Genomic DNA, 69,214 nt, shown 5'->3' on the forward strand with positions numbered 1-69,214 from the left:
AGTGAAGATACCTGCAGAGAAAAAGAAACGAGAAGAAGGTGGAGGAGGAGGAGGACATAAAGGAGGAGAGGCAGATTGAATCAGTGCTGGAGGCGTTGATGAGGACGAGTTCCACCCGGGAAACTTCCAGGGCGAGATCTTTTCATCCGCCAAGAAATGATTCTTTTTTTACTTCTTCTTTAACTTCTGAGCTGAAACACAAGAACACCTGGAATCTGTAAGTAAAAAGCCACACGGATTATTTTTTAGTTTTGAGGTACAGACTTCAGTTTTCTACCTCTGAAACACACTTTATCTTCTCAGCTAACACCGTGAGACTGTTACATCTTTGATATTCCTCAACATGAACTAATATAAGTTTTAGGTTATTTATGTTTGTTTGTTTTGTTACAATAGTTTATTTTTAATAGATAGATAGATAGAAAATCAAAGCATTAGAGAAGTGCAGTTCCAATTACTTCCACAAGGAGAAGTATTTTCTTTTTCTCTGTTTCTCTCTCACACACACTAATTGTCAGCGGTTTGTTTTTTTGAAAAAATTGCAAGTTGATCCTAAAGGTAGAGAAATTGTGTTGTCGCAAGGAAATTCTCTCTCTCTCTCTCTCTCTCTCTCTCTCTCTCTCTCTCTCTCTCTCTCTCTCTCTCTCTCTATGTCAGGAAGAGCGTTGATTGGACAGTAGAGATAACATTTCCCAGCATACTTTGCTGCATGTCAATTTTAAGAATAACTCATAGTCGTGATGTTTATATGTTTATGTTTATGTGTGACAACAGACAAGGATGAATTAATTCCACAACAATTAACAGAATGTAAAAACGTCAGTGTGATGAGGAGTGTACACACACACACATATACACACACACACACACACACACACACACTTTGAAAGAACATGCAAACTCCACACACTAAAAGTCAATGGTGTTATCTAATCTTCTCCTTCATGTCACGTGTTTCCTGTTTGTGTCGACAGTAAAATCATCAGCTGAGGGGGCGGAGCCAAAGGAGATGGTGTTTGGTACACGTTGCTGTTGGACGGCGCTCTGCGTCGGAGTCCTCCTGCTGACCGACGTCTCTGCAGACGCGTCTCCACGATATGCCGTCCACCGGACCGTCTCTGCCTTCAGCGAGGCCGGCGGTCGCTGCTCCCCCGGAGGCCTCACCACCCTCACCACCAAACAGGAAGTCTCTGAAGTCCTCGCAGCCATCGCCGCCGCGCCGGTGCCCCCGGGCGAGTTTTTGCTCTGGATCGGGCTGAAGAAGGAGAGGGATGAGTGTGTGGTTCTCTCGCAGCCGCTCCGGGGCTTCCGGTGGGTCCTGGACGGGAGCCAGGAGACACAGGTGAGCCAGTGGGCGGTGGAGCCTCAGCAGACCTGCTCCACGGTCCGCTGTGTGGCGCTGAAGGGGAACTTCAACGGCTCGTCCGTGACCACATGGGGTCTCGTCCCCGTCAGCTGCAGAAACTCCTACCAGTTCGTCTGCAAACTGCAGAATGGAGAGACGGCGGGGCTGCCAGAGAGCCCGGAGAGCCCGGCCACCCCAGAACCAAAACCAGAGACGACAGAACTACAGCTAGCACCTCAGACTCGAGAACCAACCACCAAGGAACCGGAACCAGAGACGCTTCGACCGTCGACACCCGCATCAACCGTGACAGTACCTGCAACTTCTCAGCCTGAACGTCCAGCCCCAGAACCGGAGCAGACCAAAGAGGATCCTGGACCTGAGCCTATCCCTGGTCCCGGTCCCGGTCCCATTCCCAACTCCGGACCAGTGCCAGGTTCCGCCTCTTGTCACAACCCGGTCATCCCCGGCGCCCGCTCCCTCAGCCCGGACCCGGAGGACAGCAGTCAGGTCCGAGTGGAGTGCTGGTCCTCCGTCCAGCTGGACCTGTCCTGCTCGGGTCAGTCGGCCGGGTGGCGCATGCTGGACGGCTCGCCCGCCAACTTCAGCAGCCTCTGCCGACCGTGTGGCGCCGGCTTCCTGAAGAACGCCTCAGGACACTGCGAGGACGTGGACGAGTGCAGTGCCGGGTCGCCCTGCAGACACACCTGCCTGAACACCCCGGGCTCCTTCAGGTGCGTCTGCGCCGACCAGAGTCGCCTTGATGACGGGACGTCCGCCTGCGGGGACGATGACGACGCGGCAGCGGTGGAGAACGGCGACGCGCTGTCCGGCGTCCTGATCCCGGTGCTCATCGCCGTGGCGGCGCTGGTGGTGCTGGTGGCGGTCGTCGCGGTGACGGTGAAGTGCTGCCTGGTGAGGCGGTCAAAGAAACACGCCATCAAGAAGGCGGAGAAGATGGGCGGCCTGGACTCCTTTGACACAGCCAATGAGAAGGCGGCAACATGAGGGAGGAGCTTCGGTTGGCCAGCGACGCCATGTTGTCTATCGGAGGAAATACTTTTATATTCAGAGAAAGTACATTTGCTTTAAATTTCACGTTTCTTTGCCTGATTCGACTTCTACCTGAGCGACCGGAAGGCTGCAGTGTGCCCACATTATTTCTGGCTTTTGAATTAATTTTAACGGTGAAGAAGACGAAGAGAGGAGACGAAGCTCCGCGGCGCCGGGGGACGGTCCGGCCGAGCAGGCCTCACGTCTCCAGAGACTCCAACGTTCAAACGTTCAGTCATTTTACATCAAATCTCACAGCGTGTTTACAGACTCGCTTCCTGCTTCCTGTTCAGGAAACTGACACACACACACACACACACACACACACACACACACACACACACACACACACACACACACACACACACACACACACACACACACACACACACACACACAGACAACCATTACGTAGCCTAAACGTCTTGTAATTACAAGCTGTATTCACTAGTGGGGGATCAAATCTTCTATACATTTTTCAGGTTTTTATTTGTAAAACAAAATTGAAAAAAAAAACACGTATCATTTTCGTTCCACTTCACATTGTGTTCGTCTTTCACATAAAATCCCAATAAAATTGATTTTCATTTGTGGTTGTAATGTGACAAAATGTGAAACAGTTTAAAACTTCCTCTTCCAATCCTCCTCTTCACCTCCTCCTCCTGTTCTCCTCCTCCTCCTCCTCCTCCTCCTGGTCTGGTCGGTCCAGAAACCTTCAGTATTCTAAGTTTCTAGCTCCTCCTTGATTTTCCTCCATTTGAATATTGGATCATAGGAGCTGCATTCAGAATCTGCTGTGTCTGTGTGAGCTGGACTGGCTCCGCGCACACATGCCCTTCTTGGGAAGAGGAGGAAGTACTTCCTCTCGTGGTGCCATGTGCCAGAGCAGAGCTGCCTAATTGTGGGAGGAGTCAAAGGGAGGGCCTACCTTGATTGGGATTGGCTGAACCCCCGATGACACTATATAGGGTTTGATTTCTGATTGGCTGGTTGGAGCAACACACTTTTTAAAACCTGAAACAAGCCAGGGAGAGAGAGGACAGACTGTCTGTTCCAAAGCAGTATATTTAAACACAGTGGGGGTCTATAGCTTCTATTTTACAGAAATCCAAATACAGAAAACTTTCTCCAATTTACAGATTCTTTCATGTAGAAATCTGTGGGGTTGTGTGATTATAACACCTGCTGACACGTGTCATCAGCTTTAAATGGCACATTTTTATCATCCAGAAACATCATTAGATCCTGAGGTTTAATATGAATTATTATAGAATTCGGTCAAGTCAAGTCCTTTATTTGTCACACACAACAATTATACACAGTCTAATGTTGAAGTACATGTTCTGCACTGAAACAACAGTTTTTATAGGGTGGAGTAAAAAACAAAAAAACATTTAGAACACAAATAAAGAAAATAAAACACTATATTACAATATTGATTAAAAAAAAGAAAATGAAGGCACAGAAAAGATAAATAGATATATAAAGTAGACTGGCGTCAATAATGCAAGTACAAAATATATACCAGGCAGATTGTCGGGTCTATTACAATTACACATCAAAAGTTTAAAAATATAATTATTTTATGTAATCCATATCAGTAAAGTATGACCAAATGCTTTTGAATTCAGACGATAGACTAAATGTGATGACTGAACACAGATTACCACGTTGCTCTTTAATGACAGATTTCATTCAGAAGGTAGGAGGCAGGAAATTAAAACCATCTGTAAATGTGCTTTACATATTTCTGATGAACGGTCAAAGATATTTTAGCATCACAACAAAACCACAAACTGGATCTGAACAAATATTCTGGAAAAAAATAAATCAAAGCAGTGAGACAGCAACTTTAAATCCTGGTATTAAAACAAATGAACACAGAACCAGCAAAGATCCTCCCTTTAAATGTGTGTGTGTGTGTGTGTGTGTGTGTGTGTGTGTGTGTGTGTGTGTGTGTGTGTGTGTGTGTGTGTGTGTGTGTGTGTGTGTGTGTGTGTGTGTGTGTCCGTGCGGGCGAGAGAGAGGAGCGAATACCTCCCCTTGTGGAAGTAATTGGAACTGCACTTTGTGTCTGTCTGTCTATCTATCTATCTATCTATCTATCTATCTACCACTAAAAAACTATTGTAACAAAACAAACAAAATATCTGAAAAAATGTTATTAGTTCATTTTGAGGAATATAAAAGATGTAATGATGGAACTCTTTAAACTAAGTTTCATGTCTTCAGATGTGCATTTAAAAAGTGAAATAGCCACTAAAACAACTAACGTATTTAAATTGGCTTTTAAAAAATGACTTCAACCTTTAGGTGAAAAGACAAAACAAGCAAATTGTAAAAGTCAAATACTTTGTGTACGGTTATAAATAACATGAGTTCCATATCAGTTTCCTTTATGAGCTTTAGCTTCAGTTTAAAGGTTAAACATGTTTTGTGACTCCGGATTCATTTTATTCCTTAAAAAAAAGACTGGTAAAACCTGAGACACAGGTAAAAGAGTCAAATCCACCTGTAATACAACTCACCTGCAAAAACTCTTCGCTGCCAAAACCCACCTGTCCAGTGGCGGTGAGGGGGCGTGGCCAGCTGGCAGGTGAGTCTGTAGCCACGGCTCCTAAAGGGACAATTCATGCCTCCGTTACGCACGTGAATCCTACGTTTCTGAATCCAAACGTTGAAGAAACGGGTTTGAAACTGGTAGAATAAGTTTTCAGAGTTAAGAATGTGTTTGAATCCACACTCACCTTCATCGAGTCTTTCGTCACCGACGTTTGGGTTCGTTCTCTTCTTTGTTTCCTTCTCTGGTCACACCTGAGCTCTGCTGCTCAGCACCGCCCCCATCAGGAGGATCAGTGGTGTTGCTCTGGCAGCTCCACATCATGAGCTTCCTGGAAACGAACCGAATTACAAAGTGGAGGAAGAGGAGCAGCAGGAGGTGCAGGAGGAAGGGCAGAGGGTGAAGGAGGAAGAGAAAGAGGAGGAAGAAGTGGATGGAAGTGGATGTGGATGAAGAGGAGGAGGTGGGGGAGGAAGAGCAAGAGGAGGTTGAGGAAGAGGAGCATGAGTAAGAAGAGGAGGTGGGAGGAAGAGCAGAAGCAGGCGGAGGAAGAGGAGGAAGTGGATGTGGAGGAAGAGGAGGAGGTGGGGGAGGAAGAGCAGGAGGAGGTGGAGAAAGAGGAGGTGGGGAGGAAGGGCAGAAGGAGATGGACGAAGAGGAGGAGGTGGGAGGAAGTGCAGAAGCAGGCGGAGGAAGGAAGAGGAAGAAGTGGATGTGGAGGAAGAGGAGGAGGTGGGGGAGGAAGAGGAGGTGGGGAGGAAGAGGAGGAGGTGGGAGGAAGAGCAGAAGCAGGGGGAGGCGGAGGAAGAGGAGGAAGGAAGGAAGTGGAGGAAGAGGAGGAGGTGGGGGAGGAAGAGCAGGAGGAGGTGGAGGAGGTGGACGAAGAGGAGTAGGTGGGGAGGAGGAGCAGGAGATGGAGGAAGAGGTGGGGGAGGACGAGCAGGAGGAGGTGGAGGAAGAGGAGGAGGTGGGGAGGAAGAGCAGAAGGAGGAAGAGGAGGAGGTTGGGGAAGAAGATCAGAAGGAGTTGGAGGTGGAGGAAGAGGAGGAGGTGGGGGAGGAAGAGCAGGAGGAGGTGGAAGTGGAGGAGGAGGAGGTAGGGGAGGAAGAACAGAAGGAGGTGGATGTGGAGGAAGAGGAGGAGGTAGGGGAGGAAGATCAGGAGGTGGGGAGGAAGAACAGAAGGAGGTGGAGGAGGAGGAGGTAGGGGAGGAAGATCAGAAGGAGGTGGAGGTGGAGGAAGATCAGGAGGTGGGGAGGAAGAACAGAAGGAGGTGGAGGAGGAGGAGGAGGAGGAGGTAGGGGAGGAAGATCAGAAGGAGGTGGAGGTGGAGGAAGAGCAGGAGGTGGGGAGGAAGAACAGAAGGAGGTGGAGGAAGAGGAGGAGGTGGGGAGGAAGAACAGAAGGAGGTGGAGGTGTAGGAGGAGGAGGAGGAGGTGGGCAGGAAGAACAGAAGGAGGTGGAGGAAGACGAGGAGGTAGGGGAGGAAGATCAGAAGGAGGTGGAGGTCCAGGCCGGGCAGCTTTGAGTGGAGGAATGATGGAGGAGGGCTGGACCTGCAGCAGGAGGAGGGGGAGGAGGCTCACTTCAGCCCGCAGGTCACCTCCTCCTCCTCCGGCTCCTCTCTGACACTCCGCCGCTCTCCGCTCGGCTCGGCTCGGCTCGGCTCTTCCACCCGGACCAGGAGGTGCACTCACCGGGACCAGCAGGACACCCGGAGACCCGGACACCCGGAGACCCGGAGACCCGGAGCGGGAGCGGCTGCGGGCTCCCGCCATGCTGGGCACGGTGAAGATGGAAGGGCACGAGGCTCCGGACTGGAGCGGATACTACAGCGAGGAGGTCGGTCACCGCGCGCGCACACACACTTGCCTACAGGAGCCGGTCCGGGACCCGCTAACACCCGGTCTGACCCGGTCCGGGACCTGGATCAGACCTGGTCCGGAGTTTCAGATTCGACTGAACTTTGTGGAAAACTGTGCGCAACTTTAAAAATCTGTCCTTTTAAAAAGTGCAAAAGATAATAATAATAATAATAATAATAATAATAATAATAATAATAATAATAATAATAAAAACTATTTTATTTTGGGTAAAATTTAATATTTTATTGAATATGAGCGCGTTGTTTATTTATTTATTTATTTATTTGCTCCCAAACGAAAATATTTCTGTTTTTACACATTTAATTCAAAACAAATCAAAAATAAGAAAACTCGATTCAGATGAGGATTTTTTTTTTGTTTTTGTTTTTTTGTAAATAATTTAACTTCAAATTGTCTTAATTAAATTTAGTATCTTTGCCATTAATATTCGTCAAAATATCTGTGATAATTAATGAGATGAGTTGAAGGTGAAATAGAAACGGACTCATTGGTCTGAAGTGAAAGTTTGTTCAAGTTAAAAATTAATCACTTGCTTGAAGTTTCACTATTTTCTTAAATTTATATTTCCGTTCTGAAAATACAACTTTAATAATGAAAAAATATATTATATTATTAAGATCATCAGAAAAGAAAAGTGAGAAAAACAAAAAGATCGACATGAGCGTGCAGATTGAACTGTTCAGATTATTGTACATTTAAAAAAAAGAAAAAAGAATCATTTATATAAATATACAACAAAAGTATAAAACGGGTGCAGAGAAATTGATTTGAAGGATTTTTTTAATAAAGAGAAACGAAGCCGCTTGTTGAGTTATTTTAATCTGATGGAGATTAAAATCTAACCCGCTTTATTTAGACAACAGCAAACCTCATTTAATTCTTTTATGAAATAGAAATATAAAATGTCTTTTTTACACTTGAACACAACAGAAATAAAAACTCCTTTAAAAATAAATCGATAAGATGACGAGAAAAGTTTAATTCTGCAATCAAACCTTCTAATTATTATTCTTATATAATCTCCATATGACATAATAATAGTAGTGATTTTGACACTAATGATAGTAATACTACTCTCCTGGTAATATTATTATTATTATTAATATTAATAATAATAATAATAATAATAATAATAATAATAATAATAATAATAATAATAATAATGCGTGTGCAGTTGTCTTCATTGAGAAAATAGTTTTTCATCGAGCTGAAAATTGGTGCTAAACTGTATTTTATGTTTTTTTTTACCACAGGCTTTCACTATAATCACCTTTTCACCCTTTTAAATTTAAGTGTAAACATTATTTTGTTGTATCTTTGCTGCAAACTTGCAAAAATAATAATTTATGGCCGCAAACCAATGAATTGTTTATTTTAATTAAAATTATTTTGATGTCTATTTAATGAAAACCATTTCAGAGCGGCTCCCATGGCTGTGATATTGACTCTCGCTCTGTTAGATTGACCGTTTAACTGAATCAGAAAAGCTCTAATTTAGCTGCAATGGATTATTTCTGTGATGCAGTTTGATTTTCAACATGAAGTTTGTTGCATCGAAACGTGAAATTGCAGGAAAATAATTCACTTTAATTCAAGGGGGGGGGGGGGGGGGGGGTTAAATATAGTAAAATAAAAATCGTGTTTTTCAGTCTGACATTACAACAAAAAATAATAATGCACCAAAATCCGTCACTTATCATTCAGGAGGGTCAGCCGGTGGCGCTCATCGTGACCAGAGTCTCATTCTTTATGACAACAGAGAATTAGAGCAAATGTTCACTGGCAGATGAAAGGTTATCTTTGTCTTGCAGATTAATTAAGTTCGGATTTAAAATTAAACAAGAAGCCATTTGTGGGGAAAAAAGAGGGGAAATGAAAATGTTCTATACTTTTATTTTTTTTTATTATTGTGGTTTAAAGATTAAAGGTATTTTAACAGTGCCAATGTAACTTTTTTTTTTTAGCTTTGTATCAAAAATTAAAAACCCAGATGATGATAATGATGATGATGATGAGGATGATGATGATACGGCTTGTAGTGTCTTTATGTATCTGACAGAAACCCTACTAAAATCAAAATATTACCTTATAATAGGACATCTAGTAACCAGAGTTACGTCTTTGCTTAAAGAGCTGGTTTGAGCTGCACTTTCTACTTTCTACTTTCTACTTTCTAGATTGAGGACTCGTCAGACTGGTTCTGATTCTTCTACTCACAGGTTCCATCAGGGTCTTTTTGTTTTGTTTTGTTTTTTAATGCAGTTACATTTATAAAACCTTTCGTCTTGTGATGAGACGCTTTGACGGAGAAAAACAGTCGAACACGAGCAGCAAAAAGAAAGAAAGAGAAGGAGAGAGAGAGAGAGAGAGAGAGAGAGAGAGAGAGAGAGAGAGAGAGAGAGAGAGAGAGAGAGAGAGAGAGAGAGAGAGAGAGAGAGAGAGAGAGAGAGAGAGATGAGAGAGCAACAAACAAGCTGAGGTCAGACTGCTAGTTGATCCACTCACTCCAAACTTGAGAGAGAGAGAGAGAGAGAGAGAGAGAGAGAGAGAGAGAGAGAGAGGGAGAGAGAGAGAGAGAGAGAGAGAGGGAGAGAGAGAGAGATGAGAGAGAGAGAGAGAGAGAGAGAGAGAGAGAGAGAGAGAGAGAGAGAGAGAGAGAGAGAGAGAGAGAGAGGAGAGAGAGAGAGGAGAGAGAGAGAGCGAGAGAGAGAGAGAGAGAGAGAGAGAGAGAGGAGAGAGAGGAGAGAGAGAGATTACACCATAGTAAAACATGTAATTGTGATTTATGGCTCTATGGAGAAGAGAGAAAGAAGCTTTCAACCAGAACGCTTGACCGGCCCTCCGAGTGTCACTGCAACGATCCAGAATCAAATAAAATTTAATTCTTGTTTTTATTCCGTCTAAAATGTTCTCGTTCTTCATTATTACACTATTGGTTGAGTCTCACACACTTTCCCTCACAAAACGAGTCTCACTGTCTGACAGTGGAGAGAGAAGACGATTAATGAAAAATATAATCCTCAGTCACTCATTTACTGAACTTGAAATGTAGAAAAATGTAATCATTGTTTCCCGGACAAAAGCTGGGAAAGAGAAAGCGACACAGAGCAACAGGAGCTCGTAAAAATCATGTAAAAAAACAAACAAACCGCTTTTTATCAAGAGTTTGATTCTTATGAGCAAAACTCAAATCTACTTTGTCAATAATTCGTCATGTGGCCCTTCAGGAAAACGAGTCGCTCGCCTCGGATCTAAACCTGCAGCAGTGAGAAAAGGTTCCAGTTCCGACTGTCATTAAATAGAAAAGTCTCCAGTAATCAGTACTCTGACAATCGAGTGTTCTTCTGTAATCTGGGATTAACAGCTTTTTCCAATATGGTGGAATGTGGTTGTTAAAAGCAGGATTCTAAACGCTGTCCCGCCTCCCTGCAGGTGTACTCTCCGATGGCCAGCGGTGGAATGAGCTCCGGTCTGGGGATGGGCTCCATGTCGGGTTATATGAGCAGCAGCGGCGCCACATCCGGTTCCTTCAACATGTCGTACAGCGGCGCCGGCCTGAGCCCCGCCCCCGTGGGGGGGATGAGCGGCTCCACGCAGGCGGCCATGTCAGGCCTTGGCGGCGGTGTGGCCTCAATGGGCGGGGCCCTGAGCCCGTCCGGCATGAGCTCAGCCCAGCAAGCCTCCATGGGCCTGAACCCGTACGGCGGCATGAGTCCCACCATGAGCCCTGGCATGGCGTACGGCGGCGGTGGCGGCGGCGGCGGCCTGAGCCGGGCACGCGACAACAAGGCGTTCAGACGGAGCTACCCCCACGCCAAGCCCCCCTACTCGTACATCTCGCTCATCACCATGGCGATCCAGCAGGCGCCCAGTAAGATGCTGACGCTGAGCGAGATCTACCAGTGGATCATGGACCTGTTCCCGTACTACCGGCAGAACCAGCAGCGCTGGCAGAACTCCATCCGCCACTCGCTGTCCTTCAACGACTGCTTCGTCAAGGTGTCGCGCTCGCCGGACAAACCGGGGAAGGGCTCGTACTGGACGCTGCACCCGGACTCCGGGAACATGTTCGAGAACGGCTGCTACCTGCGGCGCCAGAAGAGGTTCAAGTGTGACAAGAAGATGTCGGCGAAGCCCGACGGCAGGAAGGAGCCGGGCGGCGCCGGGTCGCCCGCCGCCTCCGACTCCATCAAACCCTCGGGACTCCTGGACGCCTCCCTGCCCTCCTCCAGCCAGGCGGCCTCGCCCCCCGGCCTGGACCTGCGGGGCCCCGGGGACCTGAAGGTCTCGGGGCCCCAGCTCCTGTCGTCCCTGTCGCTGCCCCCCCACGCCATGTCCCACGAGTCCCAGCTGCACCTGAAGGGGGACCCGCACTACTCCTTCAACCACCCGTTCTCCATCAACAACCTGATGTCGTCCTCGGAGCAGCAGCACAAACTGGACCTGAAGGCCTACGAGGCGCTGCAGTACTCCTCCTACGGCACCGGGGGGGCCTCGGGCCTGGGGGGGAGGACCATGGAGCCCCTGGAGGCCTCCTACTACCAGGGGGTCTACCCCAGACCGCTGCTCAACACCTCCTAGTGGCCGCTGTGACTCCTGCAGCCCTCAGACTCTCTGCATGCGGCCGGCCCGGACTTCTGTCGGACTAGAATGGTCTGTTGACTCCCGAAGTCCTGCACTGTGACTGAACCAGGATGCACCCGGACCTCCCGGACCAGGACCTGATCCAGGTCTGATCTGGGTCTGTGCTTTTACACACCGAGTTTTAACGGAGAGCACCAGTGACGTACAAAAAACATCTGAGGGCAGAGGTACAGAATCAGACCATCAAATCAGGATCAAACCAGAATCAAACCAGATTTAAACCAGAAATAAACCAGGATCAAACCAGAATTGAACCAGAATCAAACTAGAATCAAACCAGAAATAAACCAGAATCAAACTAGAATCAAACTAGAATTAAACTAGAATTAAACCAGAATTAAACCAGAATTAAACCAGAATCAAACCAGAATTGAACCAGAATCAAACTAGAATCAAACTAGAATTAAACTAGAATTAAACTAGAATTAAACCAGAATCAAACCAGAAATAAACCAGAATTAAACCAAAAATAAACCAGAATCAAATCAGGATCAAACCAGAATCAAACTAGAATCAAACTGGAATTAAACTAGAATTAAACCAGAAATAAACCAGAAATAAACCAGAATCAAACTAGAATTAAACCAGAATTAAACCAGAATTAAACCAGATATAAACCAGAAATAAACCAGAATCAAACCAGAAATAAACCAGAAATAAACCAGAATCAAACCAGAATCAAACCAGAATCAAACCAGAATTAAACCAGACTCAGACGAGGTCTTGAGGACTCTAATAGTGCAGATCGTGGGTTCTGTCTTGAGTCCAGTCTTCATTGAGTCCCACAAAAAGGTTTTTTATATGAAGAGTTGAGTAGTCCTTCATCTGGACCTGATCTGGTCCGGTCTGGTCTGGTCCAGACTGGTCTGTTCTGATTCAGTCTGGTCTGGTCTGGTTTGGTATGGTCTGGTCTGGTCCGGTCCGGTCCGGTCCGGTCCGGCCTGTAGCTCCAGTGAAAGGCTGCGTTGGTCCAGCTGACGAGATTCAGAGATTTTCTCCTTTAAAAAGTTCAGTCAGAAGAACTTAGTGACATTTAAAGAACAAAGTGATTCTGACAAAAGACTAAAACCAACAAAGTGCCGTCGCTTCACAACGTAGGGAGATTTAACGGATCAGCAGCTCGCAGACCCTAAACCCCCTCAGCCTGAGGGACTCGGTTCTGGTCTTTGTCTCTGAATCGAGGTCCTGGTCTCTGTCCTGGTTCTGAGTTCCAAGGAATCTCAGAATCGTGGATCATGAATGAAGTCATGCCGGGTTCAGATTTAAAGAGGACCAGGTCTGAGGTGGACCAGGTCTGAGACCCCGTGTTAGGTCAAGGGTCTCCTGATGAGACGGAGGTCAAAGGTCAGCTGGTGAAGCGGTCGTCGTGGTGACGCTGCAGATGTTTACAGAGGAGGCGGGGTTTATTTCTCCCACGACCTCATCTGCTGCACTGACCTGAAGGATCACCCCCCACCCCCACCCCCACCCCCACCCCCACCCCCACCTCCCCCAACCACCCACCACTACCACCACCAATACCCCCCCCCCCCCACCCCCACCCCCACCCCCCCAAAAAACAAAAAAAAAAACAGTCTGAAAAACGGGCTTAGGCCAAAGGGCTTAAAGGGTCTCCTCACTACTGCTCACTGCACGTCACCAAACTCATGCAAACTCACCGAAACTCAACTGACACACACACACACACACACACACACACACACACACACACACACACACACACACACACACACACACACACACACACACACACACACACACACACACACCACATCAAAAGGATTCAGACAGAAATAACTAAATTCACATTTTACAGCGAAAAAAGTGAACTGACTTTCTGTGGCGTCACCGTCACGTCTGGCCTCTCAGCCAATCACGTGCTCTGCTGGTTACGTTGGGAGTTCAGTCCGTCATACATGTGCAGCAGCTGGTTAATCGTCTCTTCCGATCGATCGGTTTTCCTGATCGATCGGCGTCTTTGAGGGTGTTTGAGGCTGATCTCTCGCTCTGTGTGTAAAAGCAGAACCGGTCCGTCGGTGCGTCTCTATTTAAACTGTTTATCACCGATTATTAATTATTGATTATCATCATGTGCATGAATGATGTGGGAGGTCTTCCGCCGGAGGAAAGCAGCTGTCTCCTCTTCATCTTCCTCTTCATCATCACTGAAGAGGAAGTTCTCTGTGCCCCCCCCCAACCCCCCCCCCCCCCCCCCCCCGGCTCGTCCTCGTCGTGTTTGTTCTCTGTTGGTTTTTGACTCTGATGCATGTTCTTAACTTATTCTGTCATTTTAAAATAAAACTCAGAAACACCGAAACCTTCCTGATGTCGTGTTTTCAACTGGATGATGAAGATTTTCAGGAGACCTCCTCTTGGCCTCAGTTTTATTTGTTGATAATTCAGTTAAAGAAAATCTAATTCATTTTTATAAAAAAAACAAAGAAAAACATGAAATCCCAAACATTGTCGTGCTTTTTCTGAACAAGAAGAGACTCGCACTTATAACTAGATTCTATACAAAACGTTCTTTAAATTGTTTTTATCCTTTTTATTGGGAAAAACGTACAAGAAAAACGTATTTTATTATCATTATGACAACGAATATAACAATAATAATAATAACAATAATAATAATAATAATGAATTCGATTTTCTATGAGGAGTTACCAAGCACATTAAAGGATAAACCATGAGTTATTAGACTTTCGTTTTTAATTCAAAATTTGTTTTAAATATAACATTTTATGTGTTTGTTTTTTTTGCTTTGATTAGTTTGAACCATTTTATTAATGAATCCTGCTTTTGAATTTTTTGTTTATTCACATGTTTTTTTTTATGGGGTCTCTCTCTCTCTCTCTCTCTCTCTCTCTCTCTCTCTCTCTCTCTCTCTCTCTCTCTCTCTCTCTCTCTCTCTCTTGGTCTGTATAACTTTAGTCCAAATGTATGTTTTGTTCCGTTTCACCCCGGAGCCCCGGAGCCCCGGACGCCGCTACCCGGCCTACCTGCCCTCAGGCTCTTCCGACCCTGGGCTCCGGCAATCCAGGCCACCGGCCCTCCGGCCTTCCGGCCTTCCGGCCCACCGGCCCCCGGTCCCCGGTCCCCCGGCTCCCGGCTCAAGCGGAGCAGCCGCACACGAAGCGCCTCCCGCGGCCTCGGAGCGCGTGAAAAAGCGCCGCCGCTGTGAGCGCGCCCCCGCGCCTCTTTGAGAGCGTGACCTCCGGCGCGGCGCCGTGAACCTGAACACATCCCGACAGATTTCACTTTGATCTCGAGCTTTTTTCCGCGTTTTTGGCCGCAGAGCCGCGAAAAGTCTCCAATGATCCCGTAATTATCCGCTAATTATCCGCAGACATGATCCCCGAGGCGGCGGCGGCCACACACACACACACACACACACACACACACACACACACACACACACACACACACACACACACACACACACACACACACACACACACACACACTGAGGGGCAGAGTCGGCAAATAAATCAAACAAACAAACAAATCAAATAAACACTGAGCAGGAAAAGCAAATAATCTGAGGAAGACAAACGAACACGAGACGATTTTAATACTTGATTTTAATATTCTATATTTATGTGATGTGTGGACGGTGTGTGTTGCGTTCACGGACACGAGAAAGTTGTTAAGAAATACAAGTGTTTGGAGTTTCGTCACCTCGATGTTTGTTGTTTACACACGGGACATGCTGAAGGCCATCATCATCATCATCATCATCATCATCATCATCATCATCATCATCATCATCATCATCATCACACCACCCATGATCCTCACCTCTGACCCCAGCTGAGTGTGTGAAGACAGGTAAGCAGTCCATTACAGGACGGACACACACACACACACACACACACACACACACACACACACACACACAACCATGCAGAAGAATAAACAATGAAAATAATTGTGTTTGTAAAGTGATAATAAACACACACACAGTCAGTTGCGGTCAAAGTAACAGAATTACACATATTTGTGTGTAATTAACATAATTTAGTGTTATAATGTTTATCATGTTTACCTAAAAACTCTATCTTATCATAAACTCTATTTAAGTTAAAGTTCTTTATAAGTACTTATAATAGACTTTAAACTATAATCTACATGGTCATTTTTACGTCAACTCAGTGTAATTGAGTAGAATTTTCTTTAGATGCTTGTACTTATTTTAATTATTTTTTTTCCAAGAGCAATTTACACCCTGTAATCTAGTTTTAACAGAAGCAATAAGTACAAGTACTCACATTTAATTAAGTGTAATCTAGGGCTCCTTGGTTATTCATTTTATTTCAAGTATGTAATTCAGAAATCAGTAAATACTGACAATGTGTGAAACCTTTTGACCTGCTTCATATGTTTGCTGTAGTGTAACTTTTAGTTACTTTTTAATTTGCACACTGTTTAGACAGATTGAGTCCAACGCTTTGAGTTATAAATGGAATTTTTTTTTTAAAGTTGTTTTAAAATATAAAATCCCTGTTGTGCATAATCCAATTACTGCATCGTGTATCAGATGTAGGTTGATGGTAAATCAAGAAAAAGTTGTTTCATTCATGAAAAGTACTTGCAAGGCGGGATGAAATAAACTTCTTCCTACTCGTTTTAATCACGTAAAAACTCTTTCTTTCACGTACCGAAGAGATTCTGAGCTCCCCGTTACATTTCTATTATTCATTTAAAGTTGTTTTTTTTTCTTTTTACACCAAATAAAGATTTTGACCAATTATATTTGAGGATATACATTTTTAAAACACGGAAGTAAATGTAGTCAAACTGAAATTCAAACACACACACACACACACACACACACACACACACACACACACACACACACACACACCAATAATAAAGACGTCAACAAATTAAAGAGTTTCTCCCGTCGCAGTGAGATCAGGTCTTAATCTGACGGGTTCATTTGACCGGTCGGTGAGTCGGTGAGTCAGCGGTTGAAGAGCAGGTAGTCGGCCGGTTAACAGGCTGAGTGATAAACGTGTGGGACCATGAATACTAACCGCCGAGCCGCCACCCACCCTGCGGCCTAATACAGGCCATATGTTCCCGGCAGGGCGGAGCGGCGCCGAGCGGGGCCTTCCATCGGAGCCCCCCCACCCCCCCCACCCCACCCCACCCCCGGGCATCACTGCACTAAAGCCCTCGGCCCCTTCTTCTTTGCGCTCGCGCCTTATGGAGGAAAATGTCGGGCACAATGCGGCGGCCCTCGGCCCCTTTCTTCCCCGGGCCTTTCATTCCCCGGCACAGAAAGGCGGAGCGGGGCCCCGGGGCCACTAAAGCCTTTTGATGGGGATTGGAATTAATTATCTCCAATAACACGATTGTGCTCGGCCGAGGAAAAGAGCAAAGAAATCCCCTCCAACACCAGAGAAGAAGAAAAGAGGAGAGGACGATCAAAGGAAGAAGAGAGAGAGAGGAGGAGGAGGAGGAGGAGGGAGCAGCTGCTTTTCCATTAAAAATTATACGGAGGAAGTTTATTAGAGCTTTGTGAGACGGTGAGATGTTCAGCCGGGAGGTTGGTGGTCCCGTGGTGGTGGGGGGGGGGGGGGTAGGGGTGGGGGGGTAATTGGCAGGTTTCATGGTTGTTGTGGTCACACTGGTTCAGCCGAGTTCACCGAGGAGCAACTCCAACTAAACTCCAACCACCGAGATCAACAGCAGGCCGCCTCCAGAAACTCACGACTCTGAAACAGTGAAGCCGCGAACTAAAACACAAACCTCAGATCAGACGGACGCAACTGAAAACCGTCGGACTGCAGGTGGTAAGTTGGGACGGCGGGGTCAGCGGCAGACAGCAGGTGGAACAACGAGTGAGGTCAGAGGTCGGCGGGTGTAAAAAAAAAAAAAAAAAGTGTCTTTGAAAAGAAGAGAAGTTCATTCCAACTTTCTCAGATTATCAAGAACTCTTGGGGATTTAATCGTCGACAGTAAATAATCTCATCCAGAAATCTGAAAGAAACTGACCAGAGAAACCAGCGCATGGACTCTGGAACACTTCGCCAAACCAGCGCCGCTGCAGAACCACTGCCTGTGTACACAGGTCATCATGACTTCCAGAGTTTTTATCGTAGAAAGTTAAATTGAGTTTGAAGTGCAAACAGCCAATCAGAGAGCAGGATTGCCCTTGTGGAGCGTCTCTCTCACACACACACACACACACACACACACACACACACACACACACACACACACACACACACACACACACACACACACACACACACACACACACACACACACACACACACACACACACACACACGCTCTCTCTGTGTGTGGTGTTGTCAGAAGTTGGAGCTCTAACAAACTGAGTCTTTCTTCAGAACAAGCAGATTATCGGCTGCAGGATTAAACCGGGACACCCAAGTCGACCACGAGTGGTCCACCGTGTTACCATGGCAACGCCCCCCCCCCCCTCCAGCGTGTGTGTGAGACACTGACTTGTTCAGTCTGATATTTCACTGTGTGTGTGTGTGTGTGTGTCTCTTTCACATGAAGTTGGTTTTCGGATGAAAAATAATTTTTTATTGTTCAGTTTGAGTTGAAAACTAGAAGAACGGCAGAGAAGTAAACAACAACAACAACAACAACAACAACATCTAAAATGAAGCGATAAACTTATAGAAACACAAACAAATGAAGAATCCGCCCAATCAGACGACGGCGCGGAGACGTCCACTCCCCACCTTCTTCCTCAACACCTCCACCAGCCGCTCCAACCTGAGGAGGAGACAGAAGGAGGAGACAAGAGGAGGAGACAAGAGGAGACAGGAGGCGACAGGAGGAGGAGACAAGGGAGGAGACAGGAGGAAGAGATAAGAGGAGACAGGAGGAGACAGAAGGAGGAATCAGCAGGAAACAGGAAGAACAGAATTAAGCATTAGCACCATGTTTCCAGCTGCAGAGGTCTGAACCCTCAGTGTGGTCTGACAGGTTCTGTGTGGCGTGGACGGAGGAGGTGGTGCAGTGGGAAGCTGTCCCCATGTGACTTTGGGAGGCTGTGCGAGTCTCATCAAATGAAAGTAATAATCACAGATCAGAGCAAACACCAGCTCTCTCTGCTCTTCAGCGCCGGCCGCCCCCCTGCTGGCGCCGGGTTTGAGCCCGGGAGGACGGCGCGGGACGCAGACGGACGACTTAAGCTGTCTTCATCACGAATCTCATCCCTTCATCTTCAGGCTGATGAGAGGAGCGGCGGCAGCAGCAGAAGTCACGTTATTGAGCGCGGCGCCGTCAGCGCGCTTCAGGCCAAATCTGCAGGATTAATTCTTCCTGATGGAATCGAACCGATGCCCGCTGAATACGAATCATCTCCACCAAAGCTCCTTAGTCCCACGCGCTTAACAGGCCTCTGAACGCCTCCCAGAGAGCGCCGCAACATGTTTCACTCTGACGACTCTGTAAGAGTTTCATGTGAGAGCGTCGGGGCGCTCCACTGTGCCTCAGAGCCGCCGTAAACCCACTGACACACAAACCCCAACTGAGGCCAGAAAACCTGGGACGGCGAGTCCCGGCACTCCGACCCGGAGCCGGGAGAGACAACAGTGACGTCACAGTTCATCACTGAACTGATGAACTAACCAGCAGGTCAGTGAACTAGTGAACAGGTTAACCTGCCTGCGGTTGCCATGGGAACGGGAGGAGAGTAACACGGGAACTCGCACCTGTGGACTTTCTCCACTGCGTCTTGCTCCGCCTCCTGGCAGCGGCGGAGCTCCGCCTCCACGCTCTGCTTCTCCAGTGACAGCTGCCGCAGATCCACCAGCAGGGGGGCTCCCTGAGGGGGCGTGGCCAAAGAGGGCTGAGGGGGCGGAGTCAGATCCTGAAGGCTGACCCAAAAATAAAAACATAAAAACCAGAACTGGGCCCAGAAACAACAGATTATACGACTTGTTAAGGTCCTTCTCCGCTCACCTGCGTCTGGACCGAAGAGCCTGAAGCTCCGCCTCCAGCCGCCGCCGGTCCTCCAGTGCCCGGTCTCTGTCCCTCTGAAGGCTCAACAGCTGCTCCTGATTGGACCAAAGAAGCATAGGATTGAGGCTCAGGAGAGAGCTGATTGGCCGAGAGCGCCGCCGCTCCGTGTTTTAGTGCAGCGACGGCGAGCGCTCTTCACACCGGGGATTAATTAACTAATGGACTCATTAAGAGCTTCGCCCCGCTGCAGCTCCAGGTACCGAGCAGGGATTTCTCTGTTTGTTGATCAGGACGAAGACGAGGAGGAGGAGGATTAGGGAGGCGTCCTCACGTTTCCATAGAGACTGTAAACAATGTGTGTGTTACCTGGCTGCAGAGGCCTTCATCTGCTCTGTCCCTGTGGAGGCAACAGACTGTAAAAGATGGCGGAGGTCTCCGAGTTAAAAGCTAAAATCTGACCCTCACAGACAGTCTCCTCCACCTCCTCTCTCTCTCTCTCTCTCTCGCTCTCTCTCGTAGCTCCTCCGCCTCCTCTCTCGTCCTGCTCCTCCTCATTAAAGCAGGAGGAGAGGGTTTAAAGTGCGACTTCAAACGGAGGTAAATATGTGTCTTCTCCTGCGGGGCCGGAGGAGACGCTTCAAACGAGCCGCTGGTTTATTAATCCACATCTTTCCAAACGCAGCGTCGCCACGGTGACCTTTAACATGACGGGGGAGGGTCAACCGGGGAGGGGGTGGGGGGTGGGGGGTGGGGGGGGGGGGTAACACCTCCCTCAGCACGAGGAGACGGCATAAACCAGAGAGAGGAGGAGGAAGAGGAGGAAGAGGAGGAGGAAGGACGAATCTTTAATTACTGCAGGAGCAGGACAGGAGGTGAGGGAGAGTCGGAGAGGGGGGGTAATGAAAGGAACGTACTTTGAACTTTAACATGAGGAGTGAAGGTCAACAAAAGAGGGGAGCCGGGGGGGGGCGGGGGGGGGACGACTGGAAATGAGGGGAAGCTTTAATTATCACAATGGAGGAGCTTCCTGGTCCACCAGGAGGTCCCGGTCCTCGTTCTGGTTGTGGGAGGACAGTCGGAGCCACCGAAGGTTTTTGCAGTTTGGATGGGCAGAGCTAACACCAGTCCACCAATCAGCTCGTCTAATGCAACGACCTCTGACCTCTGTCACTTCGTCCGACCCTCCTGAGGCCAACTACACACTGAAGAGCTGCTCCCTTCTTCCTGCCTCTCAGGTCCAGGTCCAGGTCCAGGTCCAGGTCCAGGTCCAGGTCTGGCGGTGGATCCTGAGCAGCTGCTGGAGCCTCGGAGTGAAATGAAAAAGCTGCGCAGGCTTTAATCCTTGGGAGGCCCGGCGCTAATTAAAGAGGCTTCAGGAGGAAACGTTAATAACATTTAATTTGTTTCCACAGAAAGACACAGACGCAGCGACACACACACACACACACACACACACACACACACACACACACACACACACACACACACACACACACACACACACACACACACTAACCTGGCTGGGCTGCTGCTCACTGTCCTGCATGAAGTCCTCCAGACGTTTACACTGAGGAGACGACACCAGAAGTTAAATGTTAAAACTAGTTAACAGTCGCCAACCAGCAGGTCGCCACCAGTCATCAGTCAACCACTGGCTGAATAAAAGTTCAACCAGCTGAAATTTAGCTAAAACTTAACCAACCATAGTTAAACAGCAGGTTAAACATCAGTTAACCAGCCGGTTAACTATGAGGGAAGCAGCTTTTTAAATATAAGTTAAACTGCAGTTTAGAAATGAGTTAACCAGCAGTTTTAATGTGATATGAACAGTTTAAACACGAGTTAACCAGTAGGTAACTGCTGTGATGGTTCATCTTCAGTGTTGATGTGAGTGAGTGAGTGAGTGAGTGAGTGAGTGAGTGAGTGAGTGAGTGAGTGAGTGAGTGAGTGAGTGAGATACTCTCCTGTAAATAAACTGTTTACAGTATATTTCGAGCTTCCAGTCTGTAAAGATACAGTGTGTGTGTGTGTGTGTGTGTGTGTGTGTGTGTGTGTGTGTGTGTGTGTGTGTGTGTGTGTGTGTGTGCGTGTGTGTGTGTGTGTGTGTGTGTGTGTCCAGCTTGAACTTTTATTCGTGGATGTCAGAATGAACTGTGCTCGCAGACGGTGGGTAGTGGGAGTGTCCCAGTGTCCGTGCAGTGGTTCTCGGTTCAGTTCTGCAAGGCTTTCAATGACCACGTGAAACACGGAGAGGAGAACGGCGAGTCAGTGAACGCATCACGCCGGGTTCACTCCTCCTCAGACACGAGTCCTCGGTGGAGTGCCCGCCTGCGGGAATCAAACCCACAACCTTCAGGCGAGGGAGCTGCGCGGCTGCAGGTGAGCTCCAATAAGGTGTAATAACCTGTAATTACCTGATATTAGTTCAATAAGAAGCAGCTGCCGGCCGCCGCTCACTGAGCGCGCTCAGAGAACGCACCCCCCCACTTTTCTCATATTTCCCAGAAGCCCCGGCTGCGGGGGGAGATAATCCCTGAGAGATGAGGAGCGTGAGCGCGGGATCGGCGAGCTGCGGGGGGGAGGAGAGGAATCCTCCAGCCTGGAGTGCTCTCTCTCTTCTTCTTCTCCTGCGAGGATTACACCGGCATTTGAAACATATTTCTGTGCGGCGCGGCGGCAGCGCAAGGGTGGGATTAAGGTGTTACCGTGGAGGGGTGGTGTTAACGCGGAGGGGCGGGCTGTTAAAAGATGGCGGCGGGGCGAAAATCGACGCGGTTAGCGGCGGTCGACCCGGGGATGCCGTGGGACGCCGGTGCGACGCCCAGTTTTGCGAAGGTTAATGGAGGTGGGGCGGAGGTTCACTGCACACGCTGTCCCGCCTCAGCAGCCGGCCGGGGGGCGGGGGGTGGGGGATAGGTGGCAGGGGGCTGGGGGTGGGGGGCTGGGGGCGGGGGGCGGCGTGAAGACCAGAGCAGAAACAGACGAGGAAGAGAAGTAAAGTGTAAACAGTCCTGAGAAACTGAGTGGGATTCAGAAACGTTGTGACGGGGGCAACAACAGACTGTAAAAGGTTGCTTCACGTGTAAAATGTGACGACTGAGGTCAAAGGTCAGCACGTCGGAAGTTCAGACTTCAACATTTCAAATTTCTGGGATTATCAAGAGCTTCAGGGATTCCACCGTCTCCAGTGACTAATGTCACTCAAACATTCAGAGAATCAACAGAAATCAGGAAGAAGCAGAAACAACTGAAACACTGAAATCCACCGTCTGTCGACACACGTCACTGGAGTGGCTCCATTTTCAAACGCAAAGTTTCAGGTTCGATCCCCCGCCGGCTCTTCGGCCCCGTTTCCATGACAACGTTGAAAGGTGAAAACGCCTCGTTTTCATTTGAGAAAAGTTTTGCATTTACCCAGCAGCCATTTGAATACGATGTCCCTTTAAACGGCCACTAGTTGGTGCCGTTGTTTGTTTTAGTACTGAAACCACTCGCACACGCAGCAGAGAACAATGAGCTCTGAACATCGACAATGGGAGAACACGGACATTCTAGTGGATTGTTATTATGGTGACTGTCAAAATAAAAGTCCCAGGAGACTACAGACTGGGAGTCATGACACCATGGCGGAAACGCTGTTCTGATTGCAGAAGAACTAGTTACTACAGCCACATTACTCATGCACAATTTCAGAAATGTGCATTTCCTTCAGAGCATTTTTCGAAAAGTTCCACCTCAGGAGCCTTTTTTAAAAAGTTGCATTTCCAGGGGCTCTGAGCGCCGTTGTCGTGTAAACGGGGCTTCAGTGGACAGACTGAGCGACTTGCTGCTACACTGGTGTGTGTGTGTGAGTGAATGTGTTTCACAACGACAAGGAGTCACTTCTAAATCATCTGTGGACTGGAGTATTAGTATTCATGGTATTTGTGTGTAACTGTTTCTATCTTAAATATTTGTATTCAATTTATTTATAATTTGAATGTAAACCTGGACCTGAGCCTGTAAATAAAGTATTTTTATAAGTAGTAGGGTGGTTTTAAAGTATTTGTACATAAAGTAGTTGTATCTAAAATATTTGCAAATAAAGTATCTTAATGCATAGCGTTTATAGTATTTGTGTTTTAAAGTATTTGGAATCTCTTTTGTTTCATTTTTTCGGTGAACCACTTTGTCCTCTTCTGCTCCCCTGACGATGGTTGTCGTGGTAACCCGTGTTTGGCCATGCTGCTGCAGTCCCGTTGCCATGGCAACAGTCAACTGTCAGTCACAAATGAAGGTGTCTGATCTGAGGCGAACATCGGAAAGGGGCGGAGCTTCTGGGCCCCGAGACCACACGGCATGCTGGGAGCTCTCTCTCTCTCTCGCTCTCTCTGTCATCCCTCCATCAGTCAGACTTCTGGTTTTTCATTTCACCCCCATTCCTCCTCCTCCTCCTCCTCCTGATCCTCCCACAGAGAGCGGTATATGAATCAGGGTGAATTGTGGGTAATAAATCCGGCGCTCTGCAGGTTTTGGTAATAAACTCTGTGAACTGAACTCAGATAATAATCATCCTCAGGAGGAGATTTCTTCTTCTTCCAACTTTAAACTTTTTAATCAGTCGCACAATCACCAACTATTTACCCTCATCACCACGGCAACCGGTGTACGCGTACACGCCAACCGCTGCACACAGCTGCCACTGCGCACGGCCACCGCCACAAATGTGCACGTGCAAACGCATGCACAACACCGCCGAGCTTCTCCATTCCCTGCGCCGCCACTGCACGGCCAACACCACTGCACGGCCAACACCACTGCACGGCCAACACCACTGCACGGCCACACCACTGCACGGCCACACCACTGCACGGCCACACCACTGCACGGCCACACCACTGCACTAAGACGAACAGAAGTTTCTGGAACATCCAGCAGGTTCTCAGTGACACAGCGACCACCCGCCCCATAACACCTTCACAGGAGGACGGCTCACCTTGGCCACGCACGCGTCTCTCTCCTCCATCACAGCGTTCATTTCCTGCGCCGTGATGTTATTTCTTCGTTGCCATGCCAACCGCAGCCGCTGAACCAGAGTGGATCCAACGTGGCGAATCTCATGTGCCGAGTCGGCCTCGCAGACGCAGCGGAGGAGCTCGTCCACGTCCTGAGGATTGAAACAGCAGCGGTTATTAACCCGCGTGAAGAGGGGAAACGACCGCCAGGGTTAACTGGTTAACAATACGGTGACTAGTTGTACCTGCTCGCGGTCGTCCTGGTTACTGCTGTCGGTCCTGGAGACAGAAGAACAAACTATCACCGCCAACTAACTACCAAACACTTAACCACTGAGAACATCTGCTGGTTTAGATGATATTTTGAGATAGCTTCACAATAATGGATGGACGGATGGATGAACGGATGGATGGATGGATGGACGGATGGATGGAAGGATGGATGGATGGATGGATGGATGGATGGATGGATGGATGGATGGATGGATGGATGGATGGATGGATGTTGCAGTCATTGTGTTGTGTAGCTCTGAGCTTTGGCCCTGTTGGCGCCACTGTGCTGCCCATATTACAGGTGGACGTGTGGATTAGTGAGGAGTAGGAGGAGGTGGGGTCCTGTAGCGGTGAGGAGCAGGAGGAGGTGGGGCCTTATCGCAGTGAGGAGTAGGAGGAGGAGGGGCCCTGTAGCGGTGAGGAGCAGGAGGAGGAGGAGGAGGAGGAGGAGGGGCCCTCTGGGGCCCCCGAGCTGCACATATTGCGGCGGGCTGTAGATGACCGCGGCGCCGCTGCAGTAATTTCCGGCGGCGCTCCCTGAAGTCGCCGTATTTTTGGATTCGTGGTGAAGCGGCAGGAGCGTGGGCCGAGCGGCCGGCAGCAGGGGAGGAGGAGGAGGAGGAGGGAGGGAGGGGGTCTGTGCAGCTGGTTACTAGCTGATCTCCTCCTCCTCCTATGGGAGGCTCTTTTCATTGAGCCTGATGCTGCTGCTGTAATAAACTGTAATAAGGTGGCCGAGGAGGCTCAGCAGGGAGAGCAGGTAATGAAAGAGAGGACGCTCCAATAATGCTCCTGCTGCACCTCCTCCAACTCCTCATCCAACTCCTCATTTAACTCACCACCGCTCCTCATCTACCTCCTCACTGCTCCTCCTCAATGCTCCTCCAACTCCTCCTTTAACTCCTCACCACTCCTCCAACTCCTCAATGCTCCTCCTCAATACTCCTCCTCCAACTCCTCCTCCAACTCCTCACTGCTCCTTTAACTCCTCATTGCTCCTCCAACTCCTCCTTTAACTCCTCACTGCTCCTCCTCCAACAACTCCTCACCGCTCCTCCAACTCCTCACTGCTCCTACTCAATACTCCTCCTCCAACTCCTCACTGCTCCTTTAACTCCTCACCGCTCCTCCAACTCCTCACTGCTCCTACTCAATGCTCCTTCTGCTCCTCATCTAAAACTTCATCTAACTCATCACTGCTTCTCGTCTACCTCCTCCTTTATCTCCTCACCACTCCTCATCCAACTCCTCTTTTAAAACGTGACCTAACTCGTCCAACTCCTCACTGCTGCTCCTCACCACTCCTCATCTACCACCTCCTCTAACTCCTCACTGCTCCTCCTTTAATTCCAGCTCAACACAGCAAAGAGCAATGAGGTCCAACATGAGGTTCTGGACCCTGCTGAATGCCGGTCAATGTCACACACACACACACACACACACACACACACACACACACACACACACACACACACACACACACACACACACACACACACACACACACACACACACACACACACACACACACACACACACACACACACACACACACACACACACACACACACACACACACACACACAGAGTCCTGACAGATGGAACATGCTCCTCCATATTCTGGCCCTCATAAAAAGGATTGTGGCCTCCAATATCAATTACCTCCTCCTCCTGGGGGTGGGGGGTGGAGGGGTGGGGGGGTTTACCTCTAATTAGATTTTCTGCTCAATTTGGATCTTTCAAGAGGATGAGAGCTCATTTCACAGTTTTTAAACAAGACTGGGGAGGAGGAGGAGGAGGAGGAGGTGGACTCATCAGTAACTCAGAGCAGAGTACAGAGGAGTCAGGAGGAACCAGCACCTCCTGCAGGAGAACTCACTCCGACCCCGTCACAATCCAAACTGAACCTTCTGGTATCAGAAGGTGCAGCTGGTGACACGTCAACCTGACGACTAGTTAACTGGACAACGACTCAGTCAACTAGTCCTGTGGAGTGAAGAAGGTTAGTTACTCGGCCACTTGCTGCAGACGGCGGACGCGGAGCAGAGCTTCATCTCGCTCCTCATTGGCCAGCAGGAGTCGTGACATCAGAGCCTGATCCCTTTCCTTCTGAGCAGCCAGCACCTCCTCCAACACCGCTGAGGAGGAGCGGAGGAGAGGAGGAGAGGAGGAGAGGAGGAGAGGAGGAGAGAGGAGCTGTCAGGTGAAGTAAATCAAGGTGTGTGTGTGTGTGTGGGGGGGGGGGGTCAGATGAAGATGAGGAGGAAGATCTCCCCCTTACCTGTGGGTCTCTCCCAGTGTCGCACCTCCTGCAGCTCCTCCCTCAGCTCCTCCTCCACCTCTCTGCTCCTCAGCTCCTTCTCCTTCATAACGAGCTGCTCCTGCAGCTGCAACACACACAAACACAAGTCACACCCACAACTCTGTGTGTGTGTGTGTGTGTGTGTGTGTGTGTGTGTGTGTGTGTGTGTGTGTGTGCGTGTGTGTGTGTGTTCACCGTGCTGTTGGTCAGTCTCAGGTTGTCGAGTTCTTTCAGGAGCAGCGAGATGTTTTTATCTTCATTAAAATGTCGTGGTGGGTTCAGACTGAGGACAGAAAACAACACTGATCACAACACAAACAATAAAACACAAAAACAACAACAACAAGCAAGACATGAGAAACAACTGGATGTTTCCGGGTATTTCAGTATTTTCCATGGTATTTTACAGTGTGACAGTGGGGTTCTGTGGTGTTTTGTGTATGTCAGGTAGTTGTTTGGGTGTTTTCAGTGAGTTCTGGGCTGCTTAAGTGTGTTTTGGGGTGTTTAGGGGCATTTCAGCAATTTTAGGGTGTTTCAAGGTGTGTCAGAGAAGTTTGGGGTGTTTCACTGAGTTTGGGGGTGGTCCGAGAAGTTTTGGGGTGTTTACATGCGTTTCTGAGAGTTTTGGGGTGTTTTATGTGAGTTTGGGAATTCTTAAGTGTGTTTTGGTGTGTTTAAGAGTCAGAGAGTTTTAAGGTGTTTTGGTGGGTTTTGGGGTGTTTTCAGTGACTATGGGTTATTTAAGTGTGTCTTTGGGCATTTCAGTGTGTTTCAATGAGTGTTCAGGGAGTCTGGGGTTGTTTCTGTGGTGTTTCAGAATCTTCAGTATGTTTTGGGGCGTTTCAGTGTCTTTCAGGGTGTTTTTGGGTGTTTGAGCCCCCTGGTGGAGACAAGTGGATCTGCATCTGTAGTTTAATAATAATTCTCTCATATCACCTTAAAGGTCACGGAGCGAGGGCGTAATAAAGCGGGTAAATAAGACGGAGGTGACAGTGTCGCCTGTAATTGACTGTTTCTGCTTTTATAAGAGCAGCCGTCAGTGATCGTCTATTTCTGTCTGCTCACACGCTAACGCTAATCAAATCTAAATTTAAACGCCCGCTTTCAGACACGGATGCAGCTCAGAGGCAGAAACACAAATTTATCTCAAAAAGCATCAAAAGAAGAAAAAATAAATAAATGGAAGTTTAATGAAAAGCAATAAAAGTTTTTAATAAAAATCCCCCGAGCGAAGAAACTAATCGACCACAGACGGCGAGACACTGAGGGGCTAGCACTGTGCTAATGCTAACGTCCGCCCTCCACACCGTCATTAACGTTCACTCTGTTTCGGAACGCCAATGTTTTACAGTGACGTGATTGGTCGTAGTGGAGACACGCCTCCTCACCTGTCCGCTGCACTCGACAGGTGTCTTCTGGGTGCGGGGCTAGGAGCAGCGCCCTCCTCAGGACTGTCTGCCCGAGGAGACGCGCCTCTGCTGGGGGAGAACCCCGCCTCCATCCCCCCTCCTGCTCCGGCAGCCTGGCCAGACAGCGGAGACACGGACCTCCTGGCGGGGACGGGTGAGAAGGGGTGAGACAGACATCCAGAGCGAGAGGGGGTGACACAAACCGAGTGTGGGAGAAAAATGAGACAGACCTCCTGATTAGGAGGGGTGAGACGGGTGAGGCAGATCGCTTGTATGAGAGGGGTGAGACAGAACCCCGGTTTAGGAGGGGTGAAACCGGTGATATAGACCTCCTCTGGGAGAGGGGTGAGACGGGTGAGGCAGACTTCCTGTGGGAGAGGGGTGAGACGGGTGAGGCAGACTTCCTGTGGGAGAGGGGTGAGACCTCTGTGAGATGCTGATGGGCTGAAAACAGAAAAGACAATGGAGGAAACAAGACATTTACAGTATTTCACTCTGAGGAGTATTTCTCATCAATGATGCAAATTAAAGTGATCAGAAATCAAGTTACCTTGAAAACCACCAACAACCTCCAACCTGAAAGAAGAAGAAACTGTTAGTACACACACACACACACACACACACACACACACACACACACACACACACACACACACACACACACACACACACACACCTCTCACTGCTGTCCAGTTGCAGTGTGGTGTTGCTGAGCTGCTGTCTCGCAGGTGAAGGCAGACGACGTCGCAGTTCCTCGTTAACTCTGGGATTATCTATGGAAGGAAACACACAGCAGCTGAAGTGTGTGTGTGTGTGTGTGTGTGTGTGTGTGTGTGTGTGTGTGTGTGTGTGTGTGTGTGTGTGTGTGTGTGTGTGTGTGTTCATCAGAACAAACATCTTCAAAACCTCGTTAAGGACAATAATGACTGTCCTCAACAAACCCACCAATCAGAGCGCAGCTCCTCAGGTGTAATTAAATTAGTGTCACATCCCTCGTTTAGCACTTATTGTTTCAAGGGTAATTAATCACACACACACACACACACACACACACACACACACACACACACACACACACACACACACACACACACACACACACACACACACAAGCAGCGATTCTTCCTTCAGACCCTCCAGATTAGTCCTGGTTCCGGTCTCAGACCCGATCCTCTCTGGGGTTGTGAAACAGCTGAATTTCACTTGTTGGAGAATAATTTCAATCACTTTCAAACTTTTCCTCATCACCCCCCCCCCCCCCCCCCCCCCTCCCTTCCCCTCCCCCCCCGCCTCTGATCTCCTTGTGGACTCAGGTCTGATTGAGCCGCCGGCTCTCCTTATTATTCATGTACAGTTACAGATGTGCTAATGTGGCTAAATCCTCCTAAATGAGCGTTCATGCCTCGCGCTCGCTTTGAAGTCTCGTCAAAGATGGAAAAATCTGCGGAAAAAAGGGAAGAAACTGAGGCCAATCAGAGGACCAATCTGCATGAGCCAATGAGGAGAGGCGCGCCCCCCCCCTCCTCCCCCCCTCCGCTTCATGTAATATAAACTGAAGTCCATTAATGTTTTAAGCTGTATTTAATACATTTTGTGCAGAAAGTTTGCAGCGCTGAGTGTCGGCTGCTCCAGCTGACTGCATGAATATTAATGACGGTGTTACCATGATTAAAGAGGCTTCAGCTCAAATCCAACACAATCCGCCCGTGATCCGCCCCGCCGACTGCACGCCGCCGCCACGCCGCCGCCACGCCGCACATGAATTTAGATACGGACATTAAGCCGAGCAGAGGCCCGACGTACAGAGGACACGCACGCACACGCACACACACGCACACACACACACACATAAAAACACATAAAAACACAACATACAGAAAACATGCAAACAATTCGGCCCTGACATCACTCGGCTGTCCGTCCAATCAGGAGCCTCCGCCGGTCTCAAACATCCCGACTGACAATCTGCGTTCACACATCCGACATCGGCAGAAAAAAACTTTGTCCAACTTCATTTCATCACAACGTCGTTCGGGTTTTTCTGGGACGGACGTTGCAGGTCAGAGGTCAGCCGACAACAGGCGACACGCAAAACCTTCCCTACAGAGTGTTCAAACAACTCCACCGTAACATGCAAGTAAATTTATTCTCTCATAACCACGGTCTGTGGACAATTCTCAAATCCATCGACAGTGAATACTTTTGGAAACCATTGCCAGAGAACAATTCTGAAATCATTTCCTGTAAAAGGAAAGAAGTTAACACTTCTGGAATCCATTGTCTGTGAACACTCCTGAATTCTGGGGCCTGTAAGCTCTTCCGAACACCATTGTCTGTGAACACTCCTGAATTCTGGGGCCCGTAAGCTCTTCCGAACACCATTGTCTGTGAACACTCCTGAATTCTGGGGCCTGTAAGCTTCTCCGAACACCATTGTCTGTGAACACTCCTGAATTCTGGGGCCCGTAAGCTCTTCCGAACACCATTGTCTGTGAACACTTTTGCCATCAGACTTGAATGTTGAATGAATGTTTTCACCTGTCCAGGTGCAACCTGCCTTTTGTCCAATGAGAGCAGGACGTGACTCCGCCCCCACAAACACCAACACAACAAATGATTCTTCACTGACGTTCCAATAGTTCAACACGTTAGCACTGGTCAGCACTGGTCAGCACTGGTCAGCACTGGTTAGCACTGGTCAGCACTGGTTAGCACTGGTCAGCACTGGTCAGCACTGGTTAGCACTGTTCAGCTCGTAGTCTTCTGTGGCTTCGAGCAAAACACGAAGCTGTGCTAACAATGCTAAAGAGGCTATTTAGCCAGCTAACAGACATGCTAGCTGCTAATCATGGAAATGAATTAATACTCGGGCTAAAGTACTTGATTAAAGTAGAATGACATCACTACTCACATCCTATTGGCTGAGGACAACAGAGACTTCTGATTGGCCACAAAGAATACAGTTTTAAAAAAAAACGTGATATAATAACACACACACACACACACACACACACACACACACACACACACACACACACACACACACACACACACAGTCTGCAGTTGAAATGTAATTTTATATGTAAACATTATAAACATTCACAAATGTTTCGAAAAATTCATTTAGTAATATTAGTGGAAAAGAAAAATATTTGTTTGTTTCCATTTGTGAAGTTTGTTTGTTTGTTTGTTTGTCTATTCTACATGTTTATTTATGATCAGACGTGTTCGTGTGTGTTTGATCCGGCGCCACGGAAATCCATCGTCTGAACAGATTGAAGGAGCTGCTCTGTGTGTGTGTGTGTGTGTGTGTGTGTGTGCGTGCGTGCGTGCGGTGTGTGTGTGTGTGTGTGTGTGTGTGTGTGTGTGTGTGTGTGTGTGTGTGTGTGTGTGTGCGTGCGTGCGTGCGTGCGTGCGTGCGTGCGTGCGTGCGTGCGTGCGTGCGTGCGTGCGTGCGTGCGTGCGTGCGTGCGTGCGTGCGTGCGTGTGTGTGTGTGTGTGTGGACCACCCACACTGCAGGTTTAACACAGTTCACATGACTCTCTCATTCACTCTTTGTCTCACTCGGCTTTTGTCTTCTTCATCTGTGAGTAAATTAAACTACTGACCGCAGTGTGTGTGTGTGTGTGTGTGTGTGTGTGTTTGAAAGCACTCAATCAAAATAAAGTTTTAGAACAAGTTAAAGTTTACCCCCCCCCCCCCCCCACACACACACACACACACTAATGGTATTTGTTCATGAATGCCATATAGTGTGAAAGTTCTACATTTGATTCGTCAGTGTGAACAAACACTTCCTGTCTGAACACGCGATCCACCTGAAAACCTAAAAACCTGATTGATCTGATCCTCCCTGACCCAGTACTTGACCCTGTACCTGACCCAGTACCTGTCCCACTACCTGGCTCTGTACCTGACCCAGTACCTGGCTCTGTACCTGGCTCTGTACCTGATCCAGTACTTGACCCAGTACCTGGCTCTTTACCTGGCTCTGTACCTGGCTCTGTACCTGACCCAGTACCTGACCCAGTACCTGGCCCAGTACCTGACCCTGTACCTGACCAAGTACCTGGCCCAGTACCTGGTTCTGTACCTGGCTCTGTACCTGATCCAGTACCTGGCCCAGTACCTGGCTCTCTACCTGGCCCAGTACCTGGCTCTGTACCTGACCCAGTACCTGACCCTGTACCTGACCCAGTACCTGGCCCAGTACCTGGCTCTCTACCTGGCCCAGTACCTGGCTCTCTACCTGGCCCAGTACCTGGCTCTCTACCTGACTCACCTGAGAGCCAGAACCTCCTGATCAGCCCGAACGCCTCAAAACCTGATCCACCTGAAAAACCCTGAACTTCCTGAACACCTGTTCAGGTGGAGGACAAACCCTCTCTGTCACGTCAGTCCGTGGCATTGTCATGGCAACCGGCTCTCTGTGATCTCCTGCGGGTTTGATCCCCCGGTGTCACGCGGCGCTCTCAGCCGGCAAACATCGGATGTACCGATGTCCTCGACTCAAGATTTACTCTGCAGATTAAAGCCGAGGCCAGAACCAACCGGCACCACCACTCTTTCATCACTCACACGTTCATCAATCCATTCACTTCATGCACATCAGAAAAAATCTTTTAGTAGGAGTAGTACTAGTTAAAGCAGTTCTGGCTGCAGTAGAAACTGTGTGAAGGAGCACGGCTCCCTCTGGTGGACACACTGAGTACTTACAGCTTCGCCGGTTCTCAACAAACTCCTCAGGTTCTAGATCAGACACAGAGCAGCTCCTCTTCATCACCACCTCGACTACACCCGACACTACACGGTAGCAGTAGTTTTAGCTGTCATGGTCGTTTTATTAACTGTGTACTGACCTTTGTACATGTCCACCAGAGAGTCACGGAGCTCCTTACTCGGCGTCCAGGAGGTCAGACCGGTTTCCTCTGGAGGTGTTTCACTGCAAACACAAGAGAAACACACCAGGTTGAGACACGCACACACACACACACACACACACACACACACACACACACACACACACACACACACACACACACACACACACACACACACACACACACACACACACACAAGCAGGTTCAACTGGTTTAACTGATATAAAGTGGCCAAACTAGTTCAAATTTAGCACCAAACCCACTCGAACGGTCACCTGCTGCAGACTATTACCAGTAGAAACAGTAGATTGAAGTAAACCAAGCAGCTCCATGTGACTATAGGACCTCAGGTCACATGATCCTGCCACTGGATAATCTGACACACTTCACCGTGTGAGCCGGCCTTAGGTCAGATCCGTCAACCAACCAACCACACCAATGCTATACAAGTTTAATGTATTATTATCAGTATTATTATCAGTATTATTATCATTAACCAATATGAAAGGAAATAAAAGCATCAGAATCTCTGCGTTCGCTCGAGAGAGAAATAGACAGTTTATATTCTTTAGATGATAAAAGCCTGTTTTTACGGCAATACATGGAATAAAACTGAGCTCAGAGTCAAATGTGACACGCAGATTTCTGACTTGTTCAGATGCATCGATGGACGACGTGAGTACTTGTATAAGACGTTTCTCTCTCTGAGCTTCAGGAACGATGCTTGAATATACAGCAGAGTATCATCTGCATACTGTGACAGTTGCAGCCATGTCTCCTGACGGTTTGCCAACTGGGAGAAGCTATAAACGAAAGAGCAAAGGGGCCCAGGATCGAGCCTTGGGGCACGCCACATTTTATTTCATGGACTCCTGAGGAAGACGAATCCAGAGTTACCATAAGTTTTCTGATCTGATCTACTGTAGTACCAAGGCTGAACTCTTGAGCCTGATATGATTTATGATTTATATTAAGGCGGTTTTTGTACTGATATTTCCTATAACCATGATTCCTCCTTAAAAAGCAATTAAACTGAACAAAAACTAGTTTCAAGGAAATTTAGCCTAAAACTGTCCGATTGGATTCTGTATTTAATAAAACTGTCGGATCTAAATTCTTCTTCAGGTTTCCCAGATGACCTTTTTAAATGTGTGACGGTTCATCAAACGTTATGAAGAAGTGATGTTGGGAGAAAACACCACCAGAATAAAACTGTCCAGAGTTTTTTCAAGTAAACGTCAAATCTTCAAGATTATTTAAAACAGATTTCTGGTTTTTTGATGGAATAAAACTGGTTTTGCTCTAAAAGTCTCTAATAGAGAACGTTGTCATGTTTGGAGGTTCTAGTAGCAAAGTAATTATTCAGTACCTGATTCAGCAGTTTTGTTCTTGAAATATTTGATTAATAATCATTACTCTGTTTTTCCTTCAGTCTCACTTCGGCTATCCGGCATTTTTTTTTTTCAATTTCCATTTGTTCCCATTTCTTTCGTGGAGGTATTGGGTTTCTTTCACAGACAATATATTCATAGATTACAAGTTATAGACACTCGATTACAGTTAATAGAAAATATAGATGACAGGTTATAGATAACAGATTATAGATAATAGCTGATAGATAAAAGGCGATAGATTACAGGTTTTACATAAAAGATGACCACGATAGATTAAAGTGTATAAAAAACATATTGCAGATTACACAGATTACAGATTACAGCCGTCTGATCTCTCACTGGATTTGCTGCTGCAGCTCACAGATCTTCCTTTTGGCCCTGAGCAGAGCGAACTGAACGTCCGCCGCTCTGCTGCTGCCTGACGCCATGAAAAAACACCTGGCTGAGGACGCACAGAACGTCTCCATGGCAACCGCCACACTGATCACAGGCGGAGCCAGGCCGCGATTGGCCCGCAGCTGCCGGCAGGTGAAATATTGATGAGGACTCGTTTACCTGGTGGGGCTGTACGTGATGTCACTGCGTGGTTGATGGTGGCCGATTGAATATGAAACACGACACCCGAACGCAGCATGTGGATGTTGATTGTTTATTGTTTATTGAAGAAAAAGAAATGGTGGCGTCAGAGCGTCTCGGCCTCACGCAGCAGTTTGTCCAGCAGCGCCACGTCGACGCGGTGCTTCATCACGAACCGCCCGTTCAGGTGGAACACCGGGATGTCCCACCGGTACCGAACGCACCACGGCCGGTTCTCTGGGAGGCTGATGTCCACCTGCTGCAGCACAAACTGACACACACACACACACACAGGTTAGCGGTTTGCTGTATCACACGTACACGTACACATACACATACACATACACATACACATACACATACACGTACACACACTCACTCTGTGTTTGAAGGGCTCCAGCAGTTCTTTGGCTTCATCACACAGAGGGCATGGGTCCTGTCGGGACAGTTGTAATCTGATTACACTGACAAACAACTACACTACTCACAAGCTGTCATCTGATACTGTCACTACAATTATGAGTTTCTTTTAGTTGATACAAAGTGCAGCAGAAAGATATGGACGTGTGAAAAAGAAAATAATTTACAGTCTGAATTCAAGAGGTCACATGATACATAAGTGTTTATTGACAAAGGTTTACACGAGTGTTCGCTGATGATGGTTTGCAGTAGTGTTCACGGACAGTGGCGTTGCTACCTTGGTGTACAGGGTGAGTGTAGGTAAAGTTTTGGTAGAACACAGTCGGAGCTGCAGAGCTGCAGGTCGACTCAAAGTCTTCAGCAAAAACATTTCATCTGAGAATAAACAGACACAAACAAGCTGTTACTAACCTCCAATCACAGAGCAGAACACATCATCCCAACGGACAGACGACCAATCACAGAGCAGAACACGGCGTCGTCACGGACAGATGATAAAATGTGGCTGAGATCTGGTTAAATGCTTGGTTACAGATGAGACGTACACAGGCCGGTCAGTGACACTAGTTAGTGACACACACACACACTGGTTGTTTAGGTTACATGACCTCCAGTCAGCTGTTTGATTGGTCCACATTTACTTCTCAAACCATTTCAGTGCAGAAACTCAAGCTTGAGTTTTTCAGGCAAACGAATTCTCTCAAAACAGTAAAATTTATGTTATTAATTTGGAGAAAAAAATATAAAAAAGGTTGAATTTTGGTTTTGGTGAATAATACTTTTAGAGAAAATATATTTGGGCCATAGATGGTTAGTTCTCTTGTCTCAGGAGATCTAATGGCAAGATTGTGATTTCAAATCTAAGTAGGCTTCCATCTGGAACCACTAGATGTCACTGTTTGACAACAGAATGCTGCTACGGTACAAATTAGTGGAATAACTTCAGAGCAATCCAGAGCACCCAGAATTAACCCAGACACAGGAAGAACATGCAAACTCTTAATGTAATAAACACAGTCAAACAACAAACAACAACAAAAAAATGGTACCTTGTGTGAATAACAAAAATATGTAATTATGAGTGAGTTTTTATCATATCAGAAAGCATTTGAAATAAAGTAAAATCTTGATGATTCCACTTGTATCCTTAATTCTGTCCCGTTTTTATTATTTATTTTTCCAGATTTCCATCTTACATTTATCATCGCTCAGTTATATATTTCATTATTAATTTTCCTTGTCTAATGGCTAATACTGCAGGTTGTGCAATTAGTATGAGTGCAGCGCCCCCTGCTGGGCCCCTGCATGCTGGGGGCGGTAAACCCCGGATGTTGGTTTCAGTCTGTGGTAAGTGAACACATCATCATCATCATCATCATCATCATCTTCTTTGAATATTGTTAATTATTTTGCTTTTGTGGTCAAGTGTGTTTAATGTACTTTATTTTAGGACGTGCGTTGCCTTCTTCATTTCTTACATTAACCTTGGCAGCTTTGCTCGCTAGATCTCATCTGAGGCTGAGCAATTCAAATAATCTCATTTTGTTTTGAAAGTTCTGGAAGCTTGGTCGTTTTGATCTGGAGAAATATTTCCACTGTTACTTTTGACACAATAAATGTTCAATAGAAGGAAGTGACTGTTGTCAGACACTCAGCCTAAACTAAGAAAACTGTCATTACTCTGGAAGAACCTCATAAAGTTAACTTCTGCATGTTTTTCTTTTATTATAATCAAGCTGGGGTGTTTTATTTTTTATTTTTTTTTCAATATTAGAGCAGGTTTTCCCGTGGAAGTTGTGAGTATTTGGAACGCCTCATTATGTATATAATATTGTTAAATAAAGAATAAATTAGTTAAATGGCATGTTTTAGGAGGCAGCAGCTTTTAAACGTCCCTTTATCCCAAAAACCTAGAGCTGCTGCCGTCCACCGCTTTCCCCAATAACACCATCCTTTTTTCATTTTGACATTGAACCGTAGTTAGCCTGTTAGCCTGTTAGCTCACTCGTGTATTTCTCTGGTGTTTCACTGGACTTACCGAGTCCCCGGTCCCGGTTCTGATCTCCTCCGTCCCGGTTCTGATCCCCTGTGTCCCGGTTCGGGTCTCCTCCGTCCCGGTTCTGATCCCCTCTGTCCCGTATCTCTGTCCCCTTTGTCCTGGCCGTTTCTGTGATTTTAAATGATTTTAAAACTTTGGAGCCGAAAACAAACTCACGGACGTGTTCTTCCTCTACGTCTGATTTAGTGTCACTTTTCTTCTTCTACGCTCCAAACAAACCGTGTCCTCCGACTTGTGTTACACATAGATGTATGTGAGTAGAGTAAACCTAGACATATTTAGGTAGAATCGGCGTTCGGACGTAATGCAAGTAGAGCACAAAATATAGACATATATAAGTAGAATACAGCCCCAAGTCGAGCAGTCTGCAACCTTTAGGACCAAAAAAGCGGTTTGTCCACAGAGAATATTAACATTAAAATAACATGACAGCATGACATTTGTTAAACTGTGTATTACATGTAGACAAAAAGTACTGTGATATTTAATGAAGAAGTGTTTATATACAAATAGGACGAGGGGAGTCATCAGAGCAGCATGTACTGGGTGCAATCGATCGGTTACTTTATGTATATTTATCTTTATTGTCAACATTTTCCAGTATGTTCATTTCTATTGAAGAAGGTGGTGTTTCCACCTTAGATATAATCAGAACTCACTGACTTTACGACACACCTTTACCTGCTTCGTGTGCATGTATGCAGTTGTGACGCAAAAAAAAAAAGTCCATCCATCCATTTTCTCCCTCTTCTCCGTTTCTGGGTGGTGGTGGTGTCAGTCTGAGCACCGTCACCCAGATCACGTTGCACCCATAAAGAACCTTCCTGCAGGTGGAGAGCCCACGGGAAGGTGGCGCCCGGCGTGGGACATGAACCCTCTACCTTGAGACTGAGAGTCTCATGCTCTACCTACTGAGCTCGCCGGGGGCATAAAAAAAGTACAAATTAAAATGTGGCCTTTGAGGCTAAAAACACTTCTGGTCACAACTAACAGATGCTCTTTACGATCCTAACCTCAGAGGGAACTCTCTATTTATATATATATTTTTCTTTATTTCTTAAATTGAGCTCATTTTAATTAGACCTTCATTAATAGCAGTGAACGTATTGGAAGAAAAGCGGGTCCTCATCCAAGATGGCGGCAACACAACTCAGATCCAACAGATGGCAGCAGACAATGAGTCAGAGTGGTTGAACAATATTTCATTTTATTACAAAAATCTACAGGAATGTCAGAGGTCACGGTACTGAGGACAATGGTCAGAGGTCATCGACCTGATGAGGAGCAGGAATCTTCCTCTCCAGAAGCTGATTGGCCAGATTTTCCATCTGTACAGACAGGGAGGAGAGCTGGTCCACGGAGCAGTTCTGAAACACAGAGACACTCGAGTGAAACGTCCTCAATGGTCGTCCTGGACTCACTGCAGCAGGCACAGAGTGTGATTGGTTCCTTCTCAGGTCATGTGACTCACCAGCAGCCTCAGGTGTTCATTGGTGGAGGTCTGATTGTGGGCGGAGCTTAGCTTGTCCTCAAGATTCTCGATGAAATCCAGCATCAAGTCCAAGACCTCCACCACAGACCTGCAACAGAGAGGACCACTGAGGACCAGGATGGACTCATGCTGGTTACCATGGAGACGGCAGGTACCTGTGCAGGTGACTCGGGATGGGCAGGTTGTTTCCGGTGTCTGGTTTCATCAGTCTCTCTCTCAGCCTCTTGTGGTTTCTCAAAACCTGCTGCAGGTGTTCATTCAACATCTGGAACTCCTGGAACCTGCGAGCTGAGAAGCACAGCTGGATCAGAGGGGGGGGGCGGGGCTTCTGTCGGCCCACTCCGATTGGACGGAACTCGTTACCTCCGCTAGCGGAGATAAGAGCCGAGACTCACCGAGGTGGAACCTGTGAGTGACGTCTGCGCTCTGCTGCTCCTGCTGCAACAGCTCCACCTGCAGGCGCAGCTGCACACAGCAACAACACGTTTACTCTCACATTTGTGTGAACATGTAAATTTACTTCTACAGTGTGTAAACAACGTGCCTGGTCCAGCTCCCTCTTTGCTCTCATGTGTTTCTCGGCTTCGTACAGGTGCGATGAGAAGACAGGGTCTTGGAGAAAAGTCGTTTCCTCCTGAAGACAGAAAAACAGTCCGGATGACAAAGTGTCGGAACTTCAGATGATCTGGATTCCAGAGTGTCGGTATATATGTAGAGTGTGTGAGGCTTCACTGACCTCACGGACGACTCCCACAGAGACACAGTTGGACAACAGCTGACCAGCCGCAGACTCATAGTTCCACTGAAGACTCTGAAACAACAGAGGGTGAAGTCTCTCAGTACCTGCTGCACGAACGAAACAGTATAGAAACACGTTCTGGTCTCGAGGTGAGCATAATCTGAACTCTTTTTATTCTTATATCATTTAGATTTAGTGAGAGTTCAATTGTTGTTTTTTTACATTCTTAACATTTTGACCCACAATCAGCTCTCTCACTCTCTCACACACACACACACACACACACACACACACACACACACACACACACACACACACACACACACACACACACACACACACACACACACACACACACACACACACACACACACACACACACACACACACACACACACACACACACACACACACACACACACACACACACACACACACACACACACACACACACAAACCACTGTGATGTTTCAGAAGTTGTCCGGTAAATGACTAAACTTCACTGTTTCAAAACTGTCGCGTTCTGAAGTCCTGAGGAACCACAGAGACTCGGAACCAGGCAGACCGGTCCGGTGACACCGGGGAACCGGGGCACCGGGGCACCGCTGCGGGCTTCTCCTCACCTTCTCCTCAGACGTTAAGCTCCGGTCTTGAACTGTCGCCATCCCCGCGCTTCTGCCTCGTCTTCTTCTTCTTCTTGTTTTTTTCCCTTGTTCTTCTTCTTCTTGTGCTGTAGTGTGACGCTGGGTCCTCAGCAGCGCCCCTTCAGGACAAACTTCAGTTACTTCATTACGACGTCCCAGAGCAGGACGTGCGGAAAACATATAAATAAAAAAATAGAAAAACACATTATGTGTATTGTATGTTAATACAGAGGCACTATTTGGAGCTAAAACCATTAAAAACGTAAGTTTCCAATTCTTTATGTTGAAAGTCCGTCTTTCTACATGTTTTAAATCTATAATTCTATCTGTTTTAATCTACGATTCTATGTGTTCTCCGTCTATAGTCGAGCAGGGCGGCTAACAAGCTAACGAGCTCCATAGTGAACCGGTGGACTACGCTAACGGGTCAGAATCTGTTGATACCGGGATTTAACGACCAGTGCCGGGCCGGGCCGGGCCGGTCTTGAACGGTCAGTATGGAACTATGGTGGTCGGTGCGGGTCTTTAACGGCCCGCGGCTCGGTGATTAGCCCCCGGTAGAGAGAACTGTTAATCCTCCATCTGACGAGAAGAAGCTCCTCAGACTCTGTTCTGACCGTCAGGTGGTGAAAAAACTGAATTAAAACACTTGGTTTACCGTTTTGACTGAAGCATTAACATATTTAAAGTCTCCAGCAGTAAAGTAAATGAAGTTAAGCTACAGGAGTGGAAGAAACTAAATACTGAGTCATGAATCTACTCCTGACATGATTGGCTGACTCAGCAACAAAAAGCTCTGATCTGCATGTTTCATTGATTGATTGATTAATTGATTAAAGTCTGCCACGGTCTCCTGCAGGGATTCCACCACCTGATCGCGTCAAGACCACCGAGCAGGAGGAGCTGACCCTCCACCTCCTCATGACCTCTGCCCCCCTGCTGTAGACTGACACCAGGAGGAGCAGGAGGAGGTCCACTGCTGTAGACTGACACCAGGAGGAGCAGGAGGGGGGTCCTGATGGGGAACAGTGCTCTGAAGTCCCACCTGGAGACCTCCCAGAAGACGGGGGTGTTTCAGCTGACAGGGAAAGGTCTGCAGGAGGTGAGTGGTGGTGGATGTATGTCGCCCTCTGCAGGCAGTGACAGGAAATACAAAAACACCAGAGCTGCTGTTTCAGTGTGAAACTGGCCCAGAACATAAGAAAATGCAAAACTTTCGTAGCGTTTTGGATGTTTGTCTGCACGACAACAATCGGAGCAACTTTCCTAGTGAAAAGATGGAACTTTTCTGGAAACGGTTAGATTCTGGCTCCATGTTAAAGGGGTTTGTGCTGTGCATCCACATCCTGACCGTGATTAATAGTTCTTCTGCACATGCTCAGTAGATGGACAATAAGAACAGAATTCCTCCTTCTTGTCATGACTCCCAGTCCATATTCTCCTGGGACCTGGTAGTTTTATTTTGACAGCCAATGTAATAACAATCCAACTTGTTTGCGTTCTCCCATTGTTAATGTTTATAGTGTTTTGTTCTCTGTGTGCATGTGTGTGTGTGGTTTCAGTGCAAAAGCAACCAACAGCGCCCACCAGTGGCCCAACATGAAAATGACAACATTTTCAACTTTCTACCATTTCCATGTAAACGGACATAGTTTTCAAAATATTGCCTGTAAATGCGAAACATTGCTGAAACACTGTTTTTTTCACTTGAAACGCTGCATACATGGGATCAGAGTCTTCAGAATCCAGACCTCGGCATCAGTTTTCTCTGCACTCGCATCTAAGTTGTGCTTTAGTTTGATGGTTGTCTTCAGGGTCGGTCCAACGATTCTGGTCTGGTCTTTCAGTTTCCTGAAGAACTGCAGAAACTCACCGCCAACCTGAGGACGGTGGATCTGTCCGGGAACAAGATGGAGGTTTTACCTGCCGCCATCGGGAACTTCCTCCAGATGAAGAGTCTGACGGTGAACTCCAACCGGCTCGGTGAGTGACGGCCGAGTCGTCCTCCGTAAGAAGAAAGTTTGGCCGAACAAAATGACGTCATTTGGTTTGGCTGCACACACGTTCCAGCTCACCAATGACTCAGTCACTGTTTACTAATGTTTAGCATGTAGCCTCAGTGCTGTGTGAGCCCCGCAGCTCGTTAATATGTGGGAGGTCGGAGTTACGTGATGCCCCTGAACGCAACCAGCCTCTGTCCTCAGCCGGACTCCCTGCTGAGATCGGGAAGCTGAAGAAGCTGGAGACCCTGAGTGTGACGGGCAACCGGATCCAGCAGCTGCCGCCCACCGTGGGCCAGCTCAAAGCCCTGCGGACCCTCAACCTGTCCGGCAACCAGATCTCAGAGTTCCCCTCTGGGCTGGGAACCCTGAGGCAGCTGGACCTGCTGGACCTGTCCCGGAACCAGATCCGGAGTGTCCCGGCAGAGGTTTCTGAGCTGCAGGCCATCGAGATCAACCTCAACCAGAACCAGGTGAACTGAGACCGAGATCTGAGTGAGCCACGGGCGGCGCCGGCTCAGTCGGACGCAGACGTGTCGGTGCGGATGTCGCGTTGCCATAGTAACTGGTTCTCCTCCTCCCAGATCTCGGTGCTGTCGGCGGAGGTGTCTCGGTGTCCCCGGCTGAAGGTCCTGCGTCTGGAGGAGAACTGTCTGGAGCTGTCCTCCATCCCTCCCTCCATCCTGACTCAGTCGCAGGTGTCGCTGTTCTCCGTGGAGGGAAACCTGTTCGAGGTCAAGCAGCTCCGAGACCTGGAGGGCTACGAGCAGGTGAGGGCGCCGCAGAGCAAATGACTGTTTACACCACAAACAAATGCAAAAAAAAAAAAACCTCCTCTAAATTGTTTTGGTCTGTTGTTGTTGTTCCAGTACATGGAGCGTTTCACGGCCACAAAGAAGAAGTTCATCTGAACTGTTGGTCAGCCGAGGCCCCGCCCCCTCAACCCCCTCCAACAGCTGCTGCTTCAAACCCAGCTTGACCACCACAGAAGAAGATGCGAACGCCTCTCTTTCTCTATAAACCGTTAATGTCCACACAGGAAGCACTACAAGAAGTTCTCCAGGAAGTAGTTTCAGATCTGCTGTGACTCGCAGTGAAACGGGATGATTGTCGAGGAAAAACTAAGAAAACTATGGAGGTCTTTCATTTTTTCAGGGTCGGAATTTTTCAGTCGTCCGTCTTGCATTTAGTATTTTATTATGAAGGAGACAACAGGAAGTTCCTATATATGTTTTTAATAATGTTAATGAGCACTGTTGAGCAGAAGAGGTGATTCTGAGATGAACGAGAGGTCCTGAAGGCATCATGCTCAGTAGATCCTCACCTCCTCCTCCTCCTGCACCTCTTCCTCCTCCTCCTCCTCCTGCACCTCCTCCTGCACCTCCTCCTCCTCCTCACATCTAATTTCCTCCCTGCTTTGTCTTTGCTTTGCTCTCAGCAGCGTTTCTTCCTCAGATGCTGTAAATTATGTAAATGAAGGCGGAGAATGTGATGATGTCATTAAACTGAACATCTTTACTTCATTTAAAGTTTTATTTTTAATCTGAAGTTCTTCACACCGTTACTTTAAAAACACTGATCACACACACGTCGGACCACTCTGTCTAAAAGCACGGTTCATATTCCAAACACAAATCGATCCCAGTAGAAGCCAGACACATTACAGTGTGCATCAGGACTGCTAAAGCCATGAAATTGTGTTCTATAAATAAAGTCCATTTAAAATAAAAAGACAAATACAGAAAGAATCAATGTCACAAAAATAAAAGCCTCAGAATTAGAACCAAACAAAGTTCAGGAAGCATTAGAGAAATCTGAAAGTGAAAGCAATGAATAAAAATAGTAAATGCGCTTAAGAAGGGAGAGTATCTGATTCCACAGTTACTCACACCAGTAGGTGACACACACACACGCACACACTCTCACGCACACACACACACACACACTCTGAATCTGTTCAGTTTAAACAGAAGCTGGATTTTGTTTGTGAACTGAATAAACAGACTGGAAGCACGAAATAGAATAGAAAGTTTTACGGGAGAGAATCCTCTCTCTCTCTCTCTCTCTCTCTCTCTCTCTCTCTCTCTCTCTCTCTCTCTCTCTCTCACACACACACACTATCTTTATTTCCCATGAACTTTTAACTGGTCAAAGCTCAACACCCATGAAATAAACGAATCAACCGCGTAAACAAACTGCGGATTGATTCCTCCCTCCATTCCCCTCCTCCCTCCCTCCCTCTCTCCTCCCCCCCACCTCTTCCCTCCTCCCCCCGGAGCTCCGCGCTGGTACTCGGTTGGTCCAGCGGGGAATGAGGCTCCTCTGACGGGGTGGACCACCGACTCGAACCGCTGTCAGGGGCAGGACGGGAGAGCCGGAGCCCAGGAGGAGTTCCCGGGGAGGAGGAGATGAGAACATGAAGGAGTTCTGGTGGATTCTGCTGTTCCTGCTGCGGGGTCCGGAGGAGGCGCGCGGGAGCGGTGAGTCTCTCTCTCTCTGCACGGGCCGGAGCTCCGGGCCGCCGGGGAACCGGGAGGCTCCTCCGGGAACCGGGAGGCTCCCCCGGACGGCCGCAGCTCCTCCGGAAGGCCACATAACAACTTTAAGAAACTTCATGTCGGTTTCAGCGCTCGTTCCGCCGCAACCGGTAACACCCTCCGGGCTCCCCCCCCGGTGCAGGGTGAAGCCGCGGGGTCTTACCGGAGCTGTGAGGACCGACACTTTAAAACTTGAACACACACACACACACACACACACACACACACACACACACACACACACACACACACACACACACACACACACACTGGGTCCAGAGGTTTGATTCTGTTTGTGCTGACACAGACATCAGAAGGAAAAACTTTATAAACCTTGTGAAGGATCAGCAGACTTGCGTGTTACTGTGTGTATTCGTGTGTGAGTGTGTGTGTGTGTGTGAGTGTGTGTGTGTGTGTGTGTGTGTGTGTGTGTGTGTGTGTGTGTGTGTGTGTGTGTGTGTGTGTGTGTGTGTGTGTGTGTGTGTGTGTGTGTGTGTGTGTGTGTTGAACTCTCGGCTGTTTACAGGACAAACACACTCACACAACCTGTTCATGTTGACCTACAAAAACACTGCTGCTTTTTTTCTGACCTTTAAACACCTTTTAAAAAATAAAAAATAAATCCTGCTGCATTCTGGGTAATATAGGCATAATATGACAGAGTCATGACATCACCACCACCTGCCTGGAATGTAATGATGTCATCGGTGAGGGGAAGTGATGTCATTAGACGTCAATAAACTGAAAACTGAAAACATAGATATATGTTAGTAGATCTGGAACGTTCATCGAATTATCCAAATGAATTGGGTGTCACATGTTCAGTGGGATTTTTGTTTTACCACTGGGTACACGTCTGGACGTTTGTGAAAGATGAGTTCACTGGACACCGTAAGTTGTAGATGTTAAAGCAACTTTCATTAATCCATCGCAACCATCAGCGTGCCGATGAAGTAACCCTGTTATACCAACCCAAACTAAGTAAAACGTCTTGTAAATTCAGTGAGTTCCAATAATTTCAACTGCGGGTCCTCATCCAAAATGGCGGCCACGCCGATAGACCCAGGACTACTTCTAGGTGCCTGTGTGTCTTCTCATGTTTGTGTGTGTTGCTGGGCTGTGCAGGCGTGGTGTTCACCAAACATCCCACCAATCAGACGGTGTCTCAGGGGAACGAGGTTCGTCTGGGATGTGCGGTGGAAGGCGTGAACGAGCCGGACATCCTGTGGATGAAGGACGGCGAGAAGCTGTACAGCACAGACCAGGTCTTCCTCACTCTGGGGGAGCAGCACTGGGAGACCTCCCACAGGTCTGTTCACTCATTCATCTGTTCAGCTCGTCTGTACCTCCTCCTCCATTTCTCTGTTTTCAATATCTGCTCCTCCTGCTCCAAATCCTGGTCCTGGTCCTGGTCCTGGTCCTGGTTCTAGTGATGTACCAGCTGATGGTCTTGTTGTGACGCTTGGGTCCAGGATCCGATCTGACGCTGGTTTTGGTCCTGCAGGATTTAAACCAGCTGAGTCTGACGTCCAGCCTGTGAGTCTGTTAATCCGCTTAGTCTCACATTCCTGATCACAAGCAGCACAGACCAGAAGACCTGAGCCATCAGAACCACCTGTGGAACATCAGAACCACCCATGGAACATCAGAACCACCTGTGGAACATCAGAACCACCCATGGAACATCAGAACCATCAGAACCACTTCTGGAACATCTAAACTACCACTGAACCACCTGAACTACCCCCCCTTTGTGAGCCATCTGGATGATCAGAACCACTTGTGGAACATTTGGACCATCACAACCATCTGATTTCAGTGATGTGATAAAAACAATCCCAACGTGTCTTGACATCACAGCCAATGAGATTTGTTTATTTAACAGGCGTTACGCATCCTGGGAGCCTCGCTTATGGACATTCAGATGAAAATACAAGTACTTCCTCTTTTGGCCACTAGGATGCAGTGATGAATGTGAACGTTGTCATGCCGTTGAACCATCACGAAATCGAACGCTCCGCTGTGCCTCAGTGTGACCTGATGGGGGCAGTGTTGCTGTTCCCATGGCGACACGAATTGTGAAGAGGACCCTGACGCAATCCCTGAGGAACGCCAACCATCAACCTGCCTATAATAGGACTATAAACAGTCAGAATACACAAACTGGATTAAAAGCTGATTCTGTGGTTGTGATTCCAGTGTGAAGTCGGTCCAGCAGCAGGATGCGGGGCAGTACTGGTGTGAGGTGGACTTTCATGGTCTGACCTTCTCCTCGCAGCGAGCCTGGATCACAGTGGAAGGTGAGGCCCCTGAACGCACCACAGACCTAATGGGACGTCCACACCAGAACGCAGTTTCACAAAAAACGCACTGTTTTTAGTCGATCATCCACGCATGGCGGCGTTTTAGGAGCCTGATTATGTTTGTTTTTTGACGGTTTTGACGTGTGGACGGAGGAGGAGCTTGAGCATAGACCTATAGAACTTGAAGTTATAAAAACTCAGTTATATAGTGGTCTGTGAGCGGGAGTCTACTTCTATATTTCTATGTTCCCCCTGTCTTCTGCGTTTTTGATGTATTTGGTGACAGCGCCCCTAAAGGCCTGCCACATGTACTACATGCAAACAGATTTTTTTTTTTTGAGAACTAAGGGGAGAAAAAAAGATTGTATTGGCTCGTGTGGGCGGGGCCTAACTTTTCTCTGAACTTCTCCCCTTTTTGTTCCCATCATGCCTCTCTCCATCCCCCCCCGACCCCCCCAGGCGTCCCTCACTTCCTGCAGGAGCCTCAGGACGTGGCCACGCTCCCCAACGCTCCCTTCAACCTGACCTGTGCCGCCGTGGGCCCGCCGGAGCCTGTGGAGGTGCTGTGGTGGCTGGGAGGAGTCCAGGACGGGGAGTCCAGACCGTCTCCCTCAGTCCTCCATGTCTCAGGTCACAACAAGCTCAGAGACGTCACTGTTCTAGAGAGAGAGAGAGAGAGAGAGAGAGAGAGATGTAGTGTAGTGAGTGTCCGGGGATCAGTGCAGACTAAGGTGTGCTGGAAGAGGTCTGAAGTGTTGCAGCTTGATCACACTATGAATCATGGGAACCCAGAGAGGAGGACGATGCCAGCGGGGTCTGATTATTTTCCCACTGTGGATCATGAGTCGACTCAGACGTGTTCAGACCTGGAGGAGGAATCAGAGCTTTGATTACACATCAGCTACAAGCCAACATGCATAGAAAACCCCTCATTAGGGTGTGTGTGTGTTTGTGTGTGTGCAGGAGTGAACAGCAGTGTGAAGTTTTACTGTGAGGCGAAGAACACTCGCGGCATCTCGGTGTCCAGAACGGGAACGGTTCACATTAAAGGTGAGTCTACCTGCAGGCCTGAGAGTGGATCAATACTCAGAGCGCTGTGCAAACCTTACTCTGTGTGTGTGTGTGTGTGTGTGTGTGTGTGTGTGTGTGTGTGTGTGTGTGTGTGTGTGTGTGTGTGTGTGTGCGCGTGCGTGCGTGCGTGCGTGTCTCAGTACTGCCGGCAGCACCATTCGGCCTGCAGATCATCAGGATGAACTACAACAATGTTACGTTGTCATGGAAACCAGGATTCTCTGGCTACTCAGAGCTGGTTAACTGCACCGTCCAGGTAACACACACACACACACACACACACACACACACAAAACAAGAGAGTGTGTAACAACACTCCTTGTACCTCCTCCTCAGGTGTCGCGGCGCTCGGCCCGGAGGTCGGACCTCCCTCAGCAGACCGTCGTGGTTCCACCCCACCTCCTGGAGCTGTCCGGTCTGAGGAGTCACTCCAACTACAGCGTGAGGGCATTGTGTGTGAACGAGGTGGGAGCGTCTCCATTCTCCTCCTGGCTGTACTTCACCACACCTGAGTCAGGTGAGTCCTCCGACCAATCAGTCACCAAATTTCAACGGTGAGCTTTCATACAAAACACACACACACACACACACACACACACACACACACACACACACACACACACACACACACACACACACACACACACACACACACACACACACAGTGTGTGTTAAAGAGAGAGCCTTCACAGGGAGTTAAACAGTTTCAGTCAGTTTCTGTCTTTGTTTCATCAGTAAACAGGAGCTGCTGGTGTGTGTGTGCAGCGTGTGTGTGTGTGTGTCGTGTGTGTGTGTGTGTGTGTATAGTGTGTGTGTGTGTGTCTTCATTCCTCTTGGTACAATCAGCTTTTGTTTGTGTCCTAAATCCTGATGAATGCAGCAGCAGTGTGTGCGCAGTGTCGCCCCCTACAGGAAGAAGCCAGCAGGTGCTTCACATTCACATTCACGTCACATCACATCACACTGCCCTCCATTCAGAGCTGAGGGGACTGTGTGTGTGTGTGTGTGTGTGTGTGTGTGTGTGTGTGTGTGTGTGTGTGTGTGTGTGTGTGTGTGCGTCCGTCCGTCCATCCTGATGAGCGCCCTCTGCTGTCCCCTGCAGTTCCCTCGGCTGCTCCCATGAACCTGAGCTTCCAGCTGTCGGAGCAGCAGCTCCACCTGACCTGGGATCCACTGCAGGAGTTCCAGCTGCAGGGCCGACTGCTGGCCTACAAGCTGCAGTGGACCCTGGCCGGAGAACCACAGGTGCTGCTGGATGCAGGTTCTGCAGTCACACTCCGAGTTGTTCTTCGGCGTGTTTGAGTTCAGTTAAACCCTCCAAAAGAACAGCCGTGATATTATCTCGATATCTTCTAGATCAGAAGTCTGAAAACTTCATGAACAAATGAGACGTTTTTCTCACTTTCATCAAATTTAACTGGAGCCAATAAACATGTTTAACCTTTAAAATGAGGCTGACAGCTCTGAAACTTTCATATAAAGTTTTCATATATCAACATAAACGGGGTCTTATGTTGCATTTGTGAAGGTTTAATTACAATTTAGGATTGTAAACATTTCATTTCATTTTCAGCAGTTTTTTGTTCCTGATTTTAGAGTTTACAACTTTCTTTTTCAGCATTTTTTAGACAATTTTAATATATATATATATATATATATATATATCCTTTTTATTTATTTTTTCATTATTTTTTTATTTTCTTTATCAATTATATATTTATATATTATATGTTTAATATATATAAATTTTTAAACAATTTTCCCTATTTTTATGTTTTTCTAAAGCCATTTAACTCTTTGTTTTCCTTCCATTTCATGTGTTTTTAGCTATTTTTCCCATACGTGTAGTCGTGCCTTTTAAAAAAAATAAATAAATAACAATAATAATTTTGAAAAAGACTTAGCATGCATAAACCAAATTCTAACAAGATTAAATGTTTATTTACGTTTAATTTAGTGAAACGTTCAGGGAGCCATACAGAAGTTCTAGGCTATTAAGTAGTAAGCCAAACTTTTCCACAATAACTTCATATTTCACTATTTAAAGCTGTTAAAACTTGAATGTTTGGTGTCGTTTATCTTCAGCACAACCTCACCTACGGGATTCTACAGTTATTTATTCATTTGGACGTACTGGATGAACATCAAACTGAATAACAGTGTGTTTTGATGTGTGTCCATTGGATGATGATGTTTCTCTGCTGCGTTCAGGAGCCGCTGCTCTTCAAGGAGAACTGGGCTCAGCTGTCGGGAGGAGCTCGCTTCTTCAACGCCTCCTTCCAGGTGTCGGCCTGCACCTCGGTGGGATGCGGTCCCTGGAGCCCCCCGGTGCTGGTGCTGCCCGCCTCAGGTACTGTTGCCACGGTAACACGGGGTCAGTGTGGTGTGACGGTGTGGTGACGGCGTCCTCTGTGCCCCCTCCCCCACCCCCCCCCCCCCCTCCCAGTGCAGGTCCAGGTCCCGCGGAGCCACATGTGGGTGGGGCTGCTGCTGGGCCTGCTGGGGGCCACCGTGGTGGGACTGCTCCTGACGGTGGTCGCTCAGCGCCGAGGGAAGGAGACGCAGTTCGGGTACGGAACTCACACCAAAAAAGTCCAATGCAGCGCCGCGTCTGAACCAGAGTCTGAACCAGAGTCTGAACCAGAGTCTGAACCAGAATCTGAACCAGAGTCTGAACCAGAGTCTGAACCAGAGTCTGAACCAGAATCTGAACCAGAGTCTGAACCAGAGGCGTCAAACACTTTTAAGTTTAAAGCTTTAATGTTTGTCTTTGTTGCGGCTCAGAGGATCCGTGAGGAAAATCTACTTGTTTTTTCAGCAAAACCACAGAATTACTACTGAGAATGACCACGATCGCAACATAAAGCCGGTTTTGATGAAACCTTCTGGTGTGAAATACAGTAAAATGTCCCAAAAAGAACTGTTGCATTATGGGTGTTTTTACAAGGAAATGCCTGCAGAACACATATAGACCCTCATTAAACTCCAGAGAAGAATTATTAGAATAATAACTAAAACTTCCTCTTGGGAAACACTAATAAACCATTCATAGAATCTTGTGCCTTGAAATCCGTAGACATTAGAAACTTTTAAACATCAGAAACACTATTTTCAAGTGAAGAATAGAATTCTTCCCACAGGTATTCAAATTTTTATTTAAATTAATAGAAAATAACTCTAATTTCAGAGGATTGTGTGTCTTTGAAAGAGGGAGAGTGAGAGCCAAGGGGGAATATTGATTCTGCCGAGACCTTTCTCAGATACACGTACTGAGTTGGTACAATCCGCTGCCTGCTGGGATTTCGGCCGTTTGTTTGACGACGACAGTCTAAATCATGATGGAGTGAAAATGTCAGCTGGAGCTGCTGCAGGAGGTGGTGGGGCGTTTCACTGCCACTGGAGAAGTTCCCTCAGCAGATAATCCATGGACCTCTGGTCAAAGTTACCCTGCAGGGGCTAATGCTAATGCTAACTGTAACTGTAACTAACTGTAACTGTCTTGTGTTGACAGTTCAGTGTTTAAGAGTCCAGGTCCCGACAGCTCAGTGTCCTTCACTGCAGCTCGATCCTTCAGCAGGAACGTCAGCGACCAACACGAGTCCACCTGTGAGTGCACACAACTACACCACTACACAACCACACAACATGTCTACAACTACACGTGTCTACAACTACACAACAGCTCTACAACTACACAACGTGTCTACAACTACACGTGTCTACAACTACACAAACAGCTCTACAACCACACAACGTGTCTACAACCACACAACATGTCTACAACCACACAACGTGTCTACAACTACACGTGTCTACAACTACACAAACAGCTCTACAACCACACAACGTGTCTACAACCACACAACATGTCTACAACTAGACAACGTGTCTACAACTGCACAAGCAGCTCTACAACTATACAACGTGTCTACAACTACACAAGCAGCTCTACAACTATACAACGTGTCTACAACTACACGTGTCTGCAACTACACAACATGTCTACAACTACACAAACAGCTCTACAACTACACAACGTGTCTGCAACTACACGTGTCTACAACTACACAACAGCTCTACAACTACACAATGTGTCTACAACTAGACAACGTGTCTACAACTATATAAACAGCTCTACAACTACACAACGTGTCTACAACCACACAACATGTCTACAACTAGACAACGTGTCTACAACTACACAAGCAGCTCTACAACTATACAACGTGTCTACAACTACACATGTCTGCAACTACACAACGTGTCTACAACTACACATGTCTGCAACTACACAACATGTCTACAACTACACAAGCAGCTCTACAACTACACAACGTGTCTACAACCACACATGTCTGCAACTACACAACATGTCTACAACTACACAAGCAGCTCTACAACTACACAACGTGTTTACAACCACACATGTCTACAACTACACGTGTCTACAACTACACAAACAGCTCTAAAACTACACAATGTGTCTACAACAACGTGTGTGTGTGTGTGTGTGTGTGTGTGTGTGTGTGTGTGTGTGTGTGTGTGTGTGTGTGTGTGTGTGTGTGTGTGTGTGTGTGTGTGTGTGTGTGTGTGTGTGTGTGTGTGTGTGTGTGTGTGTGTGTGTGTGTGTGTGTGTGTGTGTGTGTGTGTGTGTGTTCTTCCAGTGGACAGTTTAGGTATCAACGATGAGCTGAAGAACAAACTACAAGATGTTCTGATTCCAGAGAGGCTGCTGACTCTGGGACACATGCTGGGCAAAGGTAACACAATCCCTTCATATCTACACAACTACTGCCACACAAGACAACATAGCATTATTTACTATTATTAGAACAAAGTTATTGGGAAGTTAACATCAATAACATGTCTTTAGCCTTCTATCAGTCTGAGGGCGTCATAGCGTTAGCTTAGGATCAGTAAGAGGCAGGGTCAGCATTCGCTTTCACGTCATGTGTCGCCTCCTGAACATGATTCTGTCTACACTGTACACCCTGAAGTCATGCCATAAATAGGAAGGCACACACCTGTGGGATGACACACCTCTGTGAGTGTGTCCCTGTGTACAAAACACCACAAAGTGCTGAGTTAGTTTTTGACCATCAGGAGGTTAAAACTGCTTCAACATGAAACAACCTGTCAGACGGTGCTGAGGGTTTCAGGACGAAAGGTGAGAAGGTTTGATGAGAGAGACATTTAGACTAAAACGTATTGGAATAATTATAACAAACCGTGTGTGTGTGTGTGTGTGTGTGTGTGTGTGTGTGTGTGTGTGTGTGGTGTGTGGTGTGTGTGTGTGTGTGTGTGTGTGTGTGTGTGTGTGTGTGTGTGTGTGTACAGGTGAGTTTGGCTCAGTGCGAGAAGCCCTCCTGAAGACAGATGACTCCTCCATCCAGAAGGTTGCTGTCAAAGTTCTGAAATGTGAGTCTTCTTCTTTTTCTACTTCTACTTCTCCTCCTCCTCCTCCTCCTCTTCCTCCTCCTCCTCCTCCTCCTGTTGTGGTTAATGTGCAGAGCAGCAGACTAACTGACTTGGTCCTCCAGCTGACATCACTTCCTCTGGAGACATCGAGCAGTGTCTGAAGGAGGCCGCATACATGAAGGACTTCCACCATCCCAACGTAATCCAGCTCATCGGTAACAAACACACACACACACAGCACACACACACACACACACTGGCTACGAGTCCGAGACACTGTGATTGACAGCCCGTCCCGTCCAATAGGAGTGAGTCTCCACAGGCGTCTCGGCCAGCGGCTGCCGATCCCGATGGTGGTGTTGCCGTTCATGAAGCACGGAGACCTGCACACCTTCCTGCTGCTGTCCAGACTGGGAGAGCAGCCATTTGTAAGAGCCCACGTCAGCACATCGCGGTACACGCGTGCAAACATCCCGCACATCTAAACGTGTAAACGCGCTGTCTCAGGAGCTGAACCTGCACACGCTGCTGCGCTTCATGCTGGACGTGTCTCGGGGGATGGACTACCTGAGCAGCAGGAACATCATCCACAGAGACCTGGCGGCCAGAAACTGCATGTGAGCCAAGCAGAACCTGTGTGTGTGTGTGTGTGTGTCTGTGTGTGTTTGTGTGTGTACCAGTTTGTGTATTCCTCTGTGTGTGTGTGTGTTGCAGGCTGGATGAGAACATGACTGTGTGTGTGGCTGACTTCGGCCTTTCCAAGAAGATCTACAGTGGCGATTATTACCGACAAGGATCCGTCTCCAAGCTTCCTGTCAAGTGGATCGCACTGGAGAGTCTGGCTGACAACGTGTACACCACACAGAGCGACGTGGTACACACACACACACACACACACACACACACACACACACACACACACACACACACACAGATATAAACGCAGAAACAATATATATTTGAATGAAAAAATTCAAATTAACCTTACTGTGTGTGTGTGTGTGTGTGTGTGTGTGTGTGTGTGTGTGTGTGTGTGTGTGTGTGTGTGTGTGTGTGTGTGTGTGTGTGTGTGTGTGTGTGTGTGTGTGTGTGTGTGTGTGTTTCAGTGGGCCTTTGGAGTCACCATGTGGGAGATCATGACCCGCGGCCAGACGCCGTATCCCGGTGTGGAAAACTCTGAAATCTACGAGTTTCTGATCAAAGGAGAGCGACTGAAGAAGCCTCCAAACTGCCGGGACGACATGTGAGTAAATGCCGGCGGTCCCAGAGCGCCCTCTGCTGGTGGGGGGGCGGTCCCAGAGCGCCCCCTGCTGGTGGAGGGGCGGTCCCAGAGCGCCCCCTGCTGGTGGGGAGCGGCCCCTCACCTCCTGCCGCTCTTGCTGTGTTGCAGATATGAGATCATGCACAGCTGCTGGAGTCCGGTTCCGAAGTGTCGTCCCAGCTTCCAGCTCCTGGTCGGCCAGCTGGAGGCGCTGTGGCTCAGCGTGTCGCCGGCGCCTCCTCCCAAGGAACCATTACTCTACGTCAACCTAGAAGGCGAGGAGGCAGAGCCGAGCCTGGGAGCAGAAGGAGCGACGGGGGCCTGGGCCCCGGAGCCAGAGGAGGGGCAGTGGGACGAGGAGGCGGCAGCTTCAAGCTGGAGTGTCCCGTGGCAGCGGCGTGCGGACGAAGACGAGAAGGACTGGCTGATGATGGCGTCCGGTGCCGCGCTCGCCATTGGCGGAGACTACAGGTACATCATCGGACCATGTGGAGCACCGGAGGAGGGCGGGGAAGATGGGGAGGGAGCGGAGGGGAGGAGAGGAGGAGACCCGGTGAAGGATGAGGATGACGTCATCAACGTCTGATGCAAATCGACCAATCGCAGAGCTCCTCTGGCCAGGGACACAGACGCTCTTTCTACAAGGCGGAGCCACTGCATGTGGGCGGAGTCAGACTGGCAGTTTGAGTCAGCAGTGTGGTGTGGCGGGAACACTTGTGACCTGCAGGGGGCGCCATCCACACCTCCGCACTAAAACTACTTCAGCTCATTAATTATTCATGAATAATGAGCCCTGTGGATGGAGGAGTAATTATTATTGGTTGCCATAGCAACTCGCTAACGTACCGGTGATTAACCGACTAACCACTGTACGAACTCTTGAAAGTGGTACTAGGTATCTTTCATGGGTCAAGTGACCGGAATGGAGCGCACCTATTGGCCGCCTGAGTTGTGACATCATTCCTGAGCAACACCTGAGTGCGACAAATGTCTGTGACTCCGCCTCCTCACATCAGCTGTGGGTGCAGTGGGCGGAGCCTCAAATCAGTGGAGCAAATGCAGGAGGGGTTTTACTGTCTGCAGTCCTGGTCTAGGTCCTGGTCTTGTTTTGGTGCTGCTCTTGATGTTCATCTTGGTTTCAATTTTGTTCCCGATGTTGGATCTTTTTTTTTTCCTCATCAGGGTGCCCCCAGTCTCACTCTCTTCCATGCTTTAGTAACCATGGAAACCACACCCACTCCTCCATTCTGGTCCCAACACTGGTCCCGGGGGCCCCTCAAAACCCGTGCTGCTCAAATATTGTTTATTTTTCACCTCGTCGGGATTCATTCGTTCATCTGATCATGTGATCAGCTGCTCCTCAGCTCACGGAGTGGTTGAGAGGAGCCCAGCAGGAGAGGCTGGTCCCGGGGGGCCCGTCCAGAGAGGCTCTCAGGTTCTAAAGGTTGAAGATTGATTTACTGTGTGTGTGTCCAACTCTTTCATTCAAGTCTGGGGGGGCCTCCACGGGGCCCTGATGAGGGCCCCTAGTTTTTTTTTTAATTTAACTGAAAATATTAACCGATTTTTACAATAATGAATTTGATATTTTCGTAGAGGCTCCTGGGGTGTTGGCGGGGCCCAGCAGCTGCTCAGACGATGCTGCTGTAACTCGGTAACCATGACGTCTGTTTAGGTTGTTTTTTCACTGAACAGGGTCGTTTTGTGACATCACAGCGCGTTCGAGGACCGAACACTAACTACTGTATGTTGTAATGAATCGGCTGTGAGTTTGAAATAAAGGTTGGTTTTTTTCTGCTGTAACTGAATACACGGAAAAGTGAAAAAAAAAAAAAAAAAAAGCTGAGTCACAGGAAGATTTATTAATAGTGAAATTTTATTTGTGGGGAAAAGAGTTTGGTGCACTATGGACACTCTGAAGAGTCAACACACACCTGTTGACCAGGCGCCCTTACCTGGAGGAGCTGAGCAGGTGACGCGGTGATGGTTTTTTTTGTGTTTGTCAGTCCTGATGTCCCGTCACCATGGTAACCGCCTCACAGCGAGGTGGATGAAGCAAATGACCGAAAGACACACAGAAGCTGGAGAGAAGCCATACAAGCTGGGGGGGCATCGACCCCGTTGGGTCATGCTGTTCGCTGGCGGAACGAGCCACTGCCTCAGGAGGCGCCATTCATCTTTCAGCGACATCGTTTCCTGCTGAGCAAGTAACCAATGAGACGCCTCTGGTTTCCAGGCGGAGCTTCATCAACACGGCAGTCGAACGTTTGCGTGCGAGTACGAAGGGAATTAAATATATGCATATATGTAACTTGACAAACTCCGACCCGTTTGGCTCCGATCAGTCTTCTTTACCAATTCGTGATGTTCAGGAAGAGACTCCAGGTGACTAAAGGTGAAGGCTGGTTACACCTGGACAGGTGAGTTTCACAGGACAGAGGCGGACACACAACCAGTCGTCTGGTTCGGGTTTGAACCACTTGGCCCTTTTTGTAACCAGTGAATGTAAATACAGGTGATGGTTTAATGTGAACATATTTAAACTCTAACCACACACACACACACACACACACACACACACACACACACACACACACGTTCATGTGGAAGAAGCTTGATAAGAGTTAAAAGGTATTTCCAAAAATGTACATACAGAAGTATGAATAAATTCCACCTTTTAGATGCATTTCAATGTAAACAAACTTTTTTTTGGACAAAAGGTTTTCCTGCAATATACTACATAAAAATTGAACAACTGATTTTTGCAGGTGTGTATAAATTCCATGGTTGACAATAAAACGCTCTCTTTATTTGATCCTCTTGGATCAGTCCCATTGGTCCGTCCCTCTGCTTTATGGTGTATATTTACCCCCTCCAGTAAGTGTCATGGAATAAAAAAAGAATGTCTGGGTGACATGTTAAAGCCACACATCGATGGCAAAATGCTAAATTCATGTCCTAGTGGCAAATCGACAAGAAATATTGGTTTAATGCAAGTCAGCGGTCAGTTTTTATTCACTGTCACTTGATTTTCATTGTTCACAATAAAGTAATTTTCTAACACAGGGTGCAGCGTGCAAATTAATCTCACCTAGAAACATGAAGGTTAACAATGCTAAATTAGCTGTATTGTTATGGCATTAGTTAAACTGGCTGCACTATTTGGGTGCAAGATTCTCTCATTAAATTCAGATGAAGTTTCATTAGAGGAAGATGCTCTGTAATCTGGATGTTAGAGGGGGAAGATGCTCTTTAATCTGGATGTTAAACGGGAAGATGCTCTATAATCTGGATGTTAGTGGAGGAAGATGCTCTTTAATCTGGATGTTAGTGGAGGAAGATGCTCTATAATCTGGATGTTAGAGGAGGAAGGCGCGCTATAATCTGATGTCAGAGGAGGAAGACACTCTATAATCTGATGCCAGAGGAGGAAGGCGCTCTATAATCTGGATGTTAGAGGGGGAGGATGCTCTATAATATGGATGTTAAAGGGGAAGATGCTCTATAATCTGGATGTTGGGGAAGGAAGATGCTCTATAATCTGGATGTTAGTGGAGGGAGATGCTCTTTAATCTGGATGTTAGTGGAGGAAGATGCTCTATAATCTGGATGTTAGAGGAGGAAGGCGCGCTATAATCTGATGTCAGAGGAGGAAGACACTCTATAATCTGATGCCAGAGGAGGAAGACGCTCTATAATCTGGATGTTAGAGGGGGAGATGCTCTATAATCTGTCAGAGGAGGAAGATGCTGTATAAACTGATGTTAGAGGACGAGGATGCTCTATAATCTGATGATAGAGGAGGAGGATGCTCTATAATCTGATGTTAGAGGAGGAAGATGCTCTATAATCCAGATGCTAACTAATGACAAGAAGAAGCTGTAACAAAACAGCTGTTAGCTAACTGCTATTTAAGCACGCCAATGCTCAGCAGAGCTACCGTGGATATGGGCTAATCCTAATCATGGAGGTCTGAGTTACTTCAGGAATAATGGAGATGCTGCTCGTCAAGGAAACGGGATTAGCAAAACAATGGGTGCCAAACAGAAGGCCTGTGGGCCAAAACTGATCCACTGCGGCCAAACCACCAAGTAAAATGTAAAACACAGCGGATTAAACGCTGACACCTGAGCTGAGACTTCCGCGATGCTAGCGACATTAATGCTATCAAACTAGCATGAAAGCTATGCTACCAGGGTGAGTTTGTAAATACATTTTGGACATTTTGCACCAGAGGGTGCCTCTAGACTTGGCTGTAAGTTTAGATTCCAGTAGTAATAGTTTCTGTGAAAGTATAGACATTGTAATCAAGTATACTCAAAGAAAAACTTCCAATTTAAAAGGTTATTATGGCACTGTTAGATCATAAGATGGGATTGGGTTGTATGTGACCCCTGACCTAAACATTATCCAGCAAGTCAAGCCCCATGAGCAGAAGCTTTACTGACCCACGTGGACTAGTTACTTCATGTCAAGTTACTGAGAAGTGAGAGGAAGAACTAGTTACTGCTGACAGACTCTTAAAGGAGCAACAAGAGTTCACATGTATCTGTAATTACAAGACAAGAGTGAAAATATCCACGTTAAAAACTGAAGATATCAGCTGTATGAACACACACACACACACACACACACACACACACACACACACACACACACACACACACACACACACACACAGTAACATACAGTTTTCTTATGATCTGATCCGAACCAGTTCACAGTAAGACTTTTAGAACCGGTTCCGGTGTCTCAGCCCGTCCAGAACCGCCAGTTCGTGGGTCCACCCCGCCGGGCCGGGACTCGAACCCGCGCTGCTCTCCACAATATGGCTGAACGGTTCCTGACAACATGGCGGTGGCCGGGCCGGTTAACGCGGACCCATTACCGACACACGGCGGAGGCGGGAACCACGTGGTTCGGTACCGTCTCATCCGGCTCAGCTCGCTTTCCCGACCGGGTTTAACATCATCTGATCAGTCCGCAGGAGCATCATAGACCGGAACCGACGGAGAGCATCGTGGGTCCAACAGGGCTTCGACCCTTCCGGATATAAAGCCGCGTTCTGTCCGAGGCGCGGGCAACGGACGCGTCGTGTTTGACGCCGATTCCGGCGCTCGGTCCTCCGGTGTGCGACCGCATGTCATCAGACGGACTGGAGCCCCTCTCACGGGGGTCCGGTCGCTCAGAACCGCCAGTTTGAACCAGGTGGCGGCAGCTAAGATGGCGGACGGAGGCTGCGCAGTAACCGGAGGTAGTGACGCCGTCGATGACGCCGGCGGGGGACGTGATGGAGCGGGGCTCCGCGTGCAGTTAGAAAAAAAATAAAAATATCCCACCGTGGTGTCGACGGTCCGAACGGAGCGAGACACGCAGAACCACGTGGCACCAAACCGCCTGAGACGTCGACGGTCCGGGCGGGAAGGAGGTGAGGCGGTACCGGCGGCACGTGGCAGCTCGGTTTTGGTGCTGGATGGTTGGGCCGAGGCTCGGGCCTGCTGCTAGCTGGAGCTGTGTGTGCTCAGGCAGGTAAATGGATTGCAAGGAGGTCCAACACAGACCCATGTTGGACACCTAGTAGAGGGAGTTAGCAGGACTAGTTGACCCACATCCGGTCCATAGTTTAGCAGTTTGAGCAGCTAGCAGCCGCTAGTCGCTGGCGATTTACTCAGTCTCTGAAAACCAAACCAATGATGCTGGTTTTGTGTTGGAATTCACAGCACTGCTAGTCAAAGAAGACAGTTAGCTGGTCAGTCAGCTGATCAACGGTGGCCTTTATTTTATATTTAACATAAAATGAGTTGATGATGGGCTAATGCTAACATGTTTGGCAACCAAAAGAGCTTAAAAAGGAACTGTGTGGTTCTCTTAGTATGTTATTACACTAAACATTGACTCAAGGCGTTTCCTTGGTTAGCTGTTACAGTCGTGTTCCTTTGCATGCCCTTCAGAGCAAAACAGTGGAGTTGTTATTGGTGTGTGAACTATTCTAATCATTCTAATCTTCTGTTTCGCCACATACAAGTCCGTTCCTGATCTCTGAAGCAGCAACAGTTGGATGAAATATGAATCAGTTCAACTAGTTCATTACAGCCTCACAAGCTAATATGATCAGGATCGTCTTCCAGGTTTGTCGGCTCTCTGAAATCTGAGCAGTTTCAGGCTTCACGAAGAGGAAGTCGTGAAAGCATATTTCCCCTTATGTCTCTGTCCTGAGGCTTCCAAGGATCCAACATGGCTGCTGGAGTGTGACATGTTTTCTGTGTTTTAGGATTGTTCGAATTGCCAATCCGATTATATACTGGTAACCAAAGGAATGAACAGTGATTGTCCTGCTCGGTTATGGTGAGACAGAGTGAGAGAGAGGGAGGGAGGGTGGGCGATTGCTCTACAGCCTAGAGTTCCCAGAGCCCTGTGTTTTTGAAAAGCTCAGATTTCTGTCCACATAATAAGTGTTTTTCAAATGCACAGCACTGTGCAGTATCACAGTCCATAGTTCTGCACATGTAACTACAATAACAGTGGAGGATTCAGAGTGTTTGTTGCTTGTTCTTTAGAATCGAACACCTTTTCTCCACTAAAATGTGCATTCACGGCTATTTTCTACACCATCTCTCAGGTGCACGCATGAAAACACATTTCCTACCTGCAGATACTGAGTGTACCTATACAATGGAGAAGATGGTTTAATGAAGCTTGAACGCTTGCGTTACGCTGTATTACCAAAACAAAGTGCCAACTAATGGCCTTACACACAAACCATAGCGTTTCTCTCTGTACCATGAGTGTTTTCAAACCATTACCATGTGAATCTGAAGCATTTCCGAAACAAGAACTATGTAATATCTAGTAGATTGTTCTTCTGTGAACGGGGCCTTAAACAGCAGGGCTGCCAGCAGTCGTGCTTGGAAATGCTTCATAGTACTTTCAAGTTACGAGTTTGCAAAAACAAAACAACAACAAAAAGCAGTCCAATAGATGATCAAACTGAACCGAGGCTCATTATTTTTGCTGCTACATTAAAATCTTTGACTAAACTGCAAGTGAAAGAAATCTCCCAAGAACACTTCACTTTTTTTTTTCTCACAAATTCTCATTGAGCTCATGTCAGATGAAATAATAGAACATTCCAGAGGAAACGGTGTGCTGGCCTCTCCTTTGATCTCCTCCATGAGGTTCCTCTCCTATGTTTTGCGAACTTAAGAGAAGTTGTAGTAACCTATTCCCAAATGTGCAGAACACGTTTTGATCATCTTTTTGTGTCCGTGCTCCCAACAGTGCAGGATTAGCTACTCGCAGAAAAATAATAATAACATTAAACGGCGGCCTAGAATAGTGTTCTTGGCACCCTGCCACTAAGCCTGGCAGAATTAGTTGTTTTTCATAAAGAATACACAGTTTGAATTTGTGTTAACTGACTTTAAGGCCGCGTTCGTATTTTGGGGATCTGTTTACACGATAACGGTGCTCTGAGCCACAGCAACCGTCTCCCGAGGTGAAACTTTTCTTTGACGCTCCCGATCCCGTCCCACAGGGACAGCCGGAGGCTATGGAGCGCTATTACTGCGCCTGCGCATTACTGCCATGGTAAATATAGTGTCACCTTGTGGCCTGGCATGTTAACTACATCGTTTTCAGTGTTTTTGCTGTTTCGATGTAAACGGAGATCTTTTTCAGAAACGTTTCTAAAACAAACGAGGCGTTGTCACTGGGAGCGTTCTTACGTCTAAACGGGGCCTCAGGAGCCAACAGAACCACAAGCAGGATCCATGTCACCTATAAATCGGATATTATAAAGCTGACCAACAAATTCAGTTGGACAAATAGAAATTTGCTGATGGTAAAATGCTTGGTAATTATTTCTGACAGACAAATCACTGGTGCATATATATCCACAACAACCTCAGCAAACAAATTAAAAGACTTCACAACAATCCATCTGTGAGACGTGCAGACTGCACACCTGCAGTGGTTATCTTCCTGAGTTTGTGGTTGACCTGCAGAGGGAGTTGGTACAGCTGCTGGTGACACTGCTTCTTGTTTTCAGGATGCCGACTTGAGCTGCCATGCAGATGTTTGCCGGGCGGGATCCCCCCGGGACCTGCTCATGACTTCCAAGAAGCCGAAAAGAATGGTGCTCCAGCATGACCGGGCCACCACGCCTGTGGCCGACCACACGCCCACAGGCAGTCAGACCTGGCCATGGAGGGCGAGGGAAGGCGGAATGGAACGAGCCCCTCAAGTGACCAGCCACCAGTCAGAATCCCGCGGTAACACGAGTCCGTCCAAAGAAGCCATCGGCAGGTCTGGCGGTAGACTTAACCATCTAGTCACTCCGAGTTTTCAGGCTGACAACTTGTCAGCGGACGTTACCTGTAACGGCATCAGAGTGACTCTGGACAACAATGTCATGTGGAACGAGTTCTACAGATGCAAGACTGAGATGATTTTAACTAAGCAAGGCAGCCGGATGTTTCCGTACTGTCGCTTCCGCATCTCAGGACTAAAGCCGTCACAAAGATACTCCCTGATCATGGACATCCAGTCTTTGGACAACAGTCGATACAGGTGGACGGGGAAGAGCTGGCAGGCTGCTGGAAGAGCAGAGGTTCACGTAAAGAGTGAACCGTTCACCCACCCAGATTCCCCAGCCCTGGGTCAACATTGGATGCAGAATCCAGTGTCCTTTTTCAGACTGAAGCTCACAAACAACCTGTCAGACCAGGAGGGGAACACTGTCCTGCACCCGATGCACCGCTACTTGCCACGGCTGCACGTGGTCCCCACAGACAAAACTGCAAAAGATGTGAACGGTCCCGGTGTGGTCATGTTCACGTTCCCTCAGACTGAGTTTATAGCAGTCACAGCGTACCAGAATACTCAGTTCGCACAACTCAAAGTTGACTGCAACCCGTTCACCAAAGGACTTAAGGAGGACAGCTCCAGATCACTGGGACTGAAACGGAACGCAAACTCCATCAAGGAGTCAAACAAAGATGGACTCGGTTCAGACAATGAGCCGCATCCCATCAAAAAAAGCCTGAAATCTTTGCTGGCAAACCACAAACCCAAAAGCTTCAAAGCCTTGGAGTCCAAACTGTCACCACCTGACGGCCTCCAGAGACAAACCCTCACCAGCAGAGATCAGTCTGCTCCCAGGGTCCCCCGGGAATCTTCAGGGTAAGAGATCTTCACTTTCTTTGGACCACATTTCAACAAAGCCACAATTCCACCAAAGTCTCTTACAATTGTGGATGCTAGAATGTCTGGAAGTTTTTGTACAACTGAATGATTCTTCTGTGTTTCCGCTGAGGAGTGAAGCCTCTAAAGGCCACGAGTAGTAGTCTGTTCCTGTTACCCCGGTTGTTCTAGCAGCTTTACATTGGTGTGTTGAACTTCAGTTAGCAAATAATTTCCCAATAATTACTAACATATTAGTGGCACCATATTCCAATACAGAGATCTGAAACATATGACCCACGTGCTCAAAACCAGCGGCAATCACAGCCCATCTATCTGATGATGTTTAGGTTCTGAAAATTACAGTTCATCCAGACTTTCATGTCTTTAATACATCTTCTCGTTTGACAAGCAGATTAGTGTTGTGTTTTAAAAAAATAGTAAAAGTATTTTTATACTGTTCTACATACATTGTCTCATTCCAAAGAAATCATAATATAGGTTGTATAGCACATTGTTAGTTTTAGACGTTTGTTTGAGGCCATGAGAACTTTGACCAGAGTCGTTCCTGTGTTGCTCTAAACTCTCGGAGAAACAACTCAAATAACTCATTTGTGTAGAAAAGGGCACATAGCTGAGTTGCATCAACTTTTTCCATGATTTTTCAAATAAATAATTTGGTAATGTCCTCAAAAAAAAAAGCAACAATCACATATTGTCTAAATAAATAACTACAACTCTAAATCTATTTATTTTTTCTTTTTGAATATCTTCTGTTTTGTCCAGTGGGGATCCCTTATTGTGTAAATATCTTTTGTGTTGACTTGCCTCCCACTTTATAGTATCTTTGTTTGATGAAGAGTATTTTTTAAATCTGTGCATGAATTCCATTTACCTCTGCTCTCTTTTTATTTCTTTATTTGTGTGTAATCGAAATGCCCTCTGCTTCTGATGTCATTAAATCAAATATCTGTAAGTAAAATATCCAATCTAATCCTGGAGGAGATAAATACTAATTTAAGGTTTCAGCCTCACCCTCTAATGCCCCATAACCAAGATATACCTTCTCCGTTTTAATCTCCTATCCCTTAGTTTTTCCCTGAAATGACAATAACCATCCTTCTCCGGTGCACTGATATGTGTGATGCAGAAATGTCTTGGTTATAAGCATTTCTTTTAGGTTTTGCATGTTCCTTCTATGTTAAGTTTGTCTCCCTCAACTGCCTCTTTTTTCATCTTAGTTAATATTTTGCTCCCTTTGGATTGAGTACTCCATTTGCTTTGTATGTTGCTACTTAAATACAGTTTTGTGATGTCATTTTTCTGTGTTCCTCCTTTCTTCTGTCTCTCTCCTATCCTTGCCTTTCAATTCACCTCTTTAGCTACAGGAACCTTGAACAACAAAGAACAAAAGTTTTGGCTTCAACATCCTCAAACAAGATGAAAAACCTATTCTCAGGGCACCCTTACTGCTAAGATTAGCATTGTTCATGTGTTTTCCACAGCTTTGCGTGCTGTCTCGACTTCCATAACATTGGAGGACTTTTCTTTTTTTTTTTTGTAAAACCACAACTTATGTAAAATACATCAGTCTTAACGTGAATGAAAACATTTAGATCTCATCTTAGTTTTCCAAATAGTTTTTACCTGGAAACAACTCTATCTTTTTGGTATATTTCTGCTGGAATCCTTCGTCTCCTCTGCCGTCGTCTGACAGATACGCGTTTGTCATTAGAATTTACTAGTAAAACCTCAAGGAGACAAAATGCACAAGAATCAGACTCGGCATAATTGAAAAGTTTAAAAGAATGTCAAGAGAGTATTCTTGCAAGAAGAGACAAGCTTCATAGTACGACCTTAGCAGGATCGTACATAAGGATCTAGTTGGAGATCAGCCTTTAGTCTGCACTCCAGACACTGAAGGTTAGAAAAAGTAGTGCCATAGGTCATCTGTGGAACACACACTGCGAAAACCACACTTCTTTCTTTGAGACAAAACAACTTTCCATAACAGCGTTTCTCCCTCATAAACCACCCTGAGTCTGTCTGGCAAAGGCCTTTGAAACCATGTTATCGTCTCTTAATAACTTCTTTTGACTCTGTATTTATTGTTGTTGTTGTTTTTGTTTTGTTTTTTAAACCTCAGGTGCATAATTGTGGTACAGAAACACCTTCCCCTCCTCGTACATGAAGCTTTTTTTTTCCTGCCATGCTATTTTGACAAGTTGTGATTTACTTCCAAAGCTTTACAACTGGCCATACGGTGGCGCAGTGGCGAGCCTCACAACGAGAAAGTCCTGGTTCAAATACCGGCCAGGCCATTCTATTTGGGGTTTGCGTGTTGTCCTCGTGTGGGCGTGGGTTTCCTCTGGGTACTCCGGTTTCCCTCCACAGTCCCAAAAATTATGCACCATGGTCCCTGAGCAAGACCCTCGGTCCCCACCGGTCAGTTCAGCAAAGAAATTTCCCAGTATGAACACAAAAGAATTTACATCAAACTTTACAACAATGGACCAGGCCCTTAAGAGCTCAAATGATCGGGGCAACTCCAGCTTATCCTGGAGGCCATCCATTGCATGTTTCCCTACACTTCTTCCTTCACCCTGGGGATCCGGACATTCTCCCTCCCTCCAGATCAGTCATTTGACCTGCTTTTGAAGCCCCATGAGCTCCAGTGTAGTTTTTACCTGTTTGTGGGTACTGGTACTGGTCTCCACGATCCCTTTTTCAATGTCATCTTTTATATTACTAATATTGTAATTTCCGTGTCTCTTGTAGGATTGTTTCGAGGTCAGCCATACTTTGAGCTGGTAGATGGGTTAGTTTCCCATCTTGGCTTGATTGCGTCCCTGGGTTGTCTTCAGCTGTATCACCTGTTGACTCTGGCAACACAATAATTCCTTCTGCAAAATACAGTGAAATGTCCAAAAGTCATGTCCTCCCTTTGAGGCCTGGACTTTCTTTGTCACAACACCTGCTCTTTCTCCAATCACTGATGGTGGGCCATCTGCAGATACACTGACGGCACAAGACCAATCCACTCCGATTCGGTCTAGAGCTCCAATGACAGCACCAACAATGTCATCCATTGTTGCGTGTGTCATAGGAACCGACTGTATGGAGTCTTTGGGGACTGTCAAAGTCTCAACAACATTATAAATGATTATGGCCTGTTGAGCAAAATCTGTAATGTCGAATTCTCTCATCCATTGCAACTGAGAATGCAAAGAGATTTGACCTTGGGCTTTATTTGGTCGTCTAAATCTGCGGAAAGGTCTGAAATCCTGCCTTCCCCTGTATTTCTTGCAAAGCTAACGTTGGCAAAAGCTTGTTGCTTTTCAGGGCAAACAATTACTGCAGTCTTCATCATGTATGTTTTCAAAAATGCGACCTCACAGTATGGCTTGGCTGCTAATGCCGTTTCGTTGGCAATAAGGTGACTGGCTTTGATGACTGCGTCACTAATCTCACCAATGGCTCAAAACGGACCGCTAACATTTCATTGATCTTATCTCTGTTGTCCTTGCAAGCTGCTTCATAGTGGCACCAAATGCTATTTTCCTTGAGCATTGCCACTTGCTACATGTTCACCAAGCACACAAGTTTTCCTCCAACTGGTGTGAAGAAATTGAAGCTGGTCCATTTTTCTTATATTCTACGTTTTCTTCTTTTTGTCAAAGACATTTTGAGGCTTTGGGTCAGACGACCGTGTGCTGGAGTGGTCAAATAGATATATTGCAGTTAAGTGCAAAACTTTGCTAACGCCAATGTTTGTTTGTTCTGCAGCAGTGTTTCATGTCCGGGCCAGAAGTTATTTTCCGAACTGATCCGCGATGCTCACGTTTCACTGCACCGATGTGACTCGGACCAGGTCAGCCTCAACCACGGCTCCTTGGTACGAGTGGATCGATCCAACACTAAGACCACCAGTATGAGAGGCAGAGGGTCGAGCTTTGTTCAGAAGCGGAGTACGTCCACCAAAACCCTTGCAAAAGAAGACAAAAATATTGCACCAACAATTAAAAGTAAAGAAGAAGGACTCTCTATGAATGTATTAGACGGTAAGGACAGCATCAAGACGAATCGTCCTTGTGCTGCTGCTCCTGCAGGTTTTCAGACCTCCTCCAGGGACTTGGACCACAAAAGTAATGCAGATGTTTCATCGGAAGCAGCGGTGAAGCAGCACAAACGTCCGCCGCGTTTGCCCCTGCCGGCGCTTGCTCTCTTTCTCAAACAGCATTCCACTAAATCAAAGAAGAGCAAACCAGAATCTTCTGCCCCAGTCCTTCCTTCTGAACATGAACCCCTCACATCTCCTGCAGCCTCGGCTTGTCTGCCGTCTGACCTCACCAATGCTGCTATCGGTCTTTCAAATGATCTCAAAGGTGAGACTTCAGACTCGGACACCCTGGTCTCCAGAGAATCATGTGACGGTGTTCACTCAAACCAGGGGACTTCCAACGCCACACTACTAACTGATGAAACAGGCTTTGGACGTCCCAGCCTTTCTTCTTCTCCTTCAGACTCACTCCAATTAAAAACTGACAATGGCCTGGTCTCAGTCGCTGATAGGTTGTCTCCAAATCCAACAGTCTCTGATAGGTTGGCTCTGGATCCATCAGTCTCTGATAGGTTGGCGCTAGAGCCAACAGTCTCTGATAGTACAGTGTTACTTGGATCAACTCCTCCTTATTGTACTCAGAGGTGTGCCACAGAAACAAGTCCTACCTCATCTTCATATCCCACTCTATCCCCACCTTGCAACTCGGGGTTAGCGGTTCCTAACTTTGCACGGACTCCCACCCGCTCTTCGACACTAC

At 47.4% G+C, this 69,214-nt stretch overlaps 7 protein-coding genes across 10 annotated transcripts in view; 5 read left to right on the top strand and 2 right to left on the bottom strand.

The window, feature by feature from the left end:
* Window positions 1-3,002, top strand: part of clec14a (C-type lectin domain containing 14A) — a 3,026-nt gene extending 24 nt beyond the window's left edge. The window contains exons 1-2 of the mRNA XM_080479508.1: window positions 1-217; window positions 975-3,002. The exon at window positions 1-217 is cut by the window's left edge and continues 24 nt beyond it. Coding sequence (XP_080335634.1) covers window positions 1,010-2,353 — 1,344 coding nt within the window. The 5' untranslated portion in view covers window positions 1-217; window positions 975-1,009 and the 3' untranslated portion in view covers window positions 2,354-3,002. The remainder of the gene's footprint in view (window positions 218-974) is intronic.
* Window positions 3,003-6,734: 3,732 nt separating this feature from the next.
* On the top strand, window positions 6,735-11,425 carry foxa1 (forkhead box A1; the record flags this gene model as incomplete). Its single annotated transcript, XM_080480807.1, has 2 exons — window positions 6,735-6,800; window positions 10,277-11,425. The coding sequence occupies 2 exons, from the start codon at window positions 6,735-6,737 to the stop codon at window positions 11,423-11,425; spliced, it is 1,215 nt and encodes a 404-aa protein (XP_080336933.1).
* Window positions 11,426-18,033: 6,608 nt separating this feature from the next.
* On the bottom strand, window positions 18,034-37,957 carry mipol1 (mirror-image polydactyly 1). 3 transcript variants are annotated; one of them, XM_080479310.1, is made up of 15 exons: window positions 37,729-37,957; window positions 33,280-33,362; window positions 29,096-29,192; window positions 28,970-28,995; window positions 28,650-28,863; window positions 28,399-28,560; window positions 27,206-27,293; window positions 26,990-27,095; window positions 26,732-26,846; window positions 24,681-24,714; window positions 24,417-24,587; window positions 20,958-21,008; window positions 19,442-19,536; window positions 19,192-19,356; window positions 18,034-18,247 (listed from the first exon to the last, which is right to left on the bottom strand). In XM_080479310.1, exons 2-15 carry the CDS (start codon window positions 33,287-33,289, stop codon window positions 18,181-18,183), a joined length of 1,401 nt encoding a protein of 466 aa, XP_080335436.1. In that variant the 5' UTR covers window positions 33,290-33,362; window positions 37,729-37,957; the 3' UTR covers window positions 18,034-18,180. The 3 variants fall into 3 exon arrangements, with proteins under 3 accessions (XP_080335436.1, XP_080335435.1, XP_080335434.1); XM_080479309.1 differs by having other exon boundaries at window positions 26,720-26,846; XM_080479308.1 differs by lacking the exon at window positions 37,729-37,957 and having other exon boundaries at window positions 26,720-26,846; window positions 33,137-33,350.
* Window positions 37,958-38,931: 974 nt separating this feature from the next.
* haus2 (HAUS augmin like complex subunit 2) lies at window positions 38,932-41,490 on the bottom strand. The gene is made up of 7 exons (XM_080480680.1): window positions 40,604-41,490; window positions 39,978-40,052; window positions 39,786-39,875; window positions 39,637-39,706; window positions 39,397-39,529; window positions 39,221-39,329; window positions 38,932-39,116 (listed from the first exon to the last, which is right to left on the bottom strand). Exons 1-7 carry the CDS (start codon window positions 40,877-40,879, stop codon window positions 39,009-39,011), a joined length of 861 nt encoding a protein of 286 aa, XP_080336806.1. The 5' UTR covers window positions 40,880-41,490; the 3' UTR covers window positions 38,932-39,008.
* lrrc57 (leucine rich repeat containing 57) lies at window positions 40,742-44,345 on the top strand. Of its 2 annotated transcripts, XM_080480679.1 has the most exons (7): window positions 40,742-40,886; window positions 40,990-41,115; window positions 41,570-41,726; window positions 42,472-42,607; window positions 42,829-43,097; window positions 43,209-43,394; window positions 43,494-44,149. In XM_080480679.1, the coding sequence occupies exons 3-7, from the start codon at window positions 41,643-41,645 to the stop codon at window positions 43,533-43,535; spliced, it is 717 nt and encodes a 238-aa protein (XP_080336805.1). In that variant the 5' UTR covers window positions 40,742-40,886; window positions 40,990-41,115; window positions 41,570-41,642; the 3' UTR covers window positions 43,536-44,149. The 2 variants fall into 2 exon arrangements, with proteins under 2 accessions (XP_080336805.1, XP_080336804.1); XM_080480678.1 differs by lacking the exon at window positions 40,742-40,886 and having other exon boundaries at window positions 41,001-41,115; window positions 41,484-41,726; window positions 43,494-44,345.
* A 563-nt stretch (window positions 44,346-44,908) lies between these two features.
* On the top strand, window positions 44,909-58,277 carry tyro3 (TYRO3 protein tyrosine kinase). Its single transcript, XM_080480016.1, has 19 exons — window positions 44,909-45,104; window positions 46,287-46,470; window positions 47,361-47,461; window positions 47,924-48,094; window positions 48,428-48,514; window positions 48,676-48,791; window positions 48,872-49,052; window positions 49,638-49,780; window positions 50,747-50,885; window positions 50,982-51,105; window positions 52,047-52,141; window positions 53,200-53,295; window positions 53,873-53,953; window positions 54,076-54,168; window positions 54,260-54,381; window positions 54,461-54,570; window positions 54,668-54,827; window positions 55,060-55,196; window positions 55,344-58,277. The coding sequence occupies exons 1-19, from the start codon at window positions 45,041-45,043 to the stop codon at window positions 55,798-55,800; spliced, it is 2,661 nt and encodes an 886-aa protein (XP_080336142.1). The 5' UTR covers window positions 44,909-45,040; the 3' UTR covers window positions 55,801-58,277.
* Window positions 58,278-60,030: 1,753 nt separating this feature from the next.
* mgaa (MAX dimerization protein MGA a) overlaps window positions 60,031-69,214 on the top strand; it is a 20,460-nt gene continuing 11,276 nt past the window's right edge. Inside the window, exons 1-3 of the mRNA XM_080479811.1 lie at window positions 60,031-60,743; window positions 63,262-64,394; window positions 68,181-69,214. The exon at window positions 68,181-69,214 is cut by the window's right edge and continues 803 nt beyond it. Of these exons, the coding sequence (XP_080335937.1) occupies window positions 63,346-64,394; window positions 68,181-69,214 (2,083 nt within the window). The 5' untranslated portion in view covers window positions 60,031-60,743; window positions 63,262-63,345. The remainder of the gene's footprint in view (window positions 60,744-63,261; window positions 64,395-68,180) is intronic.

The sequence above is a fragment of the Lipophrys pholis genome (assembly GCF_963383615.2).
Source record: "Lipophrys pholis genome assembly, chromosome: 14".
In the NCBI taxonomy this organism is placed as follows: Eukaryota; Metazoa; Chordata; class Actinopteri; order Blenniiformes; family Blenniidae; genus Lipophrys; species Lipophrys pholis.

What these genes read in the sequence shown, in the direction of transcription:
- tyro3 (XM_080480016.1), top strand. Translation starts at nt 45,041, where the DNA reads ATGAAGGAGTTCTGGTGGATTCTGCTGTTCCTGCTGCGGGGTCCGGAG. An exon ending in AGCCTGGATCACAGTGGAAG is followed by an intron (nt 47,462 to 47,923) that starts GTGAGGCCCCTG and finishes CGACCCCCCCAG; the next exon opens with GCGTCCCTCACTTCCTGCAG. An exon ending in TGGTTAACTGCACCGTCCAG is followed by an intron (nt 48,792 to 48,871) that starts GTAACACACACA and finishes CCTCCTCCTCAG; the next exon opens with GTGTCGCGGCGCTCGGCCCG.
- lrrc57 (XM_080480679.1), top strand. Translation starts at nt 41,643, where the DNA reads ATGGGGAACAGTGCTCTGAAGTCCCACCTGGAGACCTCCCAGAAGACG. An exon ending in TCAACCTCAACCAGAACCAG is followed by an intron (nt 43,098 to 43,208) that starts GTGAACTGAGAC and finishes TCCTCCTCCCAG; the next exon opens with ATCTCGGTGCTGTCGGCGGA. An exon ending in ACCTGGAGGGCTACGAGCAG is followed by an intron (nt 43,395 to 43,493) that starts GTGAGGGCGCCG and finishes TTGTTGTTCCAG; the next exon opens with TACATGGAGCGTTTCACGGC.
- mipol1 (XM_080479308.1), bottom strand. Translation starts at nt 33,200, where the DNA reads ATGAAGAGGAGCTGCTCTGTGTCTGATCTAGAACCTGAGGAGTTTGTT. An exon ending in GGTTGTTGGTGGTTTTCAAG is followed by an intron (nt 28,864 to 28,969) that starts GTAACTTGATTT and finishes TTCTGTTTTCAG; the next exon opens with CCCATCAGCATCTCACAGAG. An exon ending in GCTCTTCGGTCCAGACGCAG is followed by an intron (nt 19,357 to 19,441) that starts GTGAGCGGAGAA and finishes TTTTTGGGTCAG; the next exon opens with CCTTCAGGATCTGACTCCGC.
- haus2 (XM_080480680.1), bottom strand. Translation starts at nt 40,879, where the DNA reads ATGGTTTTAGCTCCAAATAGTGCCTCTGTATTAACATACAATACACAT. An exon ending in CTGTGGGAGTCGTCCGTGAG is followed by an intron (nt 39,876 to 39,977) that starts GTCAGTGAAGCC and finishes TTCTGTCTTCAG; the next exon opens with GAGGAAACGACTTTTCTCCA. An exon ending in CACTCACAGGTTCCACCTCG is followed by an intron (nt 39,530 to 39,636) that starts GTGAGTCTCGGC and finishes TGTGCTTCTCAG; the next exon opens with CTCGCAGGTTCCAGGAGTTC.